General features: G+C 49.3%; 1 protein-coding gene across 1 annotated transcript; it reads right to left on the reverse strand.

The window, feature by feature from the left end:
- Positions 1-8,070: 8,070 nt before the first annotated feature.
- Positions 8,071-20,615, reverse strand: DCTN3 (dynactin subunit 3). The gene is made up of 7 exons (XM_060236467.1): positions 20,431-20,615; positions 19,053-19,137; positions 16,056-16,142; positions 15,006-15,089; positions 13,588-13,646; positions 10,269-10,328; positions 8,071-8,986 (listed from the first exon to the last, which is right to left on the reverse strand). Exons 1-7 carry the CDS (start codon positions 20,533-20,535, stop codon positions 8,897-8,899), a joined length of 570 nt encoding a protein of 189 aa, XP_060092450.1. The 5' UTR covers positions 20,536-20,615; the 3' UTR covers positions 8,071-8,896.
- Between the last annotated feature and the right edge of the window lie 51,068 nt (positions 20,616-71,683).

Below are 71,683 nucleotides of genomic sequence, written 5' to 3' on the forward strand. Positions count from 1 at the left end.
CTGTTAGAATCATAGAAGAGTTGGAAGGGACCTCCAGGGCCGTCTAGTCTAACCCCCTGCACAATTCAGGAAACTCACAAACACCTCCCCCTAAATTCACAAGATCTTAATTGCTGTCAGAAGGCTATCTAGCCTCTGCTGAAAAACCTCCAAGGAAGGAGAGCCCACCACCTCCCAAGGAGCAAGCCTGTTAGAATCATAGAAGAGTTGGAAGGGACCTCCAGGGCCATCTAGTCCAACCCCCTGTACAATGCAGGAAACTCACAAACACTTCTCCCTAAATTCACAGGATCTTCATTGCTTTCAGAGGGCCATCGAGCCTCTGCTGAAAAACCTCCAAGGAAGGAGAGCCCACCACCTCCTGAGGAGGAAGCCTGTTCCACTGAGGAATTGCTCTGGAACTTCATAGAATCCTAGAGTTGGAAGGGACCTCCAGGGTCATCTAGTCCAACCCCCTGCACAATGCAGGAAACTCACAAACACCTCCCCCTAAATTCACAGGATCTGCATTGCTGTCAGGTGGCCATCTAGCCTCTGTTTCAAAACCCCCAAGGAAGGAGAGCCCACCACCTCCCAAGGAGGAAGCCTGTTAGAATCATAGAAGAGTTGGAAGGGACCTCCAGGGCCATCTAGTCCAACCCCCTGCACAATGCAGGGAACTCACAAACACCTCCCCCTAAATTCACAGGATCTTCACTGCACGGCACTGTTCATGCAGAAGCACGGCAACTGCCCACGCCTCATAGAACTTGACCAAGAGTGGCCAAACTGTGGCTCAGGTGCCACATGTGGCTCTTTCACACATAATGTGTGGCTCTTGAGGTCCTCACCACCCCATTGGAGAAGGCATTTGTCTCTTTAAATCACTTCTCCAAGCCAAGCCAGCTGGCATTTAAAATTAAAGTTGCTTTCTTTCCACCTCCCTCTCCCTTCCTTTCTCCCTCCCTCTTCTTGTGGCTCTCAAACATCTGACACTCGTATCTAGTGGCTCTCATACATCTGACGTTTATTCTATGTGGCTCTTGAACATATGAACTGGATTGAGGTGGTGTGGCGGTGCTGATGTTGTTAGACCTGTCGGCGGCGTTCGACACGGTCGACCATCAGCTACTGACCTGCCGCCTCGCCGACATAGGGGTCAGGGGGCTAGCCTTACAATGGCTTTCCTCCTTCCTCAAAGGTCGGGGACAAAGGGTGGCAATCGGGGGTGAGCTCTCCCAGAGGCGCACACTAGATTGTGGGGTGCCCCAGGGAGCAGTTCTCTCTCTGATGCTATTTAACATCTATATGTGCCCCCTTGCCCAGATTGCTCCGACTTTTGGGCTGGGTTGTCATCAATATGCAGATGACACCCAGCTCTATTTGCTAATGGATGGCCGGCCTGACTGTGTCCCAGTGAATTTGGATCGGGCATTGCAGGCTGTGGCAACCTGGCTGAGGCTGAGTGGGCTGAAGCTGAACCCGACGAAGACAGAGGTCCATTGCGTGGGCCGCGGCGCTCTGGGGAAGGAAATACCTCTCCCGGTTTTTGACGGTGCGCCGCTGAAAGCGGCAGGCCAGGTCAAGAGCCTGGGAGTTCTACTGGAGCCTTCACTATCGATGGAGGCCCAGATTGCAGCCACTGCCAAGTCGGCGTTTTTTCATCTGAAGCGGGCAAGGCAGCTGGCCCCTTTCCTGGAGCGCCGGGACCTGGCAACAGTGATCCATGCGACGGTCACCTCAAGATTGGACTACTGTAATGCCCTCTACATGGGGCTGCCTTTGTGTCAAACCCGGAAGCTGCAGCTAGTGCAGAAGGCAGCGGCCAGGCTGTTACTAGGACTCCCGAAATGGGAGCATATACAGCCGAGGCTGCGCGAACTGCACTGGCTGCCAGTCACATACTGGGTTCGCTACAAAGTGCTGGTTATTACCTTTAAAGCCCTATATGGTCGAGGACCTGCCTACCTGAGGGACCGTCTCTCCCCATATGAGCCCCAAAGAGCACTGAGGTCAGCAGGGAAGAACAAGCTGACTATCCCTGGGCCAAAGGAGGCGAAACTGCAGAACACCCGCGCACAGGCCTTCTCTGTTGCAGCTCCGTGCCTCTGGAACCAGCTCCCGGAAGAGGTGTGGCCCCTGCGGAACCTAGACCAATTCCGCAGGGCCTGCAAGACCATCCTTTTTAGGCAGGCCTTCGCGGACTGCTGACAAAGGATGGTCGATCAATCCATCAAAATGATTCTATCTAGTGACCCTGCCACTATGCAAATGGACGGAATAGCGCCAGGAACATCATTGCTGCTGTTAAATTATTAACTGGAATGGTTTTAGATATTGATTTAAATTATTGTATCATTTTAATGCTGTTTTAAAAACTTATTTTATACTGTATAACTGTTTTAAAATTTACTATATTCTGTATAATTTTTTGTTTGAACCTGTTGTTAGCCGCCCTGAGCCTGCTTAGGCAGGGAGGGCGGGATATAAATAAAATTTATTATTATTACTATATGAAGCTGCCTTCTACTGAATCAGACTCTTGGTCCATCAAAGTCAGTATTGTCTACTCAGACTGGCAGCGGCTCTCCAGGGTCTCAAGCTGAGGTTTTTCACACCTATTTGCCTGGACCCTTTTCAGTTGGAGATGCCGGGGATTGAACCTGGGACCTTCTGCTTCCCGAGCAGATGCTCTACCACTGAGCCACCATCCCTCCTCTCTTAGGTTAATCAAGTTTGGCCACCCCTGAACTAGACAGAGCCCCCCTCTCTCTAGATTGGACATCACGGGTCAGATCCGTTCCCGTCCTCAATAGAAACGCCTGCTTCGGTGTCCTCTACCACACCAACGCGATTGCTAAAAACGGAACAAAACGCTGGAGCATCTCTTGCGGTGAGAAACCGCACTAATATCCTCATCTTGAGGAAGCCTTAAAAAAATAAGAAAAAAAAGGCTTGACAGCTTACCGCATGCGGTGCCACCGATGAAGGCAGAACGGCGCTGGTGCTTTCCCCCACCACAGCCTCCTTTGCCAGATCCCCACAGCTTCTTGGAGGTTTTCAGGGGAAGCCAGAATTTGCTTTTAATGGCGTAGAAACAGAAGTGAAAGCGACAACCGGCTTCCAGTATTTCCCCTCAGCGGCCCCATCTTCTGGCAGCATTGTATGTGAGATAAAGGCCAAGGCCAGAGTCCTTCCCCACACACAAGTCAATAATCTCCACATCCTGCCCCCCCCCACACTTCCCCTCCATATCAGAAATTTATGAAGGAGCCATTCAGAGCAGGCCTGCGCTACCCTAGAAGGAGTCTCAAAAGCTCCAGGGTTTGAATTATCATCCGGAAGAGCTAGCCGAAGTCAGGCGAGGAACAGAATGTCGGCTACCAGCTCAAGCTAGGGAAAGCTGAATTCTTCCCTCCCCCACGCAAGCCGGGTTGCACAAAGATATTTCAGGAATTACAGGAGTCGAGAGGAACACAACAGATTTTTCGAGCTGTCATAGAACAGCTCACGGAGTTTGTAGTTGTGTGTTCTGCGCTAGATCTGAAGAAACAACATGCCGAAGGCCCTTCGAGGGAAAACAGATCCCTCTGTCTCGAGGTGGTGAATCAGATCACAGGTTGAAGGAAGCAAAAAAGGTCTTCTTCAAGCACTTCTCAACATGCGTGTGCTTTACTGGGCCTTGTGTTCAGATCATGCCACAGAAAATGCTTGCTTCCAAGACGCTGCAGCCCTCTTTGGTCAAGTTTCCTGCACTTAGCCTTCAAGGGACGCCCTTTCAATGATCTACTAAAGTCTACTAAAAACTTGATGCTATAACGCCATATTATTATTATTACTATTGTTATGTTAATTTTAACAACCTATAATTGTTTAACTATGTTTTTATAATATGAACTGATGTAATATGTATTTTATGCTGTGAGCCACCCTGAGCCTGCCCCGGCGGGGAGGGCGGGATAGAAATAAAAAATTATTATTATTATTATCTCTTAAAGGGGAAAAGTGGGTTCAAAATCGGGTTCTGGGTGTGCTAAAGTGACATCAAGTTAAGAACATAAGAGAAGCCATGTTGGATCAGGCCAGTGGCCCATCCAGTCCAACACTATGTCACACAGTGGCCAATATACACACACACATATACATACATACATATACACACACACATATATACACACATACATATATATACTATGGCTAATAGCCACTGATGGACCTCTGCTCCATATTTTTATCCAATCCCCTCTTGAAGCTGGCTATGCTTGTGGCCGCCACCACCTCCTGTGGCAGTGAATTCCCCATGTTAATCACCCTTTGGGTGAAGAAGTACTTCCTTTTATCCATTTTAACCTGTCTGCTCAGCAATTTCATCGAATGCCCACGAGTTCTTGTATTGTGAGAAAGGGAGAAAAGTACTTCTTTCTCTACTTTCTCCATCCCATGCATCATCTTGTAAACCTCTTATCATGTCACCCTGCAGTCAACATTTCTCCAAGCTAAAGAGCCCCAAGTGTTTTAGCCTTTCTTCATAAGGAAAGGGTTCCAAACCTTTAATCCTTCTAGTTGCCCTTTTCTGCACTTTTTCCAAGTTGCCACCAGAAAAAACTGAAGCACAACGTAAGTATCCACGTGACACATTAAGTGGTACAGAAATTACATAATAGGATCCTACTTACAATAAGCTCTGCACCAGGGGTGGCCAAACGGTGGCTTAGGAGCCACATGTGGCTCTCGAAGACCCCACCGCCCCATCCGCTGGATTGGAGAAGGCATTTCTCTCTTTAAATCACTTCAAGCCAGCTGGCAGCTTAGAGAATTCATTTAAAGTTGCTTTCTTTCCACCTCTCCTCCATCTTCCGCCCTTGCAGTTCTCAAGCATCTGACATTTATGTCTCGCAGCTCTGAAATATCTGGCATTTATTCTGGGCGGCTTTTACACTAAGCAAGTTTGGCCACCCCGAAGTATAGTTCAGTCTCTAATAATTTATCCAAGCAAGCTTGTAAAACCATTTTTTTTTGCACGTGTATTATGTGCTGTGGTCACTTCCAATTTATGGCAACCCTATGAATTCACGACCTCTCAAGCATCCTATTGTTCAAAGAGCCTCACTCAGGTCTTGCAAACTGAGATCTGTGGCTTCATTTATTCAGTCAATCCATCTCCTGTTGAGTCTTCCACTTTTCCTAGTAGGATCGGCTTTTCCAATAACTTATCATACCGTGACCAAAGTATAACCACCTCTCAAAGATTTCATGTTTTCACGGCTGGCAACATCATTAGGGTTTGTAGAATCTTTCGGGCTCAAGTGCCGTGTTCTACTGGAGAAAGTTTTCCTTCCAGATGTTTCGTTCTCAGCTGCGGAGAACATCCTCAGCGGCGTTGCAGCCGGAGCAGGCGCTCTGACCTTCTAGGCTGCTGTGCATTGAGTGAGAACGAAACGTCTGGAAGAAAAACTTTCTCCAGTAGAGCACGGCACTTGAGCCCGAAAGATTCTACAAACCCTATAACCACCTCTGTTTGGTCATTTTAATAATAATAATAAATTTTTATTTATACCCCGCCCTCCCCGCCTAGGCAGGCTCTGGGCGGCTTACAGGACATGGTATGAGCCATGTTATAACAATAAAAACAAGATAATACAATTCCAATACAATCCATAAATTAAATATTATTAAATTAAATAATCTAAAACCAGTATAACTTAATTGTGCCACAATCTCAATATGTACAAAGATGGCTTGGTGTTACTACCAGGTTCTATTTTAGAAAGCTAGTTGGAAGAGGGCGGTTTTACAAGCCCTACGGAACTGACTGAAATCCCGCAGGGCCCGCATTTCCTCCGGTAGCTGGTTCCACCATTGGGGTGCCTATATCGAGAAGGCCTACTCTCTAGTTGTTTTTAATTTGGCCTCCTTTGGCCCAGGGATTTCCAGAAGATTTTGTGAACTAGATCGCAGTGCTCTCTGGGGAACATATGGAGAGAGGTGGTCCCTAAGGTAGGCAGGTCCTCAGCCATATAGGGCTTTAAAGGTAATAACCAGCACCTTGTTTTAGCTCCTACAGACAGTTCAGGTTTGATTTGACCTACAACCTGCATGTCTTGTCGGCAGCCCATGGTGTCTGTAAAATTCTTCTCCAATGCCGCGTTTCAAATGAATGAAAATCAGGTTAGCTATCTATAACTAGCGTTAGTATTGTCCCATGTGAAACAGCCTTTTTGTTCTATTAGAACGGCACAGGAAGTGATTACCATGTACGACTCCAGCCGTTGCGCCAATCTCGGCCCTCCTCTCACACCTACACCTCTCACAGGAAGGGAACGAGGGGTGCTTAAAAGACCTGGAAGTGAAGGATCAAGAACTAGGCGGACATACCAGGGTAATATGAGCTACAGGCAAGCACAGCAGCTGCCATGTGGGCATTTCTCATTTGCCACACTGCCTTCCATTTGAAGGTTCCTCGTAGAAGCCGACTATCTGATTTCTGACATAACCAGCGGCATGCCGATTTTTCTTCCCTTGAAGGCTGCATGCACAACTGGGGGAAGAAGAAAGCGTAGCCCACATGTACTCCTCCAGGAAAGTCACTTCTGAATTGTTCTTTCAGATAAACTTGTTGTGGGTGGGATCTAAGTTATTATCTCACTGCGGAGCCCATGAAAGGCAGTGGCAAAACCTGTTCTTCACTCACCTTTCTACCTTCATGGGCTTCCAGGGTTAAAGTCTAACTCTCTGCCTCATTCTGCTTCTTAATTTATTAGTTCTAAGCAGATTACTAAAATACTGGGCGGAGGGGCGGGGAGCTAGATATCACATGAACAGCTGTAAAAATTGACGACAGTTGCATAAAATTTTGCAGCTAGGAATGATAGGTCTTCTAATACAGGGGTGGCCAACGGTAGCTCTCCAGATGTTTGTTGCCTACAATGCCCATCAGCCCCAGCCAGCATAGCTAATGGCTGGGGCTTATGGGAGTTGTAGGCAAAAAACATCTGGAGAGCTACTGTTGGCCACCCCTGTTCTAATAAAAGAGGCAATGTCTTTGTGATAAATACTTTGGAGTAAAGGAAGAATTAAAAGATTTTTAGGCTCAGAAAAATTATTGCATTCAAAAGATCTCATAAGAACATAAGAGAAGCCATGTTGGATCAGGCCAATGGCCCATCTAGTCCAACTCTGTATTACACAGTGGCCAATATATATATGTGGACCTCTGCTCCATATTTTTATCCAATCCCCTCTTGAAGCTGGCTATGCTTATAGCTGCCACCAACTCCTGTGGCAGTGAATTCCACATGTTAATCACCCTTTGGCTGAAGAAGTACTTCCTTTTATCCGTTTTAACCTGACTGCTCAGCAATTTCATTGAATGCCCACAAGTTCTTGTATTGTGAGAAAGGAAGAAAAGGACTTATTTCTCTACTTTCTCCCTCCCATGCATAATCTTGTAAACCTCTATCATGTCACCCTGCAGTCGACGTTTCTCCAAGCTAAAGAGCCCCAAGCATTTTAACCTTTCTTCATAGGGAAAGTGTTCCAAACCTTTAATCATTCTAGTTGCCCTTTTCTGGACTTTAACCAATGCTATAATATCCTTTTTGAGGTGTGGTGACCAGAATTGCACACAGTACTCCAAATGAGACCGCACCATCGATTTCCAGAATCTAAAGTCTTCCTGTAAGACTCACCAAGGGCTAGAGAAGTAAAATATCCAGACATTTTGAAGCCATGGGAAAAACACTTTTTTTTTCTTTCCCCAGAAAAGAAACCAGAAACATTTGGAAAAATTGAAAAATAAAATGCATTATTAGTCTTTACAGACTGAAAGTGACGTTTACTTTAGGAACACAAGATACAGTGTGCAAAAATTGGCTTCGCGTAAAAGTATCATGTCTGATGTATTAAAAGCACAACTTATTCAAAAACTGAATTTACGTAACTGAATTTACTTTTTAAAATTTTATTTTTTGTTACAAGTGGGACGAAAAGGTCCTGAGATGTAAAGAACGCCTGAACTATAAGGAACCTCTTTTGCCGATTTACGAGAGCGGACAAAAACAAACAAACAAAAAAATCAAATCCAATTGTATCTTCAGTATTTTCCTCAGTATTTTAATTTGTTCCAGCATTTCCACATCCTCCACATACAGGAATTGCAAGGATTTGATACATAAAAGTCTTCAAGTTACAGAGTTTTTAGAAATAACACTGGAGGATTAAATATATGAACACCTTGTCATAAACATATTATTTAAAATCGTAAAAGAAACTATTCCCCACTGCCTTCCCAACTCTACCGAGGGTTCAACCAGGGCATCGTCGGGGGTGGCCCCTCATCACCAGGCCCAAGCTAGCACCTTCTGGAAGTTATGCACACTGGGTTTGTGGTAGCCAAAGCCAAGGTGGCATACAAGCGATCTGCTCTTACTAAATTTTACCCTACGTTTTTACTACTAACTCGGCCCGAACCTGCAGAATGCAGCGGGCTACAATTCCTAGCCGCTAGGTTAAAGACGCGGGAGAGCTCTCTTTGCATCCGCCGTTCTGAGCGGCCCGAGGGGAACAAGCAGCTGCGACAGCAACATCGGGGTTAAGGTTTTATTGTGGTCCGCAGGAAACGGCAGCGAAACCAAGGAATCATGCACGGCTTGTCGAAGGAGAAACGCAAAATAAGTTACAACGAGAACTGTTAAGGGAGAGAAGGATGCACCTCCTTTAAGGGTCGAGAATGACAGGCTCCTCATCTCACCGCCAGCCGGAGCCCAAAAGCGTGTAAGTCCAAGGAGCCGTGGCAGACTGAAGGAGGCAGTTCAGGGTCCGGTGACTCTCTTCTCCAATTCACAAAAAGGGAAGCGCTGGACGAGGGTGCGAGGCAGCTGCACGCGACCGTGAAGGATTCCTCGCTCTGCCGCGGCCCTCACTCCGGCACAGGCTTCGCTTGCTTTGTGGCTTCCATCTGGGTTAGCAGCTCATCCCACTGGACAAACTGCTTGGAAAGGAGCAGAGACTGGAAGGAAACTTTTAAGGGAAAAAAAAAAAAGCAGGAGGCGGAAGTGGAAGAAGAAGATAACTGCAGATTTATACCTCGCCCTTCTCCCTGAATCAGAGACTCAGAGCGGCTTACAATCTCCTTTACCTTCCTCCCACACAACAGACACCTTGTGAGGTGGGTGGGGCTGAAAAAGCTCTGACAGAAGCTGCCCTTTCAAGGACAACTCTGCGAGAGCTATGGCTGACCACAGAGGGCCATATTTTATCTTCAAGAATGGATTGGATAAAAAAATGGAGCAGAGGTCCAACAGTGGCTATTAGCCACACTGTGCGTGTGTGTATATTTTGGCCACTGTGTGATACAGAGTGTTGGATTGGATGGGCCACTGGCCTGATCCAACATGCCTTCTCTTATGTTCTTATCTTAAGGCCATTCTAGCAGCTGCGAGTGGAGGAGTGGGGAATCAAACCCGGTTCTCCCAGATAAGAGTCCATGCACTTAACCACTATGCCAAACTAGCTCTCCCAGAAGCTGCCCTTTCAAGGACAATGTGAGGGCTATGGCTGACCCAAGGCCATTTCAGCAGGTGCAAGTGGAGGAGTGGGGAATCAAACCCGGTTCTCCCAGATAAGAGTCCATGCACTTAACCACGATGCCAAACTGGTTCTCACAGAAGCTGCCCTTTCAAGGACAATGTGAGGGCTATGGCTGACCCAAGGCCATTCCAGCAGCTGCAAGTGGAGGAGGGGGGAATCAAACCTCGTTCTCCCAGATAAGAGTCCATGCACTTAACCACGATGCCAAACTGGTTCTCACAGAAGGTGCCCTTTCAAGGACAATGTGAGGGGTATGGCTGACCCAAGGCCATTCCAGCAGGTGCAAGTGGAGGAGGGGGGAAATAAACCTGGTTCTCCCAGATAAGAGTCTGCACACTTAACCGCTACACCAAACTGGCTCTCACAGAAGCTGCCCTTTCAAGAACAATGTGAGGGCTATGGCTGACCCAAGGCCATTCCAGCAGCTGCAAGGGGAGGAATGGGGAATCAAACCTGGTTCTCCCAGATAAGAGTCCACACACTTCACCGCTACACCAAACTGGCTCTCTGAGCAACCTCATCAGATAGTCAGGGCTCCGACCAAAAGGTGGGATAGGTCAGGCCCAGGTCAAAAGCCTAGCAGCAGACAGGAGAAAGAAGAGCTGGCTGGGCTGGAGGGCACCCCCCCACCCCCTGCAAGCAAAAGCAGCTACTTTGGCTTGGGTGTTCTTGCCAAGGGGGTGGCAATGAAAGAAGGATACCATCCTGTTGTAATCCTCCAGGAGTAGCCGGACGCTCTCAGTCACCGCTTCGCTCTGGTCCTGTAACGCCAGAAGAACCCTGTAAAACACTTCCCCCCATCTTGGGTTTTGCCAGTCTCTACAGTGCAACACCGGGATGCTGAGAGAAATCTAAGGAGCTCTACTTTTATTGGGGGAGGGGGAAGAACCATTAAGAGCCAGTGTGGTGTCCTGGTTAATAGGGGCAGACTCTAACCTGGAGAAGAAGATACTGGATTTATAGCCTGTCTTCACTCTGGGTTAGGGTTGCCAAGTCCAATTCAAGAAATATCTGGGGACTTTGGGGTGGAGCCAGGAGCCTTTGGAGATGGAGCCAGGACACATTAGGGGTGGGGCCAAGATCAAGGCTGTGACAAGCATCATTGAACTCCAAAGGGAGTTCTGGCCATCAAATTTAAAGGGACCGCACACCTTTTAAATGCTTTCCTTCCATTGGAAATAATGGATAGGGGCACCTTTTTGGGGGCTCATAGAATTAGACTCCCTGGTCCAATCCTTTTGAAACTTAGAAGGTGTTTTGAAGAGAGGCATCAGATGCTATGCGGAAAATTCTGTGCCACTACTTCAAAAAACAGCCTCCCCCAGAGCTCCAGATACCCACAAATCAATTCTCCATCATACCCTATGGGGATGGGTCTCCCTAGGCAATAATGGAGTGCCCAGCAGACACTCCCCCCCCCCACTTTCTGATGACCCTGGAGGGAGGGCTTCCAAACCGGGGGATCCCTGCCCTCACCTGGGGATTGGCAACACTACTCTGGATAGTCCTAGAATGGCTTACAATCTCCTTTCCCTTCCTCCCCCATAACAAGCACCCTGTGAGCAGCGTTCCCTCCGAGCTGAGTTAGTGTGAGCTGGCTCACAGATTTTTAGCCTCCAGCTCACACATTTTTGTCTTAGCTCAGGAAGGATGACTCCAGAGCACACGAATTGATGCGGCAGCTCACAACTTGAAGGCCAGCGGCTCGCGACTTTAATGCCACTAGCTCACAAAGTAGGATTTTTGCTCACAAGGCCCTGCAGCTTACAGGGAACGTTGCCTGTGAGGTAGGTGGAGCTGAGGGAGCTCTCCCAGAAAGTGCCCTTTCAAGGACAGCTCTGCGAGAGCTATGGCTGACCCAAGGCCATTCCAGCAAATGCAAGTGGAGGAGAGGGGAATCCAACCCGGTTCTCCCAGATAAGAGAGCTCTGTCTAACCCAAGGCCATTCCAGCAGGTGCAAGTGGAGGAGTGGGGAATCCAACCCGGTTCTCCCAGATAAGAGAGCTATGGCTGACCCAAGGCCATTCCAGAAGCTGTAAGTGGAGGAGTGGGGAATCAAACGCGGTTCTCCCAGATAAGAGAGCTATGGCTGACCCAAGGCCATTCCAGCAGCTGTAAGTGGAGGAGTGGGGAATCAAACCCGGTTCTCCCAGATAAGAGAGCTATGGCTAACCCAAGGCCATTCCAGCAGCTGCAAGTGGAGTGGGGAATCAAACCCAGTTTTCCAAGATAAGGGAGCACTGGCTGACCCAAGGCCATTTCAGGAGCTGCATGTTGAGGAGTGGGGAATCAAACCCGGTTCTCCCAGATAAGAGAGCTATGGCTGACCCAAGGCCATTCCAGCAGGTGCAAGTGGAGGAGTGGGGAATCAAACCCGGTTCTCCCAGATAAGAGAGCTATGGCTGACCCAACGCCATTCCAGCAGCTGCGAGTGGAGAAGTGGGGAATCAAACCCGGTTCTCCCAGATAAGAGAGCTCTGGCTGACCCCAGGCCATTCCAGCAGCTGCAAGTGGAGGACTGGGGAATCAAACCCGGTTCTCCCAGGTAAGAGAGCTATGGCTGACCCAAGACCATTCCAGCAGCTGCGAGTGGAGGAGTGGGGAATCAAACCCGGTTCTCCCAGATAATAGAGCTATGGCTGACCCAAGGCCATTCCAGCAGGTGCAAGTGGAGGAGTGGGGAATCAAACCCGGTTCTCCCAGATAAGAGAGCTCTGGCTGACCCCAGGCCATTCCAGCAGGTGCAAGTGGAGGACTGGGGAATCAAACCCGGTTCTCCCAGGTAAGAGAGCTATGGCTGACCCAAGGCCATTCCAGCAGCTGCGAGTGGAGGAGTGGGGAATCAAACCCGGTTCTCCCAGATAAGAGAGCTCTGGCTGACCCAAGGCCATTCCAACAGCTGCAAGCGGAGGAGTGGGGAATCAAACCCGGTTCTCCCAGATAAGAGAGCTATGGCTGACCCAAGGCCATTCCAGCAGCTGCGAGTGGAGGAGTGGGGAATCAAACCCGGTTCTCCCAGATAAGAGAGCTATGGCTGACCCCAGGCCATTCCAGCAGATGCAAGTGGAGGACTGGGGAATCCAACCCGGTTCTCCCAGATAAGAGAGCTATGGCTGACCCAAGGCCATTCCAGCAGCTGCGAGTGGAGGAGTGGGGAATCAAACCCGACTCTCCCAGATAAGAGAGCTCTGGCTGACCCCAGGACATTCCAGCAGCTGCAAGTGGAGGAGTGGGGGAATCAAACCTGGTTCTCCCAGATAAGAGAGCTATGGCTGACTCAAGGCCATTCCAGCAGCTGCTAGTGGAGGAGTGGGGAATCAAGCCCGGTTCCTCCCAGATAAGAGTTTGTGTACTTAACTGCTACAACAAACTGGCTCTCTAGGATAGCAAAAAAGGCGAGGAATAGTAGGGAAGGTTAATACTAAATCCAGACAGAAGCAAGTTAGCCAGGAATTCACAGCGCTTGGGGGTGGCCCCAACCGGGACAGATTGTTTTAGAGAATCCCTCTTTGGTGCAAACTGTTCACCCTGCATGACAAGAGTTCACGCCACGAGAATTGGTGACTCAGGACATGGCTCTGCAGGAACGACACCTTTGGAAACACCGTCTCCCAGCTGAGGCAGACAGAAAAACCTTCAATCAAGGGTGGCCAAACTGTGGCTCGGGAGCCACATGTGGCTCTTTCACACATATTGTGTGGCTTCTGAAGCCCCCACTGCCCTGTTGGCCAGCTTGGAGAAGGCATTTGTCTCTTTAAATTACTTCTCCAAGCCAAGCCAGCTGGCAATTTGGAAAATGCATTTAAAGTTGTTTTCTTTCCACTTCCCTCCCTCCTCCCATCTATTTGCCTGCCTGCCTTCCTTCCTCTCCCCTGCCCTCAAACACGTGACATTCAAGTCTTGTGGCTCTCAAACATCTGACATTTATTCTATGCGGCTCTTACGTTAAGCAAGTTTGGCCAGCCCTGCCTTAGATGAAGGGCGATTCTCTGCTCCCCTGAAACCCACTGGCTGCGTACCTGCTGCTGGATGTGGATCTGAGAAAGGCGCTGGAGTCTTGCGGCGTGGTCAGGAGCGGCTGAAAAGACCAGAGGGGAGATCGGGGTCACAGGTCAACAAGATTCTCCCGACAGAGGGGCTCATGCCACGTTAAGAGGCCCCACCCCTTTCTAAATTATACCCCCTTCACCAGTAGAAGGCATGAACCCCCGTGAAGCTGCCTTTTATACTGAATGAGATCCTTGGTCCATCAACATTCAGTATTGCCTACTCAGGCTGGCAGCAGCTCTCCAGGGTCTCGGAGGTTTTTCACCCCATCTCCTGCCTGGTCCTTTTAACTGGAGATGCTGGGGATTGAACCAGGGGCCTTCCGCACACCAGGCAGAGCCAGGGTCTGAGGTCAAGGTGTTTCCCATAATCTAATACCCGGTCCTTTTAGATGGAGATGCCGGGGATTGAACCTGGGACTTTGTGCATGCCAAGCAGAGGCTCTAGAGATGAACCACTGAGGTCTTTCCCATCACCTCCTGCCCGGTCCTTTTAACTGGACATGCTGGGGATTGAACCGGGGACCATCTGCATGCCAAGCAGAGGCTCTGCCAGTGAGCTATGGCCCTGTTTTTACAAAAGATATTGGATTTATATCCCGCCCTCCACTCTGAAGAGTATCAGAGCGGCTCACCATCTCCTTTCCCTTCCTCCCCCACAACAGACACCCCATGAGGTAGAGGAAGATATTGGATTTATATCCCGCCCTCCACTCCGAAGAGTCTCAGAGCGGCTCACAATCTCCTTTCCCTTCCTCCCCACCAACAGACACCCTGTGAGGTAGAGGAAGATATTGGATATATATCCCGCCCTCCACTCCGAAGAGTCTCAGAGCGGCTCATAATCTCCTTTCCCTTCCTCCCCCACAACAGACACCCCGTGAGGTAGATGAAGATATTGGATATATATCCCGCCCTCCACTCCAAAGAGTCTCAGAGCGGCTCACAATCTCCTTTCCCTTCCTCCCCCACAACAGACACCCTGTGAGGTGGGTGGGGCTGGAGAGGGCTCTCTCAGCAGCTGCCCTTTCAAGAACAACTCCTACGGGAGCTGTGGCTGACCCAAGGCCATTCCAGCAGCTGCAAGGGGAGGAGTGGGGAATCAAACCCGGTTCTCCCAGATAAGAATCCGCGCACTTAACCGCTACACCAAACTGGCTCTTGATGCAGGAAGAAACCAAAACGAGAACCTGTCGGGGCATAAGCTCCTTGAAACGGCTCACAATTTTAACTTTTTGTTCAATAAACATGCTTAAAAGGGGGCGTGTGGATACACGTGAGCATCGTAGCCATCTCTCTCTTTGGACAAAAAGTGCAACAGGTACAGATCCTGACCCCAACCTAGAAGTACCTGACACACAGGTGCTGGGCGAGAAGAAAGGGAGACTCACCTTTAATGTGGGCACTGTCCAGGTACGGCTTCAGGCTGTCCACCTGCTCCAGAAGCGCTGCCTGAGCCAGCACGGAAGGCTCTTCTGGGTTCAGACATAAGGACATGGGTCAGTGGAGGCAGAAGCAGCTAGTTAACGGAGCTATTTGACTTACAGGTCCTTAGAAAGCAAATCAGCCAGTCTCACAATGTCCCTGTATAAATTTACGGTGCAGCTACTGCATAAATCAGTTTGCTCGGGGGATGTTCTTGGACATATGGACATATGAAGCTGCCTTATACTGAATCAGACCTTTGGTCCATCAAAGTCAGCATTGTCTTCTCAGACTGGCAGCGGCTCTCCAGGGTCTCAGACTGAGAAGAAGAAGAAGAAGAAGATATTGGATTTATATCCCGCCCTTCACTCCGAAGAGTCTCAGAGCGGCTCACAATCTCCTTTACCTTCCTCCCCCACAACAGACACCCTGTGAGGTGGGTGGGGCTGGAGAGGGCTCTCACAGCAGCTGCCCTTTCAAGGACAGCCTCTGCCAGAGCTATGGCTGACCCAAGGCCATTCCAGCAGCTGCAAGTGGAGGAGTGGGGAATCAAACCCGGTTCTCCCAGATAAGAGTCCGCACACTTAACCACTACACCAAACTGAGGTTTTTCATACCTATTTGCCTGGAACCCTTTTTTGGAGATGCCGGGGATTGAACCTGGGACCTTCTGCTTACCAAGCAGATGCTCTACCGCTGAGCCACCGTCCCTCCCACCGTTCTTCCTGAGCTAGGCCAAAAATATGTGAGTTGAAGGCTAAAGAATTGTGAGATAGCTCACTTGAACTCCGCTTAGAGGGAACACTGGTGATCGCACATGTTAAATCCAGGGTGTGTGTGTGTGTGTGTGGCTAGGTCAGGCCAAATTTCTCGTGTGTTCGCACCCAAAGTCGCGTTGTGTAATCTATCCGGCCATGAGAAACAGAGCGCACGATTGTACAAACGATACAGCTTAAAAATACTCCGACCCCTAATTGCTCACACGGCGTTGCATTTCTGCCATTACATGACAATACCTGCCAAGATGAACTGAAGCTTCATGGCATCCGGAACAGCCATGCGATCGATGTACTGAGGATCCAAATATTTGATCACATCTTCAACTTCCAATTGCCAGCGTCAAATGAGAGAAGAAAATGGGAACGTCAGAAGATGACAGCAACAGAGCAAACGTGGATCGCTAGGCAGAAAGCATCAGCACAGACACCCTGGACGTGTTCAGTCAGAATAAGGAGTGGAGCAAAGCGTCAGGTTGCCCTTATCTCCAGCCAAGACTCAGTCTTCCCATCTGCAAGATGGGGATTTCAGCAGTGACATCTCTTATAAGGTTTACTAAGCATTAATATCACAAGGAGAAACCCTCCTAACTGTGCCCATCATTCAAAGAAGTTTGTCTGGTGTATACACATGAGAGGGCCTTTTTGGTGGCAGCCCCATAACCTTGGAAAAACCTCTCTAGGGAACTGCAACTGGGTCCCTCACCTGTGATCTTGAAGAGGCAGCTGAAGATAGTTTCGTTTAGGACGGCATTTGATTAAAGCAGCCTCAAACTGTGAATATACATGTTGGCTTTATTTTTATGCCACTTGTTATGTATTTTATTTACCTAGTAAGTAGCCTTGAGCTCAGTCAGAAAGAAAGGCAGCTAATATTTTAAGAACATAAATAATGAACTGCATTCTAAAATGCTTCCAATTATGCATATATAAAACAATTCCGCCCACTGCCTCAGAGCGGTCTGTAGACGCCTGCCTTTCTGCATGACTCGAAGTGACTGAGGGTGTGTGCTAAAGGTGCTCAAGTGTCCCTGCATCACACATGCCTGACGAAGCCTTTGAGAAACGGCTTGGTACATGTTAGTGATTTGTTGCATTCTTATGTGGAGGGATGACAGAGATTGCTTTCTTCAGACTCCCACGAGAGCAAGTATAAAAGAGCGGAGTTTCACCGTTTAGCATCAAGCTCTTCCGTGGACTTTGAGTCTTTCTGTGTGCAACACTGTGTGTATGAATGTTACTTCTGAGTCCGCATTGAGTTTAGAATCCTAGAATTGGAAGGGGACCTCCAGGGTCATTTAGTCCAACCCCCTGCATGATGCAGGAAACTCACAAACACCTCCCCGTAAATTCACAGGAACCTCACTGCTGTCAGATGGCCATCTAGCCTCTGTTTAAAAACCTTCAAGGAAGGAGAGCCCATTACCTCCCATGGAAACCTTTTCCACCGAGGAACTGCTCTAACTCATAGAAGCATAGAGTTGGAAGGGACCTCAAGGTCATCTAGTCCAACTCTCTGAACAATGCAGGAAACTCACAAACACTTCTCCCTAAATTCACAGGATCCTCATTGCTGTCAGATGGCCATCTAGTCTCTGCTTAAAAACCTCCAAGGAAGGAGAGCCCACTACCTCCCACGGAAGCCTTTTCCACTGAGGAACTGCTCTAACTCATAGAATCATAGAGTTGGAAGGGACCTTCAGGGCCATCTAGTCCAACCCCCTGCACAATGCAGGAAACTCACAAACACCTCCCTCTAAATTCATAGGATCCTCATTGCTGTCAGATGGCCATTCAGCCTCTGTTTAAACACCTCCATGGAAAGACAGCCCACCACCTCCCAAGGAAGCCTGTTCCACTGAGGAACCGCTCTACCCGTCACAAAGTTCATAGAATCATATAACTGGAAGGAATCTCCAGGGTCATCTAGTCCAACCCCCTGCACAATGCAGGAAACTCACAAATACCTCCCCCTAAATTAACAGGATCTTCATTGCTGACAGGTGGCCATCTAGCCTCTGTTGAAAAACCTCCAAGGAAGGAGAGCCCACCACCTCCCGAGGAAGCCTCTTCCACTGAGGAATCATTCTAATGGTCAAGTTCATAGACTCATAGAGCTGGAAGGGACCTCTAGGGTCATCTAGTCCAACTCCCTGCACAATGCAGGAAACTACAAACACCTCCCCCTAAATTCGCAGGATCCTCAGTGCTGTCAGATGGCCATCCAGCCTCTGCTTAAAAACCTCCAAGGAAGGAGAGCCCTCCTCTAATAACCACGCAGCATGATGTCATTCCAAGACCCAGGAACAAGCATGATGGTGAGATGCTAAAGGTAGGCTAAGCAGCATCAAATTGTGGTCAGTGTATTCCCTCTGCCTCATCTTTCTCCCACTGCTTCAACATGGTATGTTTGCAGTGGGGCATTTACACACATATTAATACAAGAACCTGCCTTGTGCTAACTCAGAGCCTTGGTCCATCAAGGTCTGTCTTGTCTACTCAGCCTGGCAGTGGCTCTCCAGGGTCGCAGCAGAGGTCTTTCCCATCACCTCCTGAGGGTCCTTTTAACTGGAGATGGTGGAGATTGAACCTGGGACCTTCTGCATGCCAAACAGAGGCTCTGCCGCTGAGCCACGGCCTCTCCCCTAGACCTGGATTGCCATCAGTCTTAACACTTCTCCTGTTTCGCTCTCATATATCTTCCAAGATGAAACAGGTTTTACTTATTTAGGAGGGGATAATTAAAAAGCAAAGTAGAGACATCACCCTGCCAGCAAAAGTCAGTATAGTCAAAGCGATGGTATTCCCTGTAGTAATGTATGGCTGTGAAAGTTGGACCATAAGGAAGGCCGAGCGCAGAAGAATAGATGCTTTTGAGCTGTGGTAATGAAGAAGAATCTTGAGAGTCCCTTGGACTGAAAGAAGATCAAATCAGTCATTCCTAAGGGACATAAACCTTGACTGTTCCCTGGAAGTCAAATACTTTGGCCACCAAATGAGAAGCAAGCACTCACTGGAGAAGAACATGATGGCTGGGAAAGACAGAGGCAAAAGAAGAAGGGGACGGCAAAAGAGGAGACGACTGGACAGCGTTACTGATGTAACTATCATGAATTTGAGCAGACTTCAGAGGATGGTGGAAGACAGGAGGGCCTGGCGTGACTTTGTCCATGGGGTCGCAAAGAGTCTGACTCGACTGTGCGGCTGAACAACAACAACAAATTAAAAACCACTTACTTTTTTTATAAAGAATTTTAATCCTCTCTCTTTTACTTGCAATGTTCCCCAAAGCCACCTGGAGTTTCACCAAGCCATCTGATATCTGAAGAAGAAGAGAAAGAGTTGGTTTCTTATGACCTGCATTTCTCAAACTTAAGGAGTCTCAGAGTGGCTTAAAATCTCCTTCCCTTCCTCTCCCCACAACAGGCATCTTGTGAAGCAGGTGGGGCTGAGAGATTTGAGAGCACTGTGACTGGTCCATGGTCACCCAGTGTGCTTTAAGTGGAGGAGCGGGGAATTAAACCTGACTCTGCAGATTAGAGTTTGCTGCTCTTAAGCACAACACCATGCTGGCTCCCACGCTGGGGGAAAATGACAACTGGATTGACAACTGAATGAATCAACACTAGAAAGCATACTATGAATTGTGACTTCACAACAACAACAACAACAACAACAAAATAGCAATGCGATAAGCACAAAAAAGTGTCCTTAAAACAACTGCTTGCATTTAAATGCAGCAAGACTTCTATAGTATGGGAAACATGGACTGAAGACCAGGAAGATATAAGAACATGGGATGAGCCTTGCTGAATTAGACCAGAGGCTCATCTAGCTTTGAAAGTGCTCCTGGACTCTGGCTCTTTCTGATAATAAGAGCCTGTAACTGGTCAGTATAGTGTAGTGATTAAAGGTGCCAGGCTTGAGAGTCCGAGGTTCGAATGCCCACTTGCACCCTGGAAGGAAGCCTGCTGGGTGCCCTTGAGCTAGTCATGGTCTCTCCACCCACAGTGTTGTTTCAAGGATAAAAGGAGGAGGGGGAGGAGAACGATGAAGGCCGCTTCAGGTCCCTTTAGGGTTGCCAAGTCCAATTCAAGAAATATCTGGGGACTCTGGGGGTGGAGCCAGGAGACATTGGGGTGGGGATATCCAGGAGCAAGGTTGTGACAAGCGTAATTGAACTTCAAAGGGAGTTCTGGCCATCACATTTAAAGGGACCGCACATCTTTTTTAAATGCCTTCCTTCCATTGGAAATACTGAAGGATAGGGGCACCTTCTTTGGGGGCTCATAGAATTAGACCCCCTGGTCCAATCCTTTTGAGACTCGGAGGGTGTCTTGAAGAGGGGCATCAGATGCTATGCTGAACATTTTGTGCCACTACTTCAAAAAACAGCCTCCCCCAGAGCCCCAGAAATCAATTCTCCTTTATACCCTATGGGGATGGGTCTCCCTAGGGAACAATGGAGCGCCCAACAGACACTCCCCCCCCCCCGCTTTCTGATGACCCCGAGGCGGGGGGAGGGTCTCCAAACCGGGGGATCTCCTGCCCCCAACTGGGGATTGGCAACCCCAGGTCACGAGCCAGCTCAACCAAGCTCTCCCTCCCGACGCACCTTCTTGGCCTCGGCGGGCCCGCCCGGCGCCCCGAAGACGCGCTCCTCCAGGGATTCCAGGCGCTCCTGCAGCTGCTGCACCTCCGCCGCCGCCGCAGCCGCCATCTTAGCAACGCCCTGCCCACCGGAAGCCGGGCGGGCGCCGAGGACGACGGGAAAGCGCTTGAGCGGAAGCAGAAGGCGACGCGGCCGCTCTAGCCTCGAGAGGCACCATAGATAACGCGGCGAGATGAGCGCCTCAGAGCAAACCGGAAGCGCTTGGCCCACGGGCCGGAAGTTGCTTCTGGGCTTTGTTGTCGAGAGGGAAGGGGGTTGCTGTGGAAACGGGCCAGCTCTATGGTTGAAGGAAACAGGCGCTTGCCTGCGTAAGCATTGGAAATGGCCCTCACGGCTGCCAACCTCCTGGCGAGAACTGGAGAATACACTGTGAACAGATCACTAGCAAAGTTTACAAGCCCCAAATTTTCAATAAATACTCTACTCATGACCGTTCCTACACTTTTCTTCTGCTGTGAAGCTGGATGCGCTTTAAAATTTGGAGACGCCTGGTTTTTTGAACTGTTCAGATTAGGGTTGCCAAGTCCAATTCAAGAAATAGCTGGGGACATTGGGGGTGGAGCCAGGAGACATTGGGGGTGGAGCCAGGAGACATTGGGGTGGAGCCAGGAGATATGAGGGGTGGAGCCAGGATATATTGGGGATGGAGCCAGGAGACATTGGGGGTGGAGCCAGGAGATATTGGGGGTGGAGCCAGGAGACATTGGGGGTGGAGCCAGGAGACATTGGGGTGGAGCCAGGAGACATTGGGGTGGAGCCAGGAGACATTGGGGTAGAGCCAGGAGACATGGGGGCTGGAGCCAGGAGACATGGGGGCTGGAGCCAAGAGACATTGGGGTGGTTCCAGGAGATATTGGGGGTGGAGCCAGGAAACATTGGGGGTGGAGCCAGGAGACATTGGGGTGGAGCCAGGAGACATTGGGGTAGAGCCAGGAGACATGGGGGCTGGAGCCAGGAGACATGGGGGCTGGAGCCAAGAGACATTGGGGTGGTTCCAGGAGATATTGGGGGTGGAGCCAGGAAACATTGGGGGTGGAGCCAGGAGACATTGGGGGTGGAGCCAGGAGACATTGGGGTGGTTCCAGGAGATATTGGGGGTGGAGCCAGGAGACATTGGGGGTGGAGCCAGGAGACATTGGGGGTGGAGCCAGGAGACATTGGGGTGGTTCCAGGAGATATTGGGGGTGGAGCCAGGAGACATTGGGGGTGGAGCCAGGAGACATTGGGGTGGTTCCAGGAGATATTGGGGGTGGAGCCAGGAGACATTGGGGGTGGAGCCAGGAGACATTGGGGGTGGAGCCAGGAGACATTGGGGTGGTTCCAGGAGATATTGGGGGTGGAGCCAGGAGACATTGGGGGTGGAGCCAGGAGACATTGGGGGTGGAGCCAAGAAAAATTGGGGGTGGAGCCAGGAGACATTAGGGGTGGAGCCAAGAGACATTGGGGGTGGAGCCAGGAGGCATTAGGGGTGGAGCCAAGAGACATTGGGGGTGGAGCCAGGAGACATGGGGGTGGAGCCAAGATACATTGGGGGTGGAGCCAGGAGACATTGGGGTGGTGCCAGGAGACATTGGGGGTGGAGCCAAGATACATTGGGGGTGGAGCCAGGAGACATTGGGGTGGAGACAGGAGACCTCCTGGAATTACAGGCAACAGAGATACATTGCCCTGGGAAAAAAACAACAGCTCTGGAGGATGGACGCCATGGCATCATACCTTCCTGTGGTCCCTCCTAGGGTTGCCAAGTCCAGTTCAAGAAATATCTGGGGACTTTGGGGGTGGAGCCAGGAGGCATTGGGGTGGAGCCAGGAGCAAAGGTGTGACAAGCATAACTGAACTCCGAAGAGAGTTCTTGCCATCACATTTCAAGGGACTGCACACCTTTTAAATGCCTTCCTTCCGTAGGAGATTGTGAGCCGCTCTGAGACTCTTCGGAGTGGAGGGCGGGATATAAATCCAATATCTTCATCTACCTCACAGGGTGTCTGTTGTGGGGGAGGAAGGGAAAGGAGATTGTGAGCCGCTCTGAGACTCTTCGGAGTGGAGGGCGGGATATAAATCCAATATCTTCATCTACCTCACAGGGTGTCTGTTGTGGGGGAGGAAGGGAAAGGAGATTTTGAGCTGCTCTGAGACTCTTTGGAGTGGAGGGCGGGATATAAATCCAATATCTTCATCTACCTCACAGGGTGTCTGTTGTGGGGGAGGAAGGGAAAGGAGATTTTGACCTGCTCTGAGACTCTTTGGAGTGGAGGGCGGGATATAAATCCAATATCTTCATCTACCTCACAGGGTGTCTGTTGTGGGGGAGGAAGGGAAAGGAGATTTTGAGCTGCTCTGAGACTCTTTGGAGTGGAGGGCGGGATATAAATCCAATATCTTCATCTACCTCACAGGGTGTCTGTTGTGGGGGAGGAAGGGAAAGGAGATTGTGAGCCGCTCTGAGACTCTTCGGAGTGGAGGGCGGGATATAAATCCAATATCTTCATCTACCTCACAGGGTGTCTGTTGTGGGGGAGGAAGGGAAAGGAGATTGTGAGCCGCTCTGAGACTCTTGAGTGGAGGGCAGGATATAAATCCAATATCTTCATCTACCGCTCAGGGTGTCTGTTATGGGGGAGGAAGGGAAAGGAGATTGTGAGCCTCTCTGAGACTCTTGAGTGGAGGGCAGGATATAAATCCAATATCTTCATCTACCGCTCAGGGTGTCTGTTGTGGGGGAGGAAGGGAAAGGAGATTGTGAGCCGCTCTGAGACTCTTGAGTGGAGGGCAGGATATAAATCCAATATCTTCATCTACCGCTCAGGGTGTCTGTTGTGGGGGAGGAAGGGAAAGGAGATTGTGAGCCGCTCTGAGACTCTTGAGTGGAGGGCAGGATATAAATCCAATATCTTCATCTACCTCACAGGTTGTCTGTTGAGGGGGAGGAAGGGAAAGGAGATTGTGAGCCTCTCTGAGACTCTTCGGAGTGGAGGGCGGGATATAAATCCAATATCTTCTTCTACAATTATATTTGCCACACCCTTGCCACAGCCTCTGCTTTCCCTCTCCCCCCTGCCAGATTTGAAGGGCCTGGGGCTGGGAAGAAGCCCTCTAATCGCGGGAACCCCCGCCTGTATTGGGGGTCTGGCAACCCTTTTTGCAAACCAAGTGGGACAAAGATATAATAAATAAGGAAATAATGACATTCTTGCTCCTCTTGGAGAAATGCATGACCAACCAAATCAGCAGATGGCAGCCTTGAGCTGTCACAGGCAAGTCTATTCTCAAAACCGCCCCACGCTGCAATAATTATGGGTGTGAAAAAGAAGACAAGGACGACGTTGGATTTATATCCCGCCCTCCACTCCGAAGAGTCTCAGAGCAGCTCACAATCTCCTTTCCCTTCCTCCCCCACAACAGACACCCTGTGAGGTAGATGAAGATATTGGATTTATATCCCGCCTCCACTCCGAAGAGTCTCAGAGCGGCTCACAATCTCCTTTCCCTTCCTCCCCCACAACAGACACCCTGTGAGGTAGATGAAGATACTGGATTTATATCCCGCCTCCACTCCGAAGAGTCTCAGAGCGGCTCACAATCTCCTTTCCCTTCCTCCCCCACAACAGACACCCTGTGAGGTAGATGAAGATATTGGATTTATATCCCGCCCTCCACTCCGAAGAGTCTCAGAGCGGCTCACAATCTCCTTTCCCTTCCTCCCCCACAACAGACACCCTGTGAGGTAGATGAAGATATTGGATTTATATCCCGCCTCCACTCTGAAGAGTCTCAGAGCAGCTCACAATCTCCTTTCCCTTCCTTCCCCACAATAGACACCCTGTGAGGTAGATGAAGATATTGGATTTATATCCCGCCCTCCACTCCAAAGAGTCTCAGAGCGGCTCACAATCTCCTTTCCCTTCCTCCCCCACAACAGACACCCTGTGAGGTAGATGAAGATATTGGATTTATATCCTGCCCTCCACTCCGAAGAGTCTCAGAGCGGCTCACAATCTCCTTTCTCTTCCTCCCCCACAACAGACACCCTGTGAGGTGGGTGGGGCTGAGAGGGCTCTCACAGCAGCTGCCCTTTCAAGGACAACCTCTGCCAGGGCTATGGCTGACCCAAGGCCATTCCAGCAGGTGCAAGTGGAGGAGTGGGGAATCAAACCCGGTTCTCCCAGATAAGAGTCCACACACTTAACCACTACACCAAACTGGCTCTGGATGTTTAGCCTGGAGAGGAGGCGGCTGAGAGGTGATAGGATCACTATCTTGAAGGGCTGTCCAATGATGGTGTGGAATTGTTTTCTGTGGCCGCAGAAGGTTGGACCAGAACCAATGGGTTGAAATTAAATCAAAAGAGTTTCCAGCTCAACATTAGGAAGAATTTCCTGACCAGTTCCTCAGTGGAACAGACTTCCTCGGGAGGTGGTGGGTTCTCCTTCCTTGGACGTTTTTAAACAGAGGCTGGATGGCCATCTGACAGCAATGAAGATCATGGGAATTTGTGGGGAGGTGTTTGTGAGTTTCCTCCAATGTGCAGGGGGTTGGACTAGATGACTCTGGAGGTCCCTTCCAACTCTATAATTCTATGATTTCATGCCAGAAGAGTGCAAAACCAGTTTTCTCCAAGTCGGCTTCAGTGGAGAAGCCTGCAAGGAAGACATGATGCTATTGCTTAACTTTCGGACCACTCAAAATGGGTAGCTGTGTCAGAAGGAGAGGAGGAGGAGGAAATTGGATGTATACTCTGTCCTTCATTCAGAGTCTCAGAGTGGCTTACAATCTCCTTTGTTTCCTCTCTGCACAACAGACACTTTGTGAGGTAGGTGGAGCTGAGAGAGCTCTGAGATAAACTGTTCTTGAAGAACAGCTCTGTGAGAACTGTGGCTGCATGTGGAAGATTGGAGAAATCAAACCTGGTTAAGAACATAAGAGAAGTCATGTTGGATCAGGCCAATGGCCCATCCAGTCCAACACTCTGTGTCACACAGTGGCCAATATATGTGTGTGTGTATATATATATACACATACATACATATACACACATATACATACACACAGCCACTGATGGACCTCTGCTCCATATTTTTATCCAATCCCCTCTTGAAGCTAGCTATGCTTGTAGCCACCACCATCTCCTGTGGCAGTGAATTCCACATGTTAATCACCCTTTGGACTTCCTTTTATCCGTTTTAACCCGACTGCTCAGCAATTTCATTGAATGCCCACGAGTTCTTGTATTGTGAGAAAGGGAGAAAAGGACTTCTTTCTCTACTTTCTCCAGCCCATGCATAATCTTGTAAACCTCTATCATGCCACCCCGCAGTTGACGTTTCTCCAAGCTAAAGATCCCCAAGCGTTTTAACCTTTCTTCATAGGGAAAGTGTTCCAAACCTTTAATAATTCTAGTTGCCCTTTTTTGGACTTTTTCCAATGTTATAATATCCTTTTTGAGGTTCGGTTACCAGAATTGTACACAGTATTCCAAATGAGATTGCACCATCGATTTATACAGGGGCATTATGATACTGGCTGATTTGTTTTCAGTTCCCTTCCTAATAATTCCCAGCATGGCGTTGACCTTTTTTATTGCAATCGCACACTGTCTTGACATTTTTCAGTGAGTTATCTACCACGACACCAAGATCTCTCTTGGTCAGTCTCTGCCAGTTCACACCCCATCAACTTGTATTTGTAGCTGGGATTCTTGGCCCCAATGTGCATTACTTTGCACTTGGCCACATTGGACCGCATCTGCCACGTTGACGCCCACTCACCCAGCCTCAACAGATCCCTTTGGAGTGCCTCACAATCCTCTCTGGTTCTCACCACCCTGAACAATTTAGTGTCACTATTCTGGAAGTGGTTCTTCCAGATTACAGTCCGTGCACTTAACCACTACAACAAACTGGCTCTCCAGTAGAAAAAAAAAATCCAGTAACCCCTTATAAGAATAACAAAATCTGTGGCAGGGCATGAGCTTTTGGGAGTCACTGTCCACTTTTTCAGATACAGCTAGTTTTTTGGTAGAAAACCCCCAGCAGGGACTCATTTGCATATTAGGCCACACCCCCTGATGCCAAGCCAGCCGGAACTGAGTTCCTGCTCAAAAAAAGCCCTGCAGCTAGAATGTGAGTCCGTCTCTCCTTATATCTTGGAGAGTGGAGTGATTTCAGGTGCCAAATGACAATAGCAGATGAATGATAACAGCAGGCGTGACTCCATTGAATGTGATATGTAGAGGGCTTGTAGGTATGGAGAAAGCAGCACTGGAAATGAGAGAGGAAACCCAGGTCTCGATTCAGTCCAGGAAGATTTGAAAGAGAGATTGATGAATTGCAACTGATAATGACGCTCAAGACAATGCATCCTGTTTGGTGTCGTGGTTCAGTGTGCGGACTCTTATCTGGAGAACCAAGTTTGATTCCCCACTCCTTCACTTGCAGCTGCTGGAATGGCCTTGGGTCAGCCATAGCCCTCACATTGTCCTTGAAAGGGCAGCTTCTGGGAGAGCCAGTTTGGTGTAGTGGTGAAGTGTGCAGACTCTTATCTGGGAGAACCGGATTTGATTCCCCACTCCTCCGCTTGCAGCTGCTGGAATGGCCTTGGGTTAGCCATAGCTCTTGTAGGAGTTGTCCTTGAAGGGGCAGCTGCTGTGAGAGCCCTCTCAGCCCCACCCACCTCACAAGGTGTCTGTTGTGGGAGGAGAAGATATAGGAGACTATAAGCCGCTCTGAGTCTCTGATTCAGAGAGAAGGGTTTGCAGTCTTCTTCAAGTGCCTGAAGATGGTGATCATCCACTTCCAGCGCTGGAATGGCCTTGGGTCAGCCATAGCTCTCACAGAGTTGTCCTTGAAAGGGCAGCTTCTGGGAGAGCCCTCTCAGCCCCACCCACCTCACAGGGTGTCTGTTGTGGGGAGGGGGGGAGGTAAAGGAGATTGTGACCTCTCTGAGACTCTGAGATTCAGAGTATAGGGCTGGATATAAATCCAATATCTTCTTCTTCTCCTCTTGTACTGAATTGAGACCTAGATTTCCTCTCTCATTACCAACGCCAATTTCTCCATGCCTACGACCCCACTGCATATCACGCCTCATCCAATCATGTCGTGCACCTGCTATTGTTATTCGGCATCTGAAATTGTGCCGCTTTCCAATATATAGGGCAGATGGACTCGCATTCTAGCTCTCTCTAAAGAAGAGATCAGTGATGGAGAAGATACTGCCCCAAATTCTGTTAGACTTTCAGATGCTACTGGGCGCTTGCTCTTTTCTGGTTTTGGACACATCTTCATTCATCTTTTTGGGGGGGGGGCTTGTTGGGAATCCCCCTCCCCTCGTTGCCCCCATTATGAAGAAACCGCCTCAGTGGGACAATTGTGAAAGATGCAGGAATTCATGGAATAACCTATAATGTGCTTCTTTCTGTACAGTATGGTAATTACAGCAATACGTCGTACCTTTAATAAGTACTTTTAAAAATCAATACAGATTCACAGTCTTTACCTGTTTGCGTTTGAGATGTTTTTGTGTTGGGAAGGAAATGGTAATATCGACGGGGCTTCTCCGAAGAGAGCCATCAGCCCTCAAGCGGTTCTGAAGGTCGTTTTGTGGAGATGCGGATGTATGGGCCTGGGCGTAACACCACGGAGGGAAAGGCCACAGTGAAACCAAGATACTCTGTACATGCCTTGGAGACAGTCTCTGCTCACAAGATCGGCAGCTAAGTTCTAAGAAACCTGGCTCACATGACTCTCTTCGAACTTGAATGAAAGCCCTAAAGCTTGGAGAAACGTCGACTGCGGGGTGACATGATGGAGGTTTACAAGATGATGCATGGGATGGAGAAAGTAGAGAAAGAGGTACTTTTCTCCCTTCCTCACAATACAAGAAGTCATGGGCATTCCATGAAATTGCTGAGCAGACAGGTTAAAACCGATAAAAGGAAGTCCTTCTTCACCCAAAGGGTGATTAACATGTGGAATTCACTGCCACAGGAGGTGGTGGCAGCCACAAGCATGGCCACCTTCAAGAGGGGTTTAGATAAAAATATGGAGCAGAGGTCCATCAGTGGCTATTAGCCACAGTGTGTGTGTGTGTATATAAATTTTTTGGCCACTGTGTGACACAGAGTGTTGGACTGGATGGGCCATTGGCCCGATCCAACATGGCTTCTCTTATGTTCTTATGTTCTGGCCTAGGGTTGCCAAATCCAATTCAAGAAATATCTGGGGACTTTGGGGGTGGAGCCTGAAGAAAGGTTGTGACAAGCATAATTGAACTGGCCATCATATTTAAATGAACCGCACACCTTTTAAATGCCTTTCCTGAATTGGAAATAATGGATAGGGGCACCTTCTTTGGGGGCTCCTAGAATTGGACTCCCTGGTCCAATCTTTTTGAAATGTGGAGGGTATTTTGGGAAGAGGCACTGGATGCTATGCTGAAAATTTGGTGCCTCTACCTCAAAAAAACAGCCTCCCCAGAGCCTCATATACCCGTGGATCAATTCTCCATGATACCCCATGGGAACTGGTCTCCATAGGGAATAATGTTAGCTTCAGAGGGAAGCCATCTTGGACTGTACTAAATTCCAGTGCAGTAGCGCCTTAAAAGTCCAACAAGATTTTTGGCATATGAGCTTTTGGTGTAGTGGTTAAGTGCGTGGAGTCTTATTTGGGAGAACCAGGTTTGATTCCCCACTCCTCCACTTGCAGTTGCTGGAATGGCCTTGGGTCAGCCATAGCTCTGGCAGGCATTGTCCTTGAAAGGGCAGCTGCTGTGAGAGCCCTCTCAGCCCCACCCACCTCACAGGGTGTCTGTTGTGGGGGAGGAAGGGAAAGGAGATTGTGAGCTGCTCTGAGACTCTGAAATTTGGAGTGGAGGGCGGGATATAAATCCAATATCTTCATCATCGTCGTCGTCTTCTCCTCCTCCTTCTTCTTTCGAGAGTTAACGCTGCCAACAGTTAAATTAGAGACTGCTAAACGGGGCCAAGGGGCCCATATATATATACACAGACAAGCTCCCGTTCTGGAACGCCATTGGAGCATTTCAACCCGCAGGTGATTGGTCCGGGGAAGCAGTCCCCAAGCTCAGTCCGTCAGGCTTCAATGAGCCAGGCAGGGACTGCCTTAAATATAGAGTCCACGTTCTAAACATGGAGTCCACATACACAACAAGAGCTTAGCACAGAGACATTTTGAATCTAGGCTTCCCAATCCCCAGCTCCCAGTGGGGGATCCCCCGGTTTTACAGACTTCCCCCCGCCCCCAGCCAGCTGGCCGAAGGGGGAAGCCCCGCCCCCACAGCCACCACGTAGTTCTAGATCTTGGGCAGGTTTAGAAACCTGCAAACAGGTCCGTTTCAAAATGTGTGTGTGTGTCTCTGTGCTGTTGAATTTATTTATTTATTTATTTATTTATTTATTTATTTATTTATTTATTTATTTATTTATTACTTTACATTTATATCCCGCCCTCTCCGCAAGCGGACTCAGGGCGGCTTAAAACATCATAGACATATGGACATATGAAGCTGCCTTATACTGAATCAGACCCTCGGTCCATCAAAGTCAGTATTGTCTACTCAGACTGGCAGCGGCTCTCCAGGGTCTCAAGCGGAGGTTTTTCACACCTTTTTGCCTGGACCCTTTTTTGGAGATGCCAGGGATTGAACCTGGGACCTTCTGCTTCCCAAGCAGATGCTCTACCACTGAGCCACCGTCCCTCCCCTATCATAAAAACAATCAATTCAGTAAAACATATAAAACCATAATTTACTTATCAATTTAAAAACTATTTGCGCTGTCGAGCAGGAAATACTTCCTGGGAACACAGTTCCTTGGCTTGCTTTGCTTTCATTTCAGAGCAACTGTGTGTGTGTGTGTGTGTGTGTGAGAGAGAGAGACAGAGAGAGAGAGGGAGCAGCGTAGCCCCTGTTCTTTTCAGATGTCATTGTTGAGGAACCAGACCCAGTGTGTGTGTGTTCAGTCACACAGTCGAGTCCGACTCTTTGTGACCCCATGGACAAAGTCACACCAGGCCCTCCTGTCTTTCACCATCCTCCGAAGTCTGCTCAAATTCGTGTTATCGGTAACGCTGTCCAGCCATCTCCTCTTTTGCCGTCCCCTTCTTCTTTGGCCTTCTGTCTTTCCCAGCATCAGGGTCTTCTCCAGGGAGTGCTCCCTTCTCATTGGGTGGCCAAAGTATTTGAGCTTCAGATTCAGCATCTGACCTTCCAGGGAACAGTCTGGGTTGATTTCCCCTAGGACTGAGTGATTTGATCTTCTTGCAGTCCAAGGGACTCTCAAGAGTCTTTTCCAGTGAGTGCTCCCTTCTCATTTGGTGGCCAAAGTATTTGAGCTTCAGCTTCAGCATCTGACCTTCCAGGGAACAGTCTGGGTTGATTTCCCTTAGGACTAACTGATTTTATTTTCTTGCAGTCAAGATTCTTCTCCAGCACCACAGCTCAAAAGCATCTCTTCTCCTTATGGTCCAGCTCTCACAGCCATACATTACTACTGGGAATACCATCGCTTTGACTATACGGACTTTTGTTGGCAGGGTGATGTCTCTACTTTTTATTATACTGCCCAGGTTCGCCATAGCTGTCCTCCCAAGGAGCAAATGTCTTTTAATTTCATGGCTACAGTCACCATCTGCAGTGATCTTGGATCCCAGAAATGTGAAGTCTGTCACTACTTCCATGTCTTCCCCTTCTATTTGCCAAGGTGTGATGAGGCCGCATGCCATGATCTTAGTTTTTTTGATGTTGAGTTTCAAGCCTACTTTTGTGCTCTCCTCTTTCACCCTCAACAAGAGGTTCTTTAGGTCTTCCTCAGTTTCTGCCATTAGAGTGTTGTCATCGGCATATCTAAGGTTGTTGATGTTTTCCCCGGCAATCTTAATTCCGGCTTCTGCTTCATCCAGGCCAACATTCTACATTATGTGCTCTGCATATAAATTAAATAAGCAGGGTGACAATGTACATTCTTGTCGAACTCCTTTTCCTATTCTAAAGCAATCAGTTGTTCCATATTCCGTTCTTACAGTTGCTTCTTGACCCTTATACAGGCTTCTCAGGAGACATGTAAGGTGGTCTGGTACTCCCATCTCTTTAAGGACTTGCCACAGTTTGTTTTGATCCACACAATCAAAGGCTTTAGCGTAGACAATGAAACAGAAATAGACGTTTTTCTGATACTCCCGTGCTTTCTCTGTAATCCAACAAATGTTGGCAATTTGATCTCTAGTTTCTCTACTTCTTCGAAACCCAGCTTGAACTTCTGGTCGTTCCCGATCGACATACTGCTGAAGCCTAGCTTGTAGGATCTTTAAAGTGACCTTGCTGGCATGTGAAATGAGTGCAATGGTGCGATAATTTGAACATGTCTACTGGGCAATTCCCTATGGAGAACGATTCCCATAGGGAATAATGGGGAATTGATCCGTGGGTATCGGGGGCTCGGGGGTGTGTGTGTTTTTTGAGATAGAGGCACCAAATTTTCAGTATAGCATCTAGTGCCTCTCCCCATAATACCCCCCTAGTTTCAAAACGATTGGACCAGGGAGTCCAATTCTATGAGCCCCCCCCCCCCCCAAATTGCCCCTATCCTTCATTATTTTCTATGGAAGGAAGGCATTTAAAAAAAGGTGTGCTGTCCCTTTCATTATGCTTGTCACGCCCTTGCTCCTGGCTCCGCCCCCAATGTCTCCTGGCTCCACCCCCAAAGTCGCCAGATATTTCTTGAATTGGACTTGGCAACCCTATTTGAATCTGACAAAGGGTAACCCCTAATGCACTGGCTGCCAATAATATACTGAGTCCGGTACAAGGTGCTGCTTATTACCTTTAAAGCCCTATATGGCCTAGGACCTGCCTACCTTAGGGACCGTCTCTTCCCAAATGCCCCCCAGAGAGTGCTGCGATCCGGCTCTAGAAATCTGTTTGTAATCCCCGGGCCAAAGGAAGCCCGGTTGAAGTCAACTAGGAACAGGGCCTTCTCGATCACAGCCCCTTGCTGGTGGAACCAGTTACCGGAAGAGGTCAGGGCCCTGCGGGACATTGGACAGTTCTGCAGGGCCTGTAAGACAGTCCTCTTCCGGTTGGCTTATAACTGACTGGCATTGAAACACTGAAATATTGAAATATTCTGACGGAAGACTATAAGATAGCACATTGAGACTGATTGATGTATTGATATATTAGTTGTTTTAATTATGTAAATTATTATTGTATTTTAATTCTTGAATTTTATTGTTAGAATTTTTATGTTGTGAGCCGCCCTGAGCCCGCTTTGGTGGGGTAGGGCGGGATAGAAATGAAATGAAATAATGGAAGAGTGTTGATTTCTGAGCCTTCCGCTGCAACTATCTGCACAGCAACTGTAAAAGCGGGAAGGCGTCCTAAGCACAAATTTGAAGGAAACACTGGGTTATTCGGTCATTGAACTCAAGGCTTTACCTAGTGTACTGCAGCCTGAAGAAGACAAATGAAATGGATAGTTACCTAGGCAATCCATTGCCGCTGTTGCTGTAATATCATCCTTCTATTATAATTCTGCCAATTGTTGTTAAATTGGACATATGGACATCTGAAGCTGTCTTCTACTGAATCAGACCCTGGGTCCATCAAAGTCAGCCTTGTCTACTCAGGCTGGCAGCGGCTCTCCAGGGTCTCAAGCGGAGGTTTTTCACACCTATTTGCCTGGACCCTTTTTTGCAGATGCTGGGGATTGAACTTGGGACCCTCTGCTTCCCAAGCAGATGCTCTACCACTGAGCCACTGTCCCTCCCCTAAATTCCGGCATCGAGTGGTTTTTTTTAGTTAACAATACCGACATTAAAGTGTTTATTTCAAAATATAGAACAGCAAGCCAAGACTTGTATTAACAATTGTCACTTCTGTACAGTTTTTCCTTTTGTTACAACCAGGGGTCGTTGTGTAGAAAAAGAGGTGGTGGCGCTCATCCAGGGATTGCTATGCAGCTGCACCTACTCTTCAATGGACAAGGAGGCGGAACTCTCAGAAGGAGGAGGCGGAACTCTCAGAAAGGTTTCGGAGCTGCGCTCCGGTGAGCTGCCACTGAATCCGAGGCCTGGTTACAACACCAGTGGGATGCTGGCCACTCTCTCCCCTACATGCTCCCAGACACATTCCTTGTGCCTTTCTGTAGCAGGCAAGGAACCTAGTTGAGAACTGGATCCACTCAGTGTACGAGTGGTCTCCAGCCACCACCTGGAGATTGGCAACCCATCTGTTATATCTTGAAACATTAGCTAAGGTACCACATTGCAAGCGCTACAGAGGAGACCAGGGGAAACCCAGGGGTCCCCAGATGTAGCTCGCCAGACGCCCCGCCCATCAAGATCTGTGGCGGGAAGTTTAACTGGCGAGGATTGGACTGGTCAGACTGGAGGGCTGTTCCGGGAAATGTATATAAGCGGGGCCCGGCCCGCGTGCTCCCTCTCTTGTAATGTACCACCGAATAAAGCATGTTGCCTTCAACCCGTCTCGCAACTCAGTACATTACACCGTCTCTCAGCTGGATACCTTCTCTGGGCAGAGCAAAGATACTCACAAAGCCCTGTCTCTTGTCTGCTGCAGAAAAGCTCAGGGAATGCAACTGGGCGTAGATACGTGGGGGATTCTGTCCTCACTCCACCGAGGAGCATCGCAGGAAGTTTGCAAGCGCCAGCCGGCCTCATGGGCCCGTTCCTCGCCCAGTCATTTAGCATCCTGCTCTGTCGCTAAATATGAGTAATTTTTAATTTCTGCCCTCGAGGAAGCCAGCTGAAGTCAGCAGCTCCTATCAATACCGGTCCACTTACTGCGCTGGGCGGTGTAATGAAAATCCGATTGGAGGACTGGCGGGAGTAAATAAGTATGCCATTAAAATGAGAAAATCAAACCCCAAGACAGGTCTTTTCTCTCCCCCATTGATTCCTTTTATTACGGAAGTATTGCAGCTAAATAACATTAGTGTGAACCATCTTGATAGTGTTTTCCGCAGATTGCGTGTCGATAACCCAATTGCAGGCCGTCTCTGCGCGTTTGGGGGGCGCCTGCCGCATGGGCCGGGGAGGGGAGAGGGGGGGGGGGGTCGATCCTTTATCGTGACCTTTCCTGCCATGTGGAGCTGGGAGCCAGGGCAAAGGGGGCCCCACCAAGGCAAAATCATGTGGCTTCTCCGTTGCGGCTCTGCTAAGTCAATATTTTTTCGCTCCAAACGGAGCCCAAGTATCATAGAATCGCAGAGTTGGAAGGAACCCCCAGGGTCATCTAGTCCGATCCCTTGCACAATGCAGGAAACTCACAAATAATTTCCCCTAAAATTGCAAGATGAAGAAGAAGACTGCAGATTTATACCCCGCCCTTCTCTCTGAATCGGAGACTCAGAGCGGCTTACAATATCTTCCTCCCCCCACAAGAGACACCCTGTGAGGTGGATGGGGCTGAGAGGGCTCTCACAGCAGCTGCCCTTTCAAGGACAACTTCTGAGATAGCTATGGCTGACCCAAGGCCATTCCAGCAGCTGCAAGTGGAGGAGTGGGGAATCAAACGTGGTTCTCCCAGATCAGAGTCCGCACACTTAACCACTACACCAAACTGGCTCTCTGCATCGCTGTCAGATGGCCATCTAGCCTCTGTTTAAAAACCTCCAAGGAAGGAGAGCCCACCACCTCCCGAGGATGCCTGTTCCACTGAGGAACTGCTCTAACTGTCAGGAAGTTCTTCCTATTGTTAAACCAGAAACTGTTTTGATTTAGTTTCAACCCATTGGTTCTGGTCCTACCTTCTGGGACCACAGAAAACAATTCCACACCATCGTCTAGATGACAGCCCTTCAAGTACTTGAAAATGGTGATCCTATCACCTCTCAGCTGCCTCCTCTCCAGGTTAAACATCCCCAGCTCCTTCAAACATTCATCATAGGACTTGGTCTCCAGACCCCTCACCATCTTTGTCGCCCTCCTCTGTCCCCGTTCCAGCTTGTCTACATCCTTCTTGAAATGTGGTGCCCAAAACTGAACACAATACTCCAGGTGAGGTCTTACCAGAGCAGAGTAAAGCGATACCATCACTTCACTTCAGGAGGGCCAGGTCTCCCTGAAGTTGCCAATGCTGCCCTGTTGTTGGCCCTCCAGAGGAATTGGTTGGGAACTGTGTGAGACAGGAGGCTGGACTAGATGGACCCTCCCTGGTCTGACCCAGCAGGGCTCTTCTATTGTTCTTCTCAGGGGAAGGCCTCAGCCTCTCTGCCCTGTTGTTGGCCCTCCAGAGGAACTGGCTGGCCCCTGTGTGAGACAGAAGGCTGGACCAGATGGACCCTCCCTGGTCTGATCCAGCAGGGCTCTTCTGAGGTTCTTCTCAGAGGAAGGCCTCAGCCTCTCTGCCCTGTTGTTGGCCCTCCAGAGGAACTGGCTGGCCCCTGTGTGAGACAGAAGGCTGGACCAGATGGACCCTCCCTGGTCTGATCCAGCAGGGCTCTTCTGAGGTTCTTCTCAGGGGAAGGCCTCAGCCTCTCTGCCCTGTTGTTAGCCCTCCAGAGGAACTGGCTGGCCCCTGTGTGAAACAGGATGCTGGACTAGATGGACCCACCCTGGTCTGATCCAGCAGGGCTCTTCTATTGTTCTTCTCAGGGGAAGGCCTCAGCCTCTCTGCCCTGTTGTTGGCCCTCCAGAGGAACTGGTTGGCCACTGTGCGAGATGGGATGCTGGACTAGATGGACCCTCCCTGGTCTGACTCAGCAGGGCTCTTCTGATGTTCTTCTCAGGGGAAGGCCTCGGTCTCTCTGCCTTGTTGTTGGCCCTCCAGAGGAACTGTCTGGCTACTGTGTGATATGGGATGCTGGACTAGATGGACCCTCACTGGTCTGACCAGCAGGGCTCTTCCGATGTTCTTCTCAGGGGAAGGCCTCGGCCTCTCTACCCTGTTGTTGGCTCTCCAGAGGAACTGGTTGGCCACCGTGTGAGACAGGAGGCTGGACTAGATGGACCCTCACTGGTCTGATCCAGCAGGGCTCTTCTGAGGTTCTTCTCAGGGGCAGGCCTCTGCCTCTCTGCCCTGTTGCTGGCACTCCAGAGGAAATGGTTGGGAACTCTGTGAGATGGGATGCTGGACTAGAAGGACCCTCACTGGTCTGGTCCATCAGGGCTCTTCTGATGTTCTTATGAAGGCCTCGGCCTGTCTGCCCTGTTGTTGGCGCACCAGAAGAACTGGCTGGCCACTGTGTGAGACAGGAGGCTGGAGTAGAGGGACCCTCACTGGTCTGATCCAGCAGGGCTCTTCTGATGTTCTTCTCAGGGGAAGGCCTCGGCCTCTCTGCCCTGTTGTTGGCCCTCCAGAGGAACTGGTTGGCCACTGTGTGAGATGGGATGCTGGACTAGATGGACCCTCACTGGTCTGACCCAGCAGGGCTCTTCCGATGTTCTTCTCAGGGGAAGGCCTCGGCCTCTCTACCCTGTTGTTGGCTCTCCAGAGGAACTGGTTGGCCACCGTGTGAGACAGGAGGCTGGACTAGATGGACCCTCACTGGTCTGACCCAGCAGGGCTCTTCTGATGTTCTTCTCAGGGGCAGGCCTCCGCCTCTCTGCCCTGTTGCTGGCACTCCAGAGGAAATGGTTGGGAACTGTGTGAGATTGGATGCTGGACTAGAAGGACCCCCACTAGTCTGGTGCATCAGGGCTCTTCTGATGTTCTTATGAAGGCCTTGGCCTCTCTGCCCTGTTGTTGGCCCACCAGAGGAACTGGCTGGCCACTGTGTGAGACAGGAGGCTGGAGTAGAGGGACTCTCAGTGGTCTGATCCAGCAGGGCTCTTCTGATGTTCTTCTCAGGGGAAGGCCTCGGCCTCTCTGCCCTGTTGTTGGCCCTCCAGAGGAAGTGACTGGCCACTGTGTGAGAGGAGGCTGGACTAGAGGGACCCTCCCTGGTCTGACCCAGCAGGGCTCTTCTGAGGTTCTTCTCAGGGGCAAGCCTCCGCCTCTCTGCCCTGCTGCTGGCACTCCAGAGGAAATGGTTGGGAACTGTGTGAGATGGGATGCTGGACTAGAAGGACCCCCACTGGTCTGGTGCATCAGGGCTCTTCTGGTGTTCTTATGAAGGCCTCGGCCTCTCTGCCCTGTTGTTGGCTGTCCAGAGGAACTGGCTGGCCACTGTGTGAGGCAGGACTAGAGGGACCCTCCCTGGTCTGATCCAGCAAGGCTCTTCTGATGTTCTTCTCAGGGGAAGGCCTCGGCCTCTCTGCCCTGTTGTTGACCCTCCTAAGGAACTGGCTGGCCACTGTGTGAGGCAGGACTAGATGGACCCTCCCTGGTCTGATCCAGCAGAGCTCTTCTGATGATCTTCTCAGGTGAAGGCTTGGCCTCTGCCCTGTTGTTGGCTGTCCAGAGGAACTGGCTGGAGTGCAAAGAAGTCAGGGCCAGGAGAGAGCACAAACAGCAAAACTGTTGAGGTAAAGTTAAGCTTTCCAGAAAATCCGGCCTGCGCCCTGCCCTTCCAGGACTCACGACGTGGACAAATGTGCCCCTTTGCAACTCCAAACGTATTCTTTCGGCCTCTTCCTTTGTCTTTCTGTCCTTCTGTGTACAGTAGCCATTGATTTGCTTACCAGGCTATCTGTCTAGCGGTGCTCTCCCCAGATCCGCCGTGAAGCCGCCATATATCTCATGTATCCCCGCGTCTACAGTTATCTGGATATCTACCCCAGCTATCAGTCTGTCCGCTGCGGCTGTCGAGTGATTTACTAGCGGCATCCATCAGCACGCAGCGCTTGCTGCAGATATTAATTGACGGCTTCCTCCTTACGGCACTCGGAAACAAGGCCAGCGATTTCTACTTTTCTAAAAAAAAGACAACCACGGCGGGCGAATGATTCATTTTTAAAACTGCCGTCGATGTCTGCATTAACTCTCTTGATAAAGGTACAACCCCCCCTCCCTAAAAAAAAAAAAAGGACTATGTGTAGCTGATTCATTTGCACAATTGCAGAAGATAAATCAGCATAGAAGTGGAAAATTGCACCCAAAATCTATTGGGCAGAGTTCTTTTTTCCTCAGTAGAAGCGGTTCGACTCTGTCATTTCATGTGAATTTCTGGGGCAGGTTTTGAAGACAGGTTTTGAATTCACTGCCACAGGAGCTGGTGGCGGCTACAAGCATAGCCAGCTTCAAGAGGGGATTGGATAAACATCTGGAGCAGAGGTCCATCAGTGGCTATTAGCCACAGCATATTGTTGGAACTCTGCGGCAAGCGATGCTCTGTATTCTTGGTGCTTGGGAGGGGCAACAGTGGGAGGGCTTCTAGTGTCCTGGCCGCACTGGTGGACCTCCTGATGGCATCCTTTTTCTTTTTTTTTGCCATTGTGTGACACAGAATGTCGGACTGGATGGGCCATTGGCTTGATCCAACATGGCTTCTCTTAAGTTCTTATATTCTTACACAATGTCCTGATAGGCTGTCCTCAAACTGAAAGCCTAAATAGAGCTTATTCTAAGTCATGATTTAGCCACAGAGCCTGCTTCTGACTCCTATTCCAGCACAGTTAGCAATGAGAGTGCCTCTAGGCATGTGCAGAGTATATTTGCTTCACCACTGGATGGCTGCAGTCACACACTCAATAACGCACTTTCAATCCATTTTCAATGCACTTTACAACTGGATTTTGCCAGTTCACACTGTAAAATTCAGCTGGAAAGTGCATGGAAAGCGGACTAAAAGTGCATTATTTTGTGAATGTGATTGTACTTATTCGAAACGGGTGCATCAAACTTCCAACCCAATTAGGGTTGCCAATCCCCAGGTGGGGGCAGGGGATATCCCGTTTGGAGGCCCTCCCCCCACTTCAGAGTCATTAGAAAGCGGGGGGTGGTGAGAAATGTCTGCTGGGCACTCCATTATTTCCTATGGAGACTGACTCCCATAGGGTATAATAGAGAATTGATCCGTGGGTATCTGGGGCTCTGGGGGGCTGTTTTTTGAGGTAGAGGCACCAAAAGTTCAGCATAGCATCCAGTGCCTCTCCTCAAAATACCCTCTAAGTTTCAAAAGGATTGGACCAAGGGGTCCAATTCTATGAGCCTCCACAAGAAGATGCCCCTATCCATTATTTCCAATGGAGGGAAGGCGTTTAAAAGGTGTGCTGTCCCTTTAAATGTGATGGCCCGAACTCCCTTTGGAGTTCAATTATGCTTGTCACAACCTTGCTCCTGGCTCCACCCCCAAAGTCTCCTGGCTCCTCCCCCAAAGTCCCCAGATATTTCTTGAATTGGACTTGGCAACCCTAAACCCAATGCACCAGAGGTAGCTTCCATCCAAGAATTAAAATTCGCAACAGTAGGCACTTCCTGGAGCAAACTGGGGTGTGGAGAGGTGCCCCAGATCCTAGGGGAGAAGAGGCAATGGGAATGGAAGGTCTCAGGTGCGTGTTCAGGGCCTTATTTGGCTCCGTTAAATTCTGAACAAGACAGTCTCAAGGAAACAGCTCTGAAAATCCAGAAATCTAAAAGTGCGTCAGGTGTTATGGTGCATGCCCCCTGATTTCTTGGTTCTTTGCCTTTTGAATTTCAGGCACCTGGGGAAAATATGCCACACTCACATTTTGTTAGTTGCTAATTCCTTTTTTTGGTCCTGGAAGTGCCTTGGTTACTCTTCCTGTACTTTCCTGGACTGATTCTCTTGCTTGCTTGTGCTCTACTTGTTTCCATTTTTCTTCACCATTGGCCTATCTTTCCTTTCTGCTCTTCTGGATTTCACCTGCCCCTGGTGAAAGGTTTAAAACCTCCAAAGTTTTTAAACATCTGAGGTAGGGGTGGCCAAACTTGCTTAACGTAAGAGCCACATAGAATAAATGTCAGATGTTTGAGAGCTGCAAGACATGAACGTCAGATGTTTGAAAGCCACGAGGGAGGGATGGAAAATTGAAAGTAAGTGGGGTGGCATGCGTATCTATGGTATCAAAGACTTGAAGGCCATTCCTATTTTAAGAACCATTGGTTTCGAAAATCCTTGTACCACACGTGGTCATGGCTAGAAATCAGAATTTATCAAAAAAATTCCAAGATGGGTCTCTCCAGTAGAAGAAGAAGAAGAAGATATTGGATTTATATCCCGCCCTCCACTCCGAAGAGTCTCAGAGCGGCTCACAATCTCCTTTCCCTTCCTCCCCCACGACACACACCCTGTGAGGTGGGTGGGGCTGAGAGGGCTCTCACAGCAGCTGCCCTTTCAAGGACAACCTCTGCCAGAGCTATGGCTGACCCAAGGCCATGCTAGCAGGTGCAAGTGGAGGAGTAGGGAATCAAACCTGGTTCTCCCAGATAAGAGTCCGCACACTTAACCACTACACCAAACTGGCTCTCTGCATTTACTCATCCAAATCTTCTAAAACCAAATCAGAATTATAGGTACGATGACCTGTTGGGAAAAGATAATCAACTGAAAACCAGAGAAGAGTTGGAAAATATGGACATCAAAATGAACTGGTGGATGAGAATGCAAGTTGAATCTAGGTATGCCAAAGACAAGACGACAGGTTTCAATACAGAACAATACTCATTTGATAAAATGTTTTTGGGTTCACAGGAAAAGCTAATCTCCAAATTATATGCATATCTACTTCAGATGAAGACACAAGATGAAGTTGTAAAAGATTGTATGGTTCAATGGGCGAAAAAATTTGGTTATAATATTATATTAGAAGAATGGGAGAGACTGTGGAAGTTCAATGTTCAACTAGGCCAGCAATATTTAAAGAAAATTTGTACAAGATGCTTTATAGATGGTACTTGACCCCACAGAAATGGTGTAAGTTTTATACTAATATGTCTAACAAATGTTGGAAATGCACTAACCAGGTTGGTTCTTTTTATTATATGTGGTGGACATGTGGACAGAGGGGCACCAAAGAAGAGGTACAAGGACTCCTTGAAATATCCCTTGGTACATGTTGCATTAACCATCACCAGTGGTCTGACCTAGCCTCAGATCGCAAAGCATGGAGGCACACCATCCACCAGGCTGTCTCTTCCTTTGAGAACGCACGCATAGCTGGTCTTGAGGACAAAAGGAGACTGAGGAAGAATCGCACTGCTACAGCACCAACCCCAAATCAGACTTTTCCCTGCAGCCACTGTGGCCGGACCTGCCTGTCCCGCATTGGTCTTGTCAGCCACCAGCGAGCCTGCAACAGACGTGGACTACTGCACCTTTCTTAAATCTTCGTTCGCGAAGTCAAGCCGAGAGCGAGAGAGGTGGACCTGTGAGACAGTGAAGGGTTATTGGAAAATGGTACACAAAATACTACAGAAGATTATGAAGACACAGATCCAATTCAAACCAGAGCTATTTTTATTGAATATATTTCCTGAGGTCTATTCCAAAGAAATGAGGCATTTGTTGGCAGTTTTCAACACAGCAGCCAGGAGTCTCTTGCCGCAGAGATGGAAATCTCAGGAAATTCCCACCAAAATGGACTTGGTGGGAAAAATTCTGGAAACAGCAGAGCTGGACTTTCTATCCCAGCTGTTGGCTGGGAGATCAAAGGAAGAAGCAAGAAAATACTGGATGAAATTTTATGCCTGGTTAGACACTCAAGACTCTTAAGATTCTCTGGTGTGAACTTATTTCTCTCTTTTCCCCCTGTATTTTATAATACAAAATTGCCTTTACTGGAATTGTCAAAACTAATAGATAACTTAACCAAAAGATTTATAATATAAAATTTTAAAATGCTGATGATGTTTAGCATAGAGATAATAATATGGGACAATTTATGTAAAGAAAGTATTGTAGATGTAAGCGTGTATTCTTTGAAAGTGTTTTTATGCAGAAGAAGTTTAAAATGTATTGTGCTCTCTACACCCCCTATCCCTTACCCTTACATTTTCTGAAACTCATAAAACTTTTTAAAATTGAAAGAAAGGTGGAAAGGAAGAAAATAGATGGGAGGAGGAAGGGAGAGGTGGAAAGAAAGCAACGTTAACTCTAAATGCATTCTCCAAGCTGCCAGTTGGCTTAGCTCAGAGAAATTATTTAAGGCATGGGTGCCAAACATGCCACGCAGGGACTGAATCAGGCCCCCAGAAGGCTCCTATCAGGCCCCCAAGCAATTGACTGTCATCTGCTTCCTTCTCCCTCTCTCTTGCTTCCTTCTGCATCACAGCTTGCTTTGCCAGGCTTGCTCAATCACACAGGAGCTACAGAGCAAAACCTCTATTTTCTCCATTGGCTGAGGCTCTTCCCATGGTGAAAAAGGGAGAGCTTGCTTTGCCAGGCTCTCCCAATCGCACAGCAGAGCTATTGAGCCAAGCCTCGCTTCCTTCTGCTGGCTGAGGCTCCCCCCAAGTCCTCTGGGGCACGAAGGAAAGAGCCAGAGCTTCCTTTGGCCAGTTCCCTGGATACCATGGGAGATATAAAGATAGCACCTTTAAGACCGATGCGCTAATGTTTTAAGCATGTTGTAAGGGTTTTTTTTTTAAATTGTGTTTGTGTCCTTTATAAAGTTCATATTTCTACTACCTAATCTTCAGTAGGTACACACATGGCCCAGCTCAACATGGCCCGGTCTGACAAGGTCTCATTTATGTCAGATCTGACCCTCATAACAAATGAGTTCGACACCCCCGATTTAAAGAGACAAATGCCTTCTTCAAACCAGCCGAAGGGGCTGTGGGGGTTTCAAGATAGGGTTGCCCAGTCCAATTCAAGAAATATCTGGCGACTTTGGGGGCGGAGCCAGGAGACTTTGGGGGTCGAGCCAGGAGACATTGGGGCGGAGCCAGGAACAAGGGTGTGACAAGCAGAATTGAACTCTGAGGGAGTTCTGGCCATCACATTTAAAGGGACAGCACACTTTTTAAATGTCTTCCTTCCATAGGAAATAATGAAGGTGTGGAGAAACGCCATCTGAGAGTGTTGGTGCTTCATCCAAAAAGGCAGGGATCAGTAAATCCATTCAGCCAGCTTTGTAGCCTTCCCCTCACTCCCCCCCTCCCTTCCAGAGCCAAACCAACAACGCTAGGGGGAAAGTCTCCTAGAGAGGCAGGAAGGGCTGTTGTTCTTGCCATGTGTTAGGCAGGAAGAGAGACCAGATTTGAGCCAGCGCTCGAGCAAGCATGTGGTGAGCAATGGAGGCTCCTGCCTGGGGCCCCCAGGCAGGCAGACAAAGTAAGTCATTTTCTTAGGCAGATCAAGTATAGACCAGGGACAATACGATGCGTTTAAAAACCACCTTTATTTTGTTATGCTGTTTGCTGTGCTTTGCTGTGCTGTGCTAACTTTTTAAATGCAACTGTTTTTGTTTTGTTTTTCTTCCCCTATCCTTCTCCCTTTTAAATAAATGTTTTTTCTGTTTAAAATGCTGGCAGTCAAACTCTGTACCACATAGATCCCCGACCGCTTAGACCACGCTGTTTTTATAAAGGGGGCCCCGGGGAAGGGGGAAGGCATGCAGTTGGATAAGGTGCCAATCCTCCAGGGGTGCCCCAAAGAAGTGCTGAGGTCTCTGTGAAACCCAAGTGCAGGGTGGCAGAGGACCTTGAGGCCTGGCCTCACAGCTGGAGAGGGGGATTGGGAGTCCTGTTCCTCTCAATCTGAACCCCGGGACTGAGCAGGTGGTGGCAGCGAGCCCAAGGGGCAGGAGGAGACATAGCTCCCTCCAGGAGTTGGCGACTCCGTAGGGAGCTGACGGGACCGGGCCTGAAGGCAGAATCGGGCCGGTTCCGCCACACTTGGCGGCAGCGGTGGGATAAGAACAAACAGAGAACTTGATTGGCCAGGCATTTTTGTTTTTTTTTATACGTGCAAGCACCCGGAGAAAGCAACAGCGGTTTTGTTTTATTTTCGGGTCAACTGGAGTAGGGAAAGCTTAGTTAGTTAGGATGGAGCGTGCTAAGATGCTGGAAATCCTGAAGATGACAAAGCCACAGCTCCAGGAAGAGTGTGCAAAGCACAAGCTGGAGTGTGACAACATGACTGTAGTAGATATGAAAGACCTCCTTTTGGAGTATCATCAGCATGCAGGGGCACTTGCAAAAGAGTTCCCCACCCAGTCAGAAGTAACCTTGCAGCTACAGTTGGAACTGGCAAGACTACGTACCAAGGCGTACCAAGAGCGCAGAGAGGAGGAACGAGAGAGAGAGGAAAGACAAGCAGAGAGGGACAAGATCCGCAGACAGGAGGAACGAGAGAGAGAGGAACGACAAGCAGAGAGGGATGCAGTCCGCAGACGGGAGGAAAGAGAGAGAGAGGAACGACAAGCAGAGAGGGATGCGATCCGCAGACAGGAAGAGGCAGAGATCCGCAGACGGGAACACGAAGAGCAACGTCGCCATGAGCTTGAGGTGCTACGTCTGGAAGCTGAACTAAGCAAAGAGATCCAAGTCACGCCCAAAGACTTTGCAGTGTACAAGGAGGGAGAAGACCCCTCCACATACCTCTCCAACTTTGAGAGGGCAGCCAAACAGTGGGGGATTGCAGAGGAGGACTATATGTCTTACCTCTGTAGCAACCTGACTGGAGAGCTTTCAGCCATCTATTACAGCATGCCTATGGAAGATGGGGGGATAACTTTTGCGGCCTATAAGGCCACTGTATTTAAAAGGTTTAAACTGGGGCCAGACCACTCCCGAAAGCAGTTCAGGGGTTTGGCTCCACATGAATGTAAGTCCTATTCTGAATTTGGGGTAATGAAGGAACAGACAGTTCCAGTGTTATTGGGCCGGGATTTGTTGGTTGGCCAGTACTCTATCAAGGCTGTACCCCGCAGCCAAACCCCCAGGGGAAAGTGGGAGGAGGAAGGCAACTTTAAGGAAGCCGCCTCACCACCAACCAGGGAGGGGGAAATAGCCCAGGTTATTGAGGACGAAGAGAGGGCAGTCACCCAGGAGGGGGAGGACCAGCCTGTCTCCAGCCCTGGAGTAGGGTGTTCCCAAGGGGAAGAGGGGTGTAGCTTTCCCCAAGTGCAGCAAGAGGCTGTGGATGTTCCTAGCGAGGAAGGGAACCTGTCTAGCGTAAAGGATGTGCAAGCTGAAGAGACCGAGGTGGAGAGTGGAGATTTCACAGGAGGTTCTGAGAGCAGCAAGGCTAATGGGGGCTCAGAGGAGCACATAGCTGAAGGCTTGGGGGAACAGGAGTGGTTCCAGAAGGGGGTCCGGAGTGGCCTTAGGTTGGAACCGGTTCACCAAGTAGCTGTGGATCAGGAAGTGGGATCGTCCGAGACGCTCTCAAAACAGGTCGTCTTGAAGCAGGGCAGACAGGAATCCTGGGAAGCTGTGGGACCTTCCAGGCAGGAAGGAGCTCAGTTGGCTGACACTGAAAAAGCAACTGAGGGGGCGGAGAACCCAGATCCAACTTTGGCTAAGTGTTCTGGAAACAGTGGGACTAGGGGTGGCTTGAAGGAACAGATGATAGGAAGTCTGGGGGAGCCAGAAATGTTCCTGTCTGAGGTTCAAAGTGACCCGAGGCTGGAACCACTGTGTGAGTTGGCAAGGGACCAGGAAGTGGAGTTCTCAGAAGTTGAGACAGGGGATAGGGTGATGGTTTCCCTGCCACTTCATACTGGTGAACAGAAAGTGGAATGGGGGGGACCCCATGTGATTGTGGATGACCTGGGCGATGCTACTTATGTGGGGGCTATGGAGAAAATGGGAAAGGCAGTTCAAGTGGTGCAGGTGGATGTACCACAGCCAGTCTCTGCGAGGTCCATGGTGTTGCATAGAGGTAGGAAGGAAGGAGACAAAAAGAAGCTGGGACAGCAATTGTTTGCAGCACCAGAGGTAGTTTTCTGGGAGGACAGAGTGGACAGAGGGAACATTCCACCAATGAGGGATAAAGAAGAAGCAACTGTGTGGGAACTGGGCAGTTTCCAACTTCAGATGTGGGGCCAGGAATTTGCTCCTTTGATGGGCCACTCACCCCAGCCACAGCAGCAACAGAGGGAGAGCACCAAACTCCAGAGGTGGTCCTGGGAGACGGAGGAGTACATCTTAAAGACTGGACATTCCTGCTGCATGCAGCAATGCGACGTTTTGTCCAGAAAGGACATGAGCACCTAGGGTGCTGGACTTTGTGTATTATTGGAGAAATACCTGAATGTTTGTGTAATGTTTGTGTAATATTTTGGTTAATGGGTTTCTCCTTGTTTGTTTGGATTCTGCTACGGGGTCACCTCTGTAGGAGGCAACCCCTCCGGCTCAGAATTTAAGGAGGGGGACGTGTGGAGAAACGCCATCTGAGAGTGTTGGTGCTTCATCCAAAAAGGCAGGGATCAGTAAATCCATTCAGCCGGCTTTGTAGCCTTCCCCTCACTCCCCCCCCTCCCTTCCAGAGCCAAACCAACAACGCTAGGGGGAAAGTCTCCTAGAGAGGCAGGAAGGGCTGTTGTTCTTGCCATGTGTTAGGCAGGAAGAGAGGCCAGATTTGAGCCAGCGCTCGAGCAAGCATGTGGTGAGCAATGGAGGCTCCTGCCTGGGGCCCCCAGGCAGGCAGACAAAGTAAGTCATTTTCTTAGGCAGATCAAGTATAGACCAGGGACAATACGATGCGTTTAAAAACCACCTTTATTTTGTTATGCTGTTTGCTGTGCTTTGCTGTGCTGTGCTAACTTTTTAAATGCAACTGTTTTTGTTTTGTTTTTCTTCCCCTATCCTTCTCCCTTTTAAATAAATGTTTTTTCTGTTTAAAATGCTGGCAGTCAAACTCTGTACCACATAGATCCCCGACCGCTTAGACCACGCTGTTTTTATAAAGGGGGCCCCGGGGAAGGGGGAAGGCATGCAGTTGGATAAGGTGCCAATCCTCCAGGGGTGCCCCAAAGAAGTGCTGAGGTCTCTGTGAAACCCAAGTGCAGGGTGGCAGAGGACCTTGAGGCCTGGCCTCACAGCTGGAGAGGGGGATTGGGAGTCCTGTTCCTCTCAATCTGAACCCCGGGACTGAGCAGGTGGTGGCAGCGAGCCCAAGGGGCAGGAGGAGACATAGCTCCCTCCAGGAGTTGGCGACTCCGTAGGGAGCTGACGGGACCGGGCCTGAAGGCAGAATCGGGCCGGTTCCGCCACAGAAGGATAGGGGCACCTTCTTTTGGGGCTCATAAAATTGGACCCCCTGGTCCAATCGTTTTGAAACTTGGGGGGTACTTTGGAAAGAGGGACTAGATACTATATTGAAAATTTGGTGCCTCTACCTCAAAAAACAGCCCCCCCTCAGAGCCCCCGATACCTCCAGATCAATTCCCCATTATACCCTATGAGAATCGATCTCCACATAGGGAATAATGAAGTGCTCAGTAGACATTCCTCCCCTCTCCCCCCCTCCCCATTTTCTGGCGGCTCTGAAGTGAGGTATTGTTCTCTCTACTCCCGAGTTGCAGCCAACTTCTTCCAAGTAACACAGACACCTCATCCCAAAAGGAAGCCTTTCCAATCAGAGACTGGAGCCTCCGGAGGGGAAAAAAATCACATGGTGGCTTTGGGGGTGGGGCTTCTCCCTGCCGGCCAGCTGACTGGGGGTGGGAAGGGTAATGGGAAAGCGGAAGAACCTCCGCTGGGACCTGGGGATTGGCAAGCCTACTCCGGGGTCATCTAGTCCAGCCTCCCGCATAGTGCAGGAAACCCACAAATACCTCCCCCCAAATTCACAGGCTCTTTATTGCTGTCAGATGGCCATCTAGTCTCTGTTTAAAAACCTCCTAAGAAGTAGAGCCCACCACCTCCCAAAGAGGAAGCCTGTTCCACTGAGGAATTGCTCTAATGGTCAGGAAGTTCTTCCTAATGTTGAGCCGGAAACTCTTTTGATTTAATTTCAACCCATTGGTTCTGGCCCTACCTTCTGGTGCCACAGAAAACAATTCCACACCATCCTCTAGATCAAGAGTCCCCAACCCCCGGGCCGTGGACTGATACCGGGCTGTTGCCTGTTTGCAACCGGGCCATGAGTTGTATATTTATTTCATTATATATTACAATGTAGTAATAATAATAATAATGACCCTGGATTTCTATCCTGCCCTCCACTCCAAATCTCAGAGTGGCTCACAATTTCCTTTATCTTCCTCCCCCACAACAGACACCCCACCACCCACCCACCCCGTGGGATTGGCCTCTCTACTCACGAGTTGCTGCCAACTTCTTCACAGCAACACAGACACCCCATCCCAAGAGGAAGCCTTTCAATCGGAGCCTGAAGCCTCTGGAGGTGCAAGGCACATGGTTCTCTGGGGGCGGGGCTTCCCCCCACTGGCCAGCTGACTGGGGGCGGGAAGGAGCCTGGGAAAGCGGAAGAACCCCCGCTGGGACCTGGGGATTGGCAAGCCTATTTCAAGAGCCACACAATATGTGTGAAATTGCTCCAGTTTGGCCACCCCTGATCTGGGGGGGGGGGGTCTATAGGGAAGAATCAGAAGACAGGGGCTGCTTCATCCTTTCTCCGCTTGCCGATTCTCTCTGTATCTCCCCCCGCCAGCGGATGCGGAATCCAAAAAAGCCCTCGTTCAGTGTGTCTTTGCAGGGGTCTCGAGCAATGCTCCCTCTAAGCTGCGGAGTCTTGTGAGCCAAAATTCTACTTTGTGAGCCGCTGGCATCCAAGTTGTGAACTGCTGCATCAATTAGTTCATTCAGGAGCCATTTTTCCTGAGCTGAGACAAAAATGTGTGAGCCGGAGACTAAAAAAATTGTGAGCTGGCTCACACCAACTCAGATTAGAGGGAACACTGGTCTTGAGTGGCCCTCAGGGCAGCTGTTACGCCTGCTGTGTCCTTTCCAGGGGGAGACTGATCTGGCTTCAGATCGACAAGTTCTTCCGGACTAGACCCTTGAAATAGTCCTGAGAAGCCCCATTGGATAATAAGGGCTTGCCTTCGAGGAATACAGTATTAGATCACATTTTTAAAAAAATTAGAAGCAACTCACCTTCCATGCAAAAATTATAAGCAATCATTGTAATATGTTGTCGAAGGCTTTCATGGCTGGAGTCCATTGGTGGTTGTAGATTTTCCGGGCTGTGTGGCCGTGGTCTTGGCATTGTGAGACCTGACGTTTCACCTGCAACTGTGACTGGCAAACTCAGAGGTGTAACCCGGAAAACGGGAGTTCTCTCTGGGTCAAACTGAGAAGAAGTTGGTAGGCAGGTAATTTATATCTACTCTGGTAGGCAGGTAATTTATATCTACTCTGGGTTGGGCTGTCTTGTGGGAGCTTCCCGGGCTGTGGCATGCTAATAGGGGAGCTTTTCTGAGGAGGTTCTTTTGTATATGGATCGACTATTAAAATTCCAATATTATCTGTAGTGCCGCTGTAAACTGTAGGGCATTTTATGTTTTTCAGAACCCCCTCAGGTAAGCTCCTCCATTAACATGTCACAGCCCAGGAATCTCCCACAAAATAATGATTCAATGAAATTGCTGAGCAGTCAGGTTAGAACGGATAAAAGGAGGTACTTCTTCACCCAAAGGGTGATTAAAATGTGGAATTCACTGCCACAGGAGGTGGCGGCGGCTACAAGCATAGCCAACTTCAAGAGAGGGTTAGATAAAAATATGGAGCAGAGGTCCATCAGTGGCTATTAGCCACAGTGTGTATGTATATATATGTATATATATATAAATTTTTGGCCACTGTGTGATAGAGTGTTGGACTGGATGGGCCATTGGCCTGATCCAACATGGCTTCTCTTATGTTCTTATGTTCTTATGACTCACATGACTGACTTAGAGAAGGCATTTGTCTCTTACAATCACTTCTGCAAGCCAAGTCTGCCGGGGGCTTGGAGAAGGCATTTAAAGTTAAAGTTGCTTTCTTCCCACCTCTCTCCATCTATTTTCCTTCCTTCCTTCCTCTGACGTTCATGTCTTGTGGCTCTCAAGCATCTGGCGTTTATTCTATGTGGCTCTTACACAGGCCCGTAGCCGAGATTTTAAAACTTGGGGGGCATGTGAAAAAGTTGGGGGGGGCACTTAACAGCTCCCCTGCCCTGGCGACCGCAACTCAGGGTGCCTGATCTTCCCTGCCACCACCTGAGAGCCCTTCCAATGGCATGGGAGGGCAGTGGCTACTCCTGGGTACCCCTCCCATGCTGTTTAAGCTGTGGGGGGAGGGAAGAGGCGGCCCCAGCCTCTCAGCGTTCACCCCTCAATGGTGGCAGGGGAGGGAGGGAGGGTCAGGGCACATGAGCTGGGGCACCAAACAAGAAGCCAGGAGGGCAGGGCCCTTGCACGGCCTCCTGTAGCTACAGGCCTGCTCTTTCATTAAGTGAGTTCGGTCACCCTTGCTCAAATGGCTAATAGGCTATCCTTGTGTGCTGAGTTCCAATTGCAGTTACTCTGTCCTCTCACTAGATGTCACATTTCCCCATCCTTGCTGGCAGGACCGTTGCAAGACCCCTGAAAGAATTTTGTGCAGGGCAGTAACTTTGCACCTCTCCTGGCAATGGAGGCGACCTGACCAGCAGTGCAAGAGGAAGAACATCCCCCCCCCCCCGGAATTAGCCCCCATCAACGGACCCAAGTAGGATTCCGAGTAGACCTGCACTGGATTGCTTTTTAGGTACAAACTAGGCTTGTGATTCCAGCTGGACAGCCATGGTTCCCACGGGCTGGTGCCAGATTTCAGACTAGGCGGTCCATTTGAACCGTAGATCACACAAAGCACAGAGTTCCCCATCACGTAGAAAGGAGTGAGAAAGGAAAAGGCCCCAAATGGTTGAGAAAATGAGCTGTGTGCCAAAGGAGGTTACATTGGCAGGACTTTTCTTTTTCTTTTTTCTTTTGTAGAAAAAGGCCCCGCCCACCCTTGGCCAGCCTGGAAAAGGCCTTTCTCTCTTTAAATCACTTTTCCAAAGCAAGCCAGCTGGCAACTTGAAGAATGCATTTAAAGTTGTTTTCTTTACCCCTCCCCTCCACCAATTTTCCTTTCCTTCCTTCCTTCATTTGTGTCTTGCGGCTCTCAAACATCTGATGTTTATTCATTAAGCAAGTTTGGCCACCCCTCAGCTAGAGAAATTCAGACAGGATAGATTTATCAGCCATGTTTCATTAGAACCTGCATGGCTAGAGGCAGTTTATCTCTAAGCACCAGTGGGATGACTTTCGCTGTCCCATCTTGCTTGCAAGCTTCCCTAAGATATCTGAAGGAGACAGGATGCTGGACTATGTGAGCCTTTGGTCTGACCCAGCAAAGTTCTCCTTGTGTTCCGGATGCCCCAGATTTAAGACCCAGCCACTTTGGTGTTGTGGTTAAGTGTGCGGATTCTTATCTGGGAGAATTGGGTTTGATTCCCCACTCCTCCACTTGCAGCTGTTGGAAGGGCCTTGGGTCAGCCATAGCTCTGGCAGAGGTTGTCCTTGAAAAGGCATCCGTGAGAGCTCTCTCAGCCTACCTTGCAGGGTGTCTGTTGTGGGGAGAGAAGATGTAGGAGATTATAAACCGCTCTGAGTCTCTGATTCAGAGAGAAGGGTGGGATATAAATCTGCAGCCTTCTTCTTCTTCTTTGCCCTGGACTTCTTGCATGGCATTGCTCCCTTGGAATCTTAGTTCTCCATCTGTAGAACAGGGACCCAATCCTGGCTTCCTGGCGACTAGAAGGCAAAGGCAACAAGGACCAGGAGGTATTTTGCAAAATGGCAGAGAACAGGTAGAAACAGAAAAGAGGAAGCCTATCATTATTATATTATATTATAGCATTGGAAAAAGTGCAGAAAAGGGCAACTAGAATGATTAAAGGTTTGGAACACTTTCCCTATGAAGAAAGGTTGAAACGCTTGGGGCTCTTTAGCTTGGAGAAACGTCGACTGTGGGGTGACATGATAAAGGTTTATAAGATTATGCATGGGATGGAGAAAGTGGAGAAAGAAATCCTTTTCTCCCTTTCTCACAATACAAGAACTCGTGGGCATTCAATGAAATTGCTGAGCAGTCGGGTTAGAACGGATAAAAGGAAGTACTTCTTCACCCAAAGGGTGATTAACATGTGGAATTCACTGCCACAGGAAGGTGGCGGTGGCTACAAGCATAGCCAGCTTCAAGAGGGGATTGGATAAGAATATGGAGCAGAGGTCCATCAGTGGTTATTAGCCACAGTATATATATATATATATATATATATATATATGTGTGTGTGTGTGTGTGTGTGTGTGTGTGTATGTATGTATATACGTGTGTGTGTGTGAGGGGGGGGGTCTGATGGGAGTCACTATATACACACACACACATATTGGCCACTGTGTGACACAGAGTGTTGGACTGGATGGGCCACTGGCCTGATCCAACATGGCTTCTCTTGTGTTCCTATGTGACACAGAGTGTTGGACTGGAGGGGCCATTGGCCTTATCCAACATGGCTTCTCTTATGTTCTTCTGAGACACAGAGTGTTGGTCTGGAGGGGCCATTGGCCTGATCCAACAGGGCTTCTCTTATGTTCTTATGTGACACAGAGTGTTGGACTGGAGGGGCCACTGGCCTGATCCAACAGGGCTTCTCTTATGTTCTTATGTGACACAAAGTGTTGGACTGGAGGGGCCACTGGCCTGATCCAACAGGGCTTCTCTTCTGTTCTTATGTGACACAGAGTGTTGGACTGGAGAGGCCACTGGCCTGATCCAACAGGGCTTCTCTTCTGTTCTTATGTGACACAGAGGGTTGGACTGGAGGGGCCACTGGCCTGATCCAACAGGGCTTCTCTTCTGTTCTTATGTGACACAGAGTGCTGGACTGGAGAGGCCACTGGCCTGATCCAACAGGGCTTCTCTTCTGTTCTTATGTGACACAGAGTGTTGGACTGGAGAGGCCACTGGCCTGATCCAACAGGGCTTCTCTTCTGTTCTTATGTGACACAGAGTGTTGGACTGGAGGGGCCACTGGCCTGATCCAACAGGGCTTCTCTTCTGTTCTTATGTGACACAGAGTGTTGGACTGGAGGGGCCATTGGCCTGATCCAACATGGTTTCTCTTATGTTCTTATGTGACACAGAGTGTTGGACTGCAGGGGCCATTGTCCTGATCCAACATGGCTTCTCTTATGTGACACAGAGTGTTGGACTGGATGGGCCATTGGCCTGATCCAACATGGCTTCTCTTCTGTTCTTATGTGACACAGAGTGTTGGACTGGATGGGCCACTGGCCTGATCCAACATGGCTTCTCTTCTGTTCTTATGTGACACAGAGTGTTGGACTGGAGGGGCCACTGGCCTGATCCAACATGGCTTCTCTTATGTGACACAGAGTGTTGGACTGGATGGGCCATTGGCCTGATCCAACATGGCTTCTCTTCTGTTCTTATGTGACACAGAGTGTTGGACTGCATGGGCCACTGGCCTGATCCAACATGGTTTCTCTTATGTTCTTATGTGACACAGAGTGTTGGACTGGAGGGGCCACTGGCCTGATCCAACATGGTTTCTCTTATGTTCTTATGTGACACAGAGTGTTGGACTGCAGGGGCCATTGTCCTGATCCAACATGGCTTCTCTTATGTGACACAGAGTGTTGGACTGGATGGGCCATTGGCCTGATCCAACATGGCTTCTCTTCTGTTCTTATGTGACACAGAGTGTTGGACTGGATGGGCCACTGGCCTGATCCAACATGGCTTCTCTTCTGTTCTTATGTGACACAGAGTGTTGGACTGGAGGGGCCACTGGCCTGATCCAACATGGCTTCTCTTATGTGACACAGAGTGTTGGACTGGATGGGCCATTGGCCTGATCCAACATGGCTTCTCTTCTGTTCTTATGTGACACAGAGTGTTGGACTGCATGGGCCACTGGCCTGATCCAACATGGTTTCTCTTATGTTCTTATGTGACACAGAGTGTTGGACTGGAGGGGCCACTGGCCTGATCCAACATGGTTTCTCTTATGTTCTTATGTGACACAGAGTGTTGGACTGCAGGGGCCATTGTCCTGATCCAACATGGCTTCTCTTATGTGACACAGAGTGTTGGACTGGATGGGCCATTGGCCTGATCCAACATGGCTTCTCTTCTGTTCTTATGTGACACAGAGTGTTGGACTGGATGGGCCACTGGCCTGATCCAACATGGCTTCTCTTCTGTTCTTATGTGACACAGAGTGTTGGACTGGAGGGGCCACTGGCCTGATCCAACATGGTTTCTCTTATGTTCTTATGTGACACAGAGTGTTGGACTGGATGGGCCACTGGCCTGATCCAACAGGGCTTCTCTTCTGTTCTTATGTGACACAGAGTGTTGGACTGCAGGGGCCATTGTCCTGATCCAACATGGCTTCTCTTATGTGACACAGAGTGTTGGACTGGATGGGCCATTGGCCTGATCCAACATGGCTTCTCTTCTGTTCTTATGTGACACAGAGTGTTGGACTGGATGGGCCACTGGCCTGATCCAACATGGCTTCTCTTCTGTTCTTATGTGACACAGAGTGTTGGACTGGAGGGGCCTCTGGCCTGATCCAACATGGCTTCTCTTATGTGACACAGAGTGTTGGACTGGATGGGCCATTGGCCTGATCCAACATGGCTTCTCTTCTGTTCTTATGTGACACAGAGTGTTGGACTGCATGGGCCACTGGCCTGATCCAACATGGTTTCTCTTATGTTCTTATGTGACACAGAGTGTTGGACTGGAGGGGCCACTGGCCTGATCCAACATGGTTTCTCTTATGTTCTTATGTGACACAGAGTGTTGGACTGCAGGGGCCATTGTCCTGATCCAACATGGCTTCTCTTATGTGACACAGAGTGTTGGACTGGATGGGCCATTGGCCTGATCCAACATGGCTTCTCTTCTGTTCTTATGTGACACAGAGTGTTGGACTGGAGGGGCCACTGGCCTGATCCAACATGGCTTCTCTTCTGTTCTTATGTGACACAGAGTGTTGGACTGGAGGGGCCACTGGCCTGATCCAACATGGCTTCTCTTATGTGACACAGAGTGTTGGACTGGATGGGCCATTGGCCTGATCCAACATGGCTTCTCTTCTGTTCTTATGTGACACAGAGTGTTGGACTGCATGGGCCACTGGCCTGATCCAACATGGTTTCTCTTATGTTCTTATGTGACACAGAGTGTTGGACTGGATGGGCCACTGGCCTGATCCAACATGGCTTCTCTTCTGCTCTTATGTGACACAGAGTGTTGGACTGGAGGGGCCACTGGCCTGATCCAACATGGCTTCTCTTATGTGACACAGAGTGTTGGACTGGATGGGCCATTGGCCTGATCCAACATGGCTTCTCTTCTGTTCTTATGTGACACAGAGTGTTGGACTGCATGGGCCACTGGCCTGATCCAACATGGTTTCTCTTATGTTCTTATGTGACACAGAGTGTTGGACTGGAGGGGCCACTGGCCTGATCCAACATGGTTTCTCTTATGTTCTTATGTGACACAGAGTGTTGGACTGGATGGGCCACTGGCCTGATCCAACAGGGCTTCTCTTCTGTTCTTATGTGACACAGAGTGTTGGACTGCAGGGGCCATTGTCCTGATCCAACATGGCTTCTCTTATGTGACACAGAGTGTTGGACTGGATGGGCCATTGGCCTGATCCAACATGGCTTCTCTTCTGTTCTTATGTGACACAGAGTGTTGGACTGGATGGGCCACTGGCCTGATCCAACATGGCTTCTCTTCTGTTCTTATGTGACACAGAGTGTTGGACTGGAGGGGCCACTGGCCTGATCCAACATGGCTTCTCTTATGTGACACAGAGTGTTGGACTGGATGGGCCATTGGCCTGATCCAACATGGCTTCTCTTCTGTTCTTATGTGACACAGAGTGTTGGACTGCATGGGCCACTGGCCTGATCCAACATGGTTTCTCTTATGTTCTTATGTGACACAGAGTGTTGGACTGGAGGGGCCACTGGCCTGATCCAACATGGTTTCTCTTATGTTCTTATGTGACACAGAGTGTTGGACTGCAGGGGCCATTGTCCTGATCCAACATGGCTTCTCTTATGTGACACAGAGTGTTGGACTGGATGGGCCATTGGCCTGATCCAACATGGCTTCTCTTATGTGACACAGAGTGTTGGACTGGATGGGCCATTGGCCTGATCCAACATGGCTTCTCTTCTGTTCTTATGTGACACAGAGTGTTGGACTGCATGGGCCACTGGCCTGATCCAACATGGTTTCTCTTATGTTCTTATGTGACACAGAGTGTTGGACTGGAGGGGACACTGGCCTGATCCAACATGGTTTCTCTTATGTTCTTATGTGACACAGAGTGTTGGACTGCAGGGGCCATTGTCCTGATCCAACATGGCTTCTCTTATGTGACACAGAGTGTTGGATTGGATGGGCCATTGGCCTGATCCAACATGGCTTCTCTTCTGTTCTTATGTGACACAGAGTGTTGGACTGGATGGGCCACTGGCCTGATCCAACATGGCTTCTCTTCTGTTCTTATGTGACACAGAGTGTTGGACTGGAGGGGCCACTGGCCTGATCCAACATGGCTTCTCTTATGTGACACAGAGTGTTGGACTGGATGGGCCATTGGCCTGATCCAACATGGCTTCTCTTCTGTTCTTATGTGACACAGAGTGTTGGACTGCATGGGCCACTGGCCTGATCCAACATGGTTTCTCTTATGTTCTTATGTGACACAGAGTGTTGGACTGGATGGGCCACTGGCCTGATCCAACATGGCTTCTCTTCTGCTCTTATGTGACACAGAGTGTTGGACTGGAGGGGCCACTGGCCTGATCCAACATGGCTTCTCTTATGTGACACAGAGTGTTGGACTGGATGGGCCATTGGCCTGATCCAACATGGCTTCTCTTCTGTTCTTATGTGACACAGAGTGTTGGACTGCATGGGCCACTGGCCTGATCCAACATGGTTTCTCTTATGTTCTTATGTGACACAGAGTGTTGGACTGCAGGGGCCATTGTCCTGATCCAACATGGCTTCTCTTATGTGACACAGAGTGTTGGACTGGATGGGCCATTGGCCTGATCCAACATGGCTTCTCTTCTGTTCTTATGTGACACAGAGTGTTGGACTGGATGGGCCACTGGCCTGATCCAACATGGCTTCTCTTCTGTTCTTATGTGACACAGAGTGTTGGACTGGAGGGGCCTCTGGCCTGATCCAACATGGCTTCTCTTATGTGACACAGAGTGTTGGACTGGATGGGCCATTGGCCTGATCCAACATGGCTTCTCTTCTGTTCTTATGTGACACAGAGTGTTGGACTGCATGGGCCACTGGCCTGATCCAACATGGTTTCTCTTATGTTCTTATGTGACACAGAGTGTTGGACTGGAGGGGCCACTGGCCTGATCCAACATGGTTTCTCTTATGTTCTTATGTGACACAGAGTGTTGGACTGCAGGGGCCATTGTCCTGATCCAACATGGCTTCTCTTATGTGACACAGAGTGTTGGACTGGATGGGCCATTGGCCTGATCCAACATGGCTTCTCTTCTGTTCTTATGTGACACAGAGTGTTGGACTGGAGGGGCCACTGGCCTGATCCAACATGGCTTCTCTTCTGTTCTTATGTGACACAGAGTGTTGGACTGGAGGGGCCACTGGCCTGATCCAACATGGCTTCTCTTATGTGACACAGAGTGTTGGACTGGATGGGCCATTGGCCTGATCCAACATGGCTTCTCTTCTGTTCTTATGTGACACAGAGTGTTGGACTGCATGGGCCACTGGCCTGATCCAACATGGTTTCTCTTATGTTCTTATGTGACACAGAGTGTTGGACTGGATGGGCCACTGGCCTGATCCAACATGGCTTCTCTTCTGCTCTTATGTGACACAGAGTGTTGGACTGGAGGGGCCACTGGCCTGATCCAACATGGCTTCTCTTATGTGACACAGAGTGTTGGACTGGATGGGCCATTGGCCTGATCCAACATGGCTTCTCTTCTGTTCTTATGTGACACAGAGTGTTGGACTGCATGGGCCACTGGCCTGATCCAACATGGTTTCTCTTATGTTCTTATGTGACACAGAGTGTTGGACTGCAGGGGCCATTGTCCTGATCCAACATGGCTTCTCTTATGTGACACAGAGTGTTGGACTGGATGGGCCATTGGCCTGATCCAACATGGCTTCTCTTCTGTTCTTATGTGACACAGAGTGTTGGACTGGATGGGCCACTGGCCTGATCCAACATGGCTTCTCTTCTGTTCTTATGTGACACAGAGTGTTGGACTGGAGGGGCCTCTGGCCTGATCCAACATGGCTTCTCTTATGTGACACAGAGTGTTGGACTGGATGGGCCATTGGCCTGATCCAACATGGCTTCTCTTCTGTTCTTATGTGACACAGAGTGTTGGACTGCATGGGCCACTGGCCTGATCCAACATGGTTTCTCTTATGTTCTTATGTGACACAGAGTGTTGGACTGGAGGGGCCACTGGCCTGATCCAACATGGTTTCTCTTATGTTCTTATGTGACACAGAGTGTTGGACTGCAGGGGCCATTGTCCTGATCCAACATGGCTTCTCTTATGTGACACAGAGTGTTGGACTGGATGGGCCATTGGCCTGATCCAACATGGCTTCTCTTCTGTTCTTATGTGACACAGAGTGTTGGACTGGAGGGGCCACTGGCCTGATCCAACATGGCTTCTCTTCTGTTCTTATGTGACACAGAGTGTTGGACTGGAGGGGCCACTGGCCTGATCCAATATGGCTTCTCTTATGTGACACAGAGTGTTGGACTGGATGGGCCATTGGCCTGATCCAACATGGCTTCTCTTCTGTTCTTATGTGACACAGAGTGTTGGACTGCATGGGCCACTGGCCTGATCCAACATGGTTTCTCTTATGTTCTTATGTGACACAGAGTGTTGGACTGGATGGGCCACTGGCCTGATCCAACATGGCTTCTCTTCTGCTCTTATGTGACACAGAGTGTTGGACTGGAGGGGCCACTGGCCTGATCCAACATGGCTTCTCTTATGTGACACAGAGTGTTGGACTGGATGGGCCATTGGCCTGATCCAACATGGCTTCTCTTCTGTTCTTATGTGACACAGAGTGTTGGACTGCATGGGCCACTGGCCTGATCCAACATGGTTTCTCTTATGTTCTTATGTGACACAGAGTGTTGGACTGCAGGGGCCATTGTCCTGATCCAACATGGCTTCTCTTATGTGACACAGAGTGTTGGACTGGATGGGCCATTGGCCTGATCCAACATGGCTTCTCTTCTGTTCTTATGTGACACAGAGTGTTGGACTGGATGGGCCACTGGCCTGATCCAACATGGCTTCTCTTCTGTTCTTATGTGACACAGAGTGTTGGACTGGAGGGGCCTCTGGCCTGATCCAACATGGCTTCTCTTATGTGACACAGAGTGTTGGACTGGATGGGCCATTGGCCTGATCCAACATGGCTTCTCTTCTGTTCTTATGTGACACAGAGTGTTGGACTGCATGGGCCACTGGCCTGATCCAACATGGTTTCTCTTATGTTCTTATGTGACACAGAGTGTTGGACTGGAGGGGCCACTGGCCTGATCCAACATGGTTTCTCTTATGTTCTTATGTGACACAGAGTGTTGGACTGCAGGGGCCATTGTCCTGATCCAACATGGCTTCTCTTATGTGACACAGAGTGTTGGACTGGATGGGCCATTGGCCTGATCCAACATGGCTTCTCTTCTGTTCTTATGTGACACAGAGTGTTGGACTGGAGGGGCCACTGGCCTGATCCAACATGGCTTCTCTTCTGTTCTTATGTGACACAGAGTGTTGGACTGGAGGGGCCACTGGCCTGATCCAACATGGCTTCTCTTATGTGACACAGAGTGTTGGACTGGATGGGCCATTGGCCTGATCCAACATGGCTTCTCTTCTGTTCTTATGTGACACAGAGTGTTGGACTGCATGGGCCACTGGCCTGATCCAACATGGTTTCTCTTATGTTCTTATGTGACACAGAGTGTTGGACTGGATGGGCCACTGGCCTGATCCAACATGGCTTCTCTTCTGCTCTTATGTGACACAGAGTGTTGGACTGGAGGGGCCACTGGCCTGATCCAACATGGCTTCTCTTATGTGACACAGAGTGTTGGACTGGATGGGCCATTGGCCTGATCCAACATGGCTTCTCTTCTGTTCTTATGTGACACAGAGTGTTGGACTGCATGGGCCACTGGCCTGATCCAACATGGTTTCTCTTATGTTCTTATGTGACACAGAGTGTTGGACTGGAGGGGCCACTGGCCTGATCCAACATGGTTTCTCTTATGTTCTTATGTGACACAGAGTGTTGGACTGGATGGGCCACTGGCCTGATCCAACAGGGCTTCTCTTCTGTTCTTATGTGACACAGAGTGTTGGACTGCAGGGGCCATTGTCCTGATCCAACATGGCTTCTCTTATGTGACACAGAGTGTTGGACTGGATGGGCCATTGGCCTGATCCAACATGGCTTCTCTTCTGTTCTTATGTGACACAGAGTGTTGGACTGGATGGGCCACTGGCCTGATCCAACATGGCTTCTCTTCTGTTCTTATGTGACACAGAGTGTTGGACTGGAGGGGCCACTGGCCTGATCCAACATGGCTTCTCTTATGTGACACAGAGTGTTGGACTGGATGGGCCATTGGCCTGATCCAACATGGCTTCTCTTCTGTTCTTATGTGACACAGAGTGTTGGACTGCATGGGCCACTGGCCTGATCCAACATGGTTTCTCTTATGTTCTTATGTGACACAGAGTGTTGGACTGGAGGGGCCACTGGCCTGATCCAACATGGTTTCTCTTATGTTCTTATGTGACACAGAGTGTTGGACTGCAGGGGCCATTGTCCTGATCCAACATGGCTTCTCTTATGTGACACAGAGTGTTGGACTGGATGGGCCATTGGCCTGATCCAACATGGCTTCTCTTATGTGACACAGAGTGTTGGACTGGATGGGCCATTGGCCTGATCCAACATGGCTTCTCTTCTGTTCTTATGTGACACAGAGTGTTGGACTGCATGGGCCACTGGCCTGATCCAACATGGTTTCTCTTATGTTCTTATGTGACACAGAGTGTTGGACTGGAGGGGACACTGGCCTGATCCAACATGGTTTCTCTTATGTTCTTATGTGACACAGAGTGTTGGACTGCAGGGGCCATTGTCCTGATCCAACATGGCTTCTCTTATGTGACACAGAGTGTTGGATTGGATGGGCCATTGGCCTGATCCAACATGGCTTCTCTTCTGTTCTTATGTGACACAGAGTGTTGGACTGGATGGGCCACTGGCCTGATCCAACATGGCTTCTCTTCTGTTCTTATGTGACACAGAGTGTTGGACTGGAGGGGCCACTGGCCTGATCCAACATGGCTTCTCTTATGTGACACAGAGTGTTGGACTGGATGGGCCATTGGCCTGATCCAACATGGCTTCTCTTCTGTTCTTATGTGACACAGAGTGTTGGACTGCATGGGCCACTGGCCTGATCCAACATGGTTTCTCTTATGTTCTTATGTGACACAGAGTGTTGGACTGGATGGGCCACTGGCCTGATCCAACATGGCTTCTCTTCTGCTCTTATGTGACACAGAGTGTTGGACTGGAGGGGCCACTGGCCTGATCCAACATGGCTTCTCTTATGTGACACAGAGTGTTGGACTGGATGGGCCATTGGCCTGATCCAACATGGCTTCTCTTCTGTTCTTATGTGACACAGAGTGTTGGACTGCATGGGCCACTGGCCTGATCCAACATGGTTTCTCTTATGTTCTTATGTGACACAGAGTGTTGGACTGGAGGGGCCACTGGCCTGATCCAACATGGTTTCTCTTATGTTCTTATGTGACACAGAGTGTTGGACTGGATGGGCCACTGGCCTGATCCAACAGGGCTTCTCTTCTGTTCTTATGTGACACAGAGTGTTGGACTGCAGGGGCCATTGTCCTGATCCAACATGGCTTCTCTTATGTGACACAGAGTGTTGGACTGGATGGGCCATTGGCCTGATCCAACATGGCTTCTCTTCTGTTCTTATGTGACACAGAGTGTTGGACTGGATGGGCCACTGGCCTGATCCAACATGGCTTCTCTTCTGTTCTTATGTGACACAGAGTGTTGGACTGGAGGGGCCACTGGCCTGATCCAACATGGCTTCTCTTATGTGACACAGAGTGTTGGACTGGATGGGCCATTGGCCTGATCCAACATGGCTTCTCTTCTGTTCTTATGTGACACAGAGTGTTGGACTGCATGGGCCACTGGCCTGATCCAACATGGTTTCTCTTATGTTCTTATGTGACACAGAGTGTTGGACTGGAGGGGCCACTGGCCTGATCCAACATGGTTTCTCTTATGTTCTTATGTGACACAGAGTGTTGGACTGCAGGGGCCATTGTCCTGATCCAACATGGCTTCTCTTATGTGACACAGAGTGTTGGACTGGATGGGCCATTGGCCTGATCCAACATGGCTTCTCTTCTGTTCTTATGTGACACAGAGTGTTGGACTGGATGGGCCACTGGCCTGATCCAACATGGCTTCTCTTCTGTTCTTATGTGACACAGAGTGTTGGACTGGAGGGGCCACTGGCCTGATCCAACATGGCTTCTCTTATGTGACACAGAGTGTTGGACTGGATGGGCCATTGGCCTGATCCAACATGGCTTCTCTTCTGTTCTTATGTGACACAGAGTGTTGGACTGCATGGGCCACTGGCCTGATCCAACATGGTTTCTCTTATGTTCTTATGTGACACAGAGTGTTGGACTGGAGGGGCCACTGGCCTGATCCAACATGGTTTCTCTTATGTTCTTATGTGACACAGAGTGTTGGACTGCAGGGGCCATTGTCCTGATCCAACATGGCTTCTCTTATGTGACACAGAGTGTTGGACTGGATGGGCCATTGGCCTGATCCAACATGGCTTCTCTTATGTGACACAGAGTGTTGGACTGGATGGGCCATTGGCCTGATCCAACATGGCTTCTCTTCTGTTCTTATGTGACACAGAGTGTTGGACTGCATGGGCCACTGGCCTGATCCAACATGGTTTCTCTTATGTTCTTATGTGACACAGAGTGTTGGACTGGAGGGGCCACTGGCCTGATCCAACATGGTTTCTCTTATGTTCTTATGTGACACAGAGTGTTGGACTGCAGGGGCCATTGTCCTGATCCAACATGGCTTCTCTTATGTGACACAGAGTGTTGGATTGGATGGGCCATTGGCCTGATCCAACATGGCTTCTCTTCTGTTCTTATGTGACACAGAGTGTTGGACTGGATGGGCCACTGGCCTGATCCAACATGGCTTCTCTTCTGTTCTTATGTGACACAGAGTGTTGGACTGGAGGGGCCACTGGCCTGATCCAACATGGCTTCTCTTATGTGACACAGAGTGTTGGACTGGATGGGCCATTGGCCTGATCCAACATGGCTTCTCTTCTGTTCTTATGTGACACAGAGTGTTGGACTGCATGGGCCACTGGCCTGATCCAACATGGTTTCTCTTATGTTCTTATGTGACACAGAGTGTTGGACTGGATGGGCCACTGGCCTGATCCAACATGGCTTCTCTTCTGCTCTTATGTGACACAGAGTGTTGGACTGGAGGGGCCACTGTCCTGATCCAACATGGCTTCTCTTATGTGACACAGAGTGTTGGACTGGATGGGCCATTGGCCTGATCCAACATGGCTTCTCTTCTGTTCTTATGTGACACAGAGTGTTGGACTGCATGGGCCACTGGCCTGATCCAACATGGTTTCTCTTATGTTCTTATGTGACACAGAGTGTTGGACTGGAGGGGCCACTGGCCTGATCCAACATGGTTTCTCTTATGTTCTTATGTGACACAGAGTGTTGGACTGGATGGGCCACTGGCCTGATCCAACAGGGCTTCTCTTCTGTTCTTATGTGACACAGAGTGTTGGACTGCAGGGGCCATTGTCCTGATCCAACATGGCTTCTCTTATGTGACACAGAGTGTTGGACTGGATGGGCCATTGGCCTGATCCAACATGGCTTCTCTTCTGTTCTTATGTGACACAGAGTGTTGGACTGGATGGGCCACTGGCCTGATCCAACATGGCTTCTCTTCTGTTCTTATGTGACACAGAGTGTTGGACTGGAGGGGCCACTGGCCTGATCCAACATGGCTTCTCTTATGTGACACAGAGTGTTGGACTGGATGGGCCATTGGCCTGATCCAACATGGCTTCTCTTCTGTTCTTATGTGACACAGAGTGTTGGACTGCATGGGCCACTGGCCTGATCCAACATGGTTTCTCTTATGTTCTTATGTGACACAGAGTGTTGGACTGGAGGGGCCACTGGCCTGATCCAACATGGTTTCTCTTATGTTCTTATGTGACACAGAGTGTTGGACTGCAGGGGCCATTGTCCTGATCCAACATGGCTTCTCTTATGTGACACAGAGTGTTGGACTGGATGGGCCATTGGCCTGATCCAACATGGCTTCTCTTCTGTTCTTATGTGACACAGAGTGTTGGACTGGATGGGCCACTGGCCTGATCCAACATGGCTTCTCTTCTGTTCTTATGTGACACAGAGTGTTGGACTGGAGGGGCCACTGGCCTGATCCAACATGGCTTCTCTTATGTGACACAGAGTGTTGGACTGGATGGGCCATTGGCCTGATCCAACATGGCTTCTCTTCTGTTCTTATGTGACACAGAGTGTTGGACTGCATGGGCCACTGGCCTGATCCAACATGGTTTCTCTTATGTTCTTATGTGACACAGAGTGTTGGACTGGAGGGGCCACTGGCCTGATCCAACATGGTTTCTCTTATGTTCTTATGTGACACAGAGTGTTGGACTGCAGGGGCCATTGTCCTGATCCAACATGGCTTCTCTTATGTGACACAGAGTGTTGGACTGGATGGGCCATTGGCCTGATCCAACATGGCTTCTCTTCTGTTCTTATGTGACACAGAGTGTTGGACTGGATGGGCCACTGGCCTGATCCAACATGGCTTCTCTTCTGCTCTTATGTGACACAGAGTGTTGGACTGGAGGGGCCACTGGCCTGATCCAACATGGCTTCTCTTATGTGACACAGAGTGTTGGACTGGATGGGCCATTGGCCTGATCCAACATGGCTTCTCTTCTGTTCTTATGTGACACAGAGTGTTGGACTGCATGGGCCACTGGCCTGATCCAACATGGTTTCTCTTATGTTCTTATGTGACACAGAGTGTTGGACTGGAGGGGCCACTGGCCTGATCCAACATGGTTTCTCTTATGTTCTTATGTGACACAGAGTGTTGGACTGCAGGGGCCATTGTCCTGATCCAACATGGCTTCTCTTATGTGACACAGAGTGTTGGACTGGATGGGCCATTGGCCTGATCCAACATGGCTTCTCTTCTGTTCTTATGTGACACAGAGTGTTGGACTGGATGGGCCACTGGCCTGATCCAACATGGCTTCTCTTCTGTTCTTATGTGACACAGAGTGTTGGACTGGATGGGCCACTGGCCTGATCCAACATGGCTTCTCTTCTGTTCTTATGTGTCACAGAGTGTTGGACTGGAGGGGCCACTGGCCTGATCCAACAGGGCTTCTCTTATGTTCTTATTTGACACAGAGTGTTGGACTGGAGGGGCCATTGGCCTGATCCAACAGGGCTTCTCTTCTGTTCTTATGTGACACAGAGTGTTGGACTGGAGGGGCCACTGGCCTGATCCAACAGGGCTTCTCTTATGTGACACAGAGTGTTGGACTGGAGGGGCCACTGGCCTGATCCAACAGGGCTTCTCTTCTGTTCTTATGATCAGAAGGCGGTGTCAGGCCCAAGAGGGGCGGCCTCTCCAGTTTGATGATCTCCAGAACTGACATTACAGGCCATGATGTAGCCCTCCCCGTGTTCCCCGCAGCCCACCTGTTCGCAAGTCCTCATGGTTTTAAAAAACAAGCCCAGTCCTGTTCTGTGGCTTAAGGGAATGCTGTTGCCTAGTCCTGTATTGAGCGGCTGAGTGGGAAGGGTTAGATCCCATCCTGCCTTCACAGGCTCGGGGGCGGGGGCTGACAACAGTTAAAAATCCCATAGAAATAAAACAAAATCCCAATAAAATAATCTAGGGTCACTGAAAATAACCCCCTCAGATCCTGAAACGTCCAGCAGGTTTCGAAACAATTCAGGCCTCATTTGGGGCAGGAGCTCAAAGGAGCAGAGCTCCAGAACCTCTACTTTTTATTGTGCTCTTTATTTCTTAACCCCCCTCGCCTCTCCCCACCCTGCCAAGTATTTTCTTCTGGGCTCCATTGTTCAAACCCCCTGGGAGAATTTTGCTGAACTCTACCATCTGACAAAGGTGCCTCGTGGCGCAGAGTGGTAAAGCTGCAGTACTGCAGTCTGAGCTCTGTGCTCAGGACCTGAGTTCGATCCCGGCGGAAGCTGGTTTTTCAGGTAGCCGGCTCGAGGTTGACTCAGCCTTCCGTCCTTCCGAGGTGGGTCAAATGAGTCCCCAGCTTGCTGGGGGGGGGGGGGAAAGTGTAGATGACTGGGGAAGGCAATGGCAAATGGTAAGTCTGCTGTGAAAACGTTGTGATGCGACGTCACCCCAGAGTCGGAAAAGACTGGTGCTTGCGCAGGGGACTACCTTTACCTTTTGAAGATCTGATAAACTTTCTAATATTTTTCCCCTGCAGAAAAAAAGGGAAAATAACCAAAACATATAAAGCAGACCCACGAGAATCTTCATCCTGCCATTGCAGACACAGAGGAGAAAGGAATTTTAAAAAAGTCTGATGAGAGTCAGGTTTTCTGATGACAATTCTAATTCAAGAAGCCTTTTAAGGTAGATGCTGAGCTGATATAATGTAGTCCAACTCCCAATGATGTCAGGGGTGCGTGGTATATGCAAATGAGTTGTGCTAATGAACTCCGGCACCTCTCTTCCTACTAAATGACCCCTGCTAAACATTATTTCCTTGTTTCATGGGATTTCAAAACTGTTTCCATCTACTCTAGTCTTTGAAAAAAGGTGGGAGATTAGTTTTAAGAGCACATTCCACCTTGCCTATTAGCCTGTAAAACTTCATTAGCATCGATACAGCAACGGCAATTGTTCATATCTGTTTATGTTATGATGTGTGCCATAATAGCTCTGATTGAATGGAGAGATGGCATAAAAATGTTTTGAATTTGTCAATTCTATTCGAAAATCTGGGGGGTTGCCAATCCCCAGGTGGAGGCAGGGGATCCCCCAGTTCGGACGCCCTCCCCCCGCTTCAGGGTCGTCAGAAAGCAAGGGGGGGGGAAGGGAAATGTCTGCTGGGCACTCCATTATTCCCTATGAAGACCAATTCCCATAGGGAATAATGGAGAATTGATCTGTGGGTATCCGGGGCTCTGGGAGGACTGTAGTTTGAGGCAGAGGCACCAAATTTTTATCATAGCACCCGGCACCTCTCCTCAAAACACCACCCAAGTTTCAAAAGGATTGCACCAGGGGGTCTAATTCTATGAGCCCCAAAAGAAGGTGCCCTTAGCCCACATTATTTCTAATGAAGAGAAGGCATTCAAAAGGTGTGCGGTCCCTTTAAATGTGGCCAGAACTCCCTTTGGAGTTCAGTTGTGCTTGTCACAACCTTGCTCCTGGCCCCACCTCCAAAGTCTCCTGGCTGCACCCCCAAAGTCTCCTGGCTCCACCCCCAAAGTCCTCAGATATTTCTTGAATTGGACTTGGCAACCCTATCTAGGACACAAAGCAGTAAACAAGAGCACCTTTAAGACCAACTAAGTTTTACTCAGAATGTAAGCTTTCGTATATCTATCTGGGACACAGTGATCAGAGATCAAATAACTTCCCAAATATTGCATATTTGGAAAACCCTGAGTTCCAGAATACCTTTACTGAGAAATGGTTTGGTTTTTTTTGACAATGCGAATTATGATGTCTCTAAGGATTATGTTGTGCCGCCTAAATATTTAGGCTTTGTGCTATTCCATGACTGTATCAACGACTGAAAGTGGATGTGGTTTTATTCTATTTTCGTTATTGTTCAATGTACGTAATGGTTTTTATAAGTAGTGGTGAAAGTTTTATAAAAGTTGTCGCCGTTTTTGAAAAAAAAATGTTTTAAATAAGATAATAAATCAATTAGTAACGATGAAAACAACAGCTGTTTCCACCTGGAATGCCTGAAACTTGAAACATGTAGTACAAAAAGTTCTAGGGTAAGGTGGCAACCTCCACACACACACACAGACAAAAGTGCACACTCCCTCAGGCAAAAAAATAGTTGCACAAACAGAGTGCCCTCTTCAAAATCCACCTCCTCCACATATCCTTACTCAACTTTCTAGACTGCTGATGTTTTTCTTATCAGCAGGGCAGGCAAAAGAGAAAAACATCAGAACCTTCATCTGACGCTAAATCTTGGAGAAGTTAACTCCTTCCTTTCTCAACATACTGCTCCAGCAGAAAGCAAATGGATTCTTTTCACACACAGAGATATTGGGATATTTGGTTAATATCAGGGGTCGCTTTGTAGAATAATAGGTGGTGGAGCTCATCCAGGGATTGTTCTGCAGTTGCAGCTACTTTTTTTTTAAATGAAAAAGAAGAAGATATTGGATTTATATCCCGCCCTCCACTCCAAAGAGTCTCAGAGCGGCTCACAGTCTCCTTTCCCTTCCTCCCCCACAACAGACACCCTGTGAGGTAGATGAAGATATTGGATTTATATCCCGCCCTCCACTCCGAAGAGTCTCAGAGCGGCTCACAATCTCCTTTCCCTTCCTCCCCCACAACAGACACCCTGTGAGGTAGATGAAGATATTGGATTTATATCCCGCCCTCCACTCCGAAGAGTCTCAGAGCGGCTCACAATCTCCTTTTCCTTCCTCCCCCACAACAGACACCCTGTGAGGTAGATGAAGATATTGGATTTATATCCCGCCCTCCGCTCCGAAGAGTCTCAGAGCGGCTCACAATCTCCTTTACCTTCCTCCCCCACAACAGACACCCTGTGAGGTAGATGAAGATATTGGATTTATATCCCACCCTCCACTCCGAAGAGTCTCAGAGCGGCTCACAATCTCCTTTCCCTTCCTCCCCCACAACAGACACCCTGTGAGGTAGATGAAGATATTGGATTTATATCCCGCCCTCCACTCCGAAGAGTATCAGAGCGGCTCACAATCTCCTTTCCCTTCCTCCCCCACAACAGACACCCTGTGAGGTAGATGAAGATATTGGATTTATATCCCGCCCTCCACTCCGAAGTGTCTCAGAGCGGCTCACAATCTCCTTTTCCTTCCTCCCCCACAACAGACACGCTGTGAGGTAGATGAAGATATTGGATTTATATCCCGCCCTCCACTCCGAAGAGTCTCAGAGCGGCTCACAATCTCCTTTTCCTTCCTCCCCCACAACAGACACCCTGTGAGGTAGATGAAGATATTGGATTTATATCCCGCCCTCCGCTCCGAAGAGTCTCAGAGCGGCTCACAATCTCCTTTCCCTTCCTCCCCCACAACGGACACCCTGTGAGGCGGGTGGGGCTGAGAGGGCTCTCACAGCAGCTGCCCTTTCAAGGACAACCCCTGCCAGAGCTATGGCTGACCCAAGGCCATCCCAGCAGGTGCAAGTGGAGGAGCGGGGAATCAAACCCAGTTCTCCCAGATCAGAGTCCGCACACTTAACCACTACATCCAACTGGCTCTCCAAACAAATAATTTATTGAAGTATTTGATCCTGCTTCCATATAACTCAAACAATACATAACATAGCACATATAACATACCTCAATATATCAAATGCTTCTTTTTTACCGTTCCCTTTTTATTCCCCTCCCCCCCTCAAAACAACCAGCTTTAATTCCTTATTTTATATCTGTAACCATAAGCACATCTTTTGGAGTTTAACCAATATATCATTATTGCCCCCCCCCTGCTTTTACCCATCTTATATACTCAAACCACCTCTTCTTAACTTCCACAGTCTTATCCTCACCTAGCTTTTCCTGTTGTAATATCGTTAATATGTCCGACTGTACCCATTCATATAAAGGACCATTCCATTTACCTATAGTCCATTTTGTGTCATCTTTCCAGCCAAAATCATAGCTTTAAAAAGATCCTGATAGGATTTATCTATTTTATGGAAAGGAAAGATCCCCTGTACAAGCCCCAGTCGTTTCCGACTCTGGAGTGACGTTGCTTTCACAACGTTTTCACGGCAGGCTTTTTACAGGGTGGTTTGCCATTGCTAAGTCAACCTCGAGCCGGCTACCTGAAAACCCAGCTTCCACCGGGAATCGAACTCAAGTCGTGAGCAGAGTTTAGGACTGCAGTACTGCAGCTTTAACACTCTGTGCCATGGAGCTCTTTTCTATTTTATAGTTTCCCCCAAAATCCCCCAAAACAACACTTCCCCTGATAACTCCACTTTAACCTTACAAACTTCGTCCACGTTTTCCAAGATCTTTTGCCAAAATCCAGTCACCTTAGAACAGTCCCACGAAAGATGGGCATAATATCCCTTTCCCTTTTTACAATGCAGCTGCACCTACTATTCAATGGGCAAGGTGGAGAGGAGAAGGGGGAACCCTCAGAAAGGCTCAGGAGCTGGGCTTCTGTGAGCTCCTGCTGAATCCGAGGCCTGGTTAGTGTATAAAAAAGGTAAAGGCAGTCCCCTGTGCAACCCCCAGTCGCTTCTGACTCTGGGGTGAGGAGGATGGAAGACTGAGTCCACCTTGAGCCGGCTATCTGAACCCAATTTCTGTCGGGATCGAACTCAGGTTGTGAGCAGAGAGCTCGGATTGCAGTACTGCGGCTTTACCACTCTGTGCCACGGGGCTCCTCTTTGCGTAATACAGCAGAGGTCATAGAAGCGTGATTCTGAGGGCAGTGAATGAATCCCCCAAGAAGTAAATTGAAAAAAAACTTACATTTATGCAAGGAGATCCAGGTTGCAGTTGAAAGGGGAGAGAGAAGCCTCGTCTAAAGAGGACTCTCCCTGTCACAAATGGCCAGATGATCTGGCATTGCCTGCACGGGAGTGTGAGGAATTGGACAGAGCTTCTGCACGAGAGACATGCAGAGACAGGTGCCTCCGTAGAAGGCCATGTGGAGGGAAGGAGAGGACAAAGTGTGAGAGGAGGGGTTCGAAGGGCAGCGCCCAGGTGAAGACAAAGAGAGGCATCCCATTCAAGGAGAGGACAACAGGGGTCGTTTTGAAGAAAAAGAGGTGCCGGAGCTCATGAGCACAACTCATTTGCATGACTCGTTTGCCTATGCTGCACACCCCTGACGTCACCGGAAAGCTTACT

Source organism: Heteronotia binoei, chromosome 4 (assembly GCF_032191835.1).
Source record: "Heteronotia binoei isolate CCM8104 ecotype False Entrance Well chromosome 4, APGP_CSIRO_Hbin_v1, whole genome shotgun sequence".
Lineage (NCBI taxonomy): Eukaryota > Metazoa > Chordata > Lepidosauria > Squamata > Gekkonidae > Heteronotia > Heteronotia binoei.

Excerpts from the sequence above, each read along its gene's own strand:
- DCTN3 (XM_060236467.1), bottom strand. The coding sequence starts at position 20,535 with ATGGCGGCTGCGGCGGCGGCGGAGGTGCAGCAGCTGCAGGAGCGCCTG. Across the intron at positions 19,138-20,430 it reads GGCCCGCCGAGGCCAAGAAG|ATATCAGATGGCTTGGTGAA; the intron begins GTGCGTCGGGAG and ends CTTCTTCTTCAG. Across the intron at positions 13,647-15,005 it reads GGACAGTGCCCACATTAAAG|CCGCTCCTGACCACGCCGCA; the intron begins GTGAGTCTCCCT and ends TGGTCTTTTCAG.